At 39.9% G+C, this 72,089-nt stretch overlaps 2 protein-coding genes, 1 long non-coding RNA gene and 1 other non-coding gene across 4 annotated transcripts; all 4 read right to left on the reverse strand.

Moving 5' to 3' along the window:
• Positions 1-18,207: 18,207 nt before the first annotated feature.
• LOC110864934 (60S ribosomal protein L13a-4) lies at positions 18,208-20,102 on the reverse strand. Its single transcript, XM_022114102.2, has 4 exons — positions 19,767-20,102; positions 18,878-18,994; positions 18,683-18,770; positions 18,208-18,539 (listed from the first exon to the last, which is right to left on the reverse strand). Exons 1-4 carry the CDS (start codon positions 20,036-20,038, stop codon positions 18,396-18,398), a joined length of 621 nt encoding a protein of 206 aa, XP_021969794.1. The 5' UTR covers positions 20,039-20,102; the 3' UTR covers positions 18,208-18,395.
• Positions 20,103-23,855: 3,753 nt separating this feature from the next.
• Positions 23,856-33,282, reverse strand: LOC118479513 (protein FAR1-RELATED SEQUENCE 5-like). The gene is made up of 7 exons (XM_035974066.1): positions 33,255-33,282; positions 27,009-27,164; positions 26,108-26,691; positions 25,934-25,992; positions 25,553-25,748; positions 25,158-25,395; positions 23,856-24,076 (listed from the first exon to the last, which is right to left on the reverse strand). Exons 1-7 carry the CDS (start codon positions 33,280-33,282, stop codon positions 23,856-23,858), a joined length of 1,482 nt encoding a protein of 493 aa, XP_035829959.1.
• A 1,951-nt stretch (positions 33,283-35,233) lies between these two features.
• LOC118479719 lies at positions 35,234-37,256 on the reverse strand. The gene is made up of 3 exons (XR_004860275.1): positions 37,122-37,256; positions 36,543-36,609; positions 35,234-35,404 (listed from the first exon to the last, which is right to left on the reverse strand). It is a non-coding gene; the product is annotated as an uncharacterized LOC118479719 (long non-coding RNA).
• A 17,769-nt stretch (positions 37,257-55,025) lies between these two features.
• On the reverse strand, positions 55,026-55,131 carry LOC118479993. The gene has a single exon (XR_004861634.1). It is a non-coding gene; the product is annotated as a small nucleolar RNA R71 (small nucleolar RNA).
• Between the last annotated feature and the right edge of the window lie 16,958 nt (positions 55,132-72,089).

Raw genomic sequence — 72,089 nt, forward strand, 5'->3', positions numbered from 1 at the left:
ATTTGGGACATGTAGTAACCGGAAGGGTAAATACCGTTAACCGACTTGTCGGCGAGAGTATTTTACCTATTAGGCCAAAACATGCTCCTCAAATTCAAAAGACTTTTCGACCACTTTGGTTAGTCAAAGTTCCGTTTTGGAACACTCCAAACTTTGGTCAAACATGTGTTTCTATTGTTCATTTTATACGATGCAATCTTTCAACCTCGAGTTTACCTTTGATTTCTCTTTTCACACGCACAACATATCGAACCTTTTCGATGCACTTATATACGCATGATTTTCATATAATTTAAATTCATATTCCTTGTAACAACTAGTGGAGATGTATCATCGAGATTGGAGTGACTTCCTTACCTTGACGATTGACTCCACCCCTCTTCCCTTAAAACGACTTCACCAACGAGTTAGGGGTGATTCCCTTACTTAGGTGACCGTTATCCAAAACTTATCTTTCAAAATATTTTATTATGCAAACCCGATCATGTTTTATACCTAAATCATTTATCATTATTCAAAATACCTACTTATACCGATTTCAAAATACATTGTTTATCAAACGTACTTCTTATTCTACCATCCATTTTCACTCAAATCATATACACGAGATTCTTAATCATGTCTTTACCGTTTTACTACACGAATTTCCAAACCTTACGAAATGCTACCTATCAATTTAATCGGTCTAATGAATCTCTTGCCCATGAACTTCACATCTGATTTATTAACTGAAACACGTTCACATTATATCATCATACTAGAGACTTCCACTCTTAATCGAAATCAAACTAACCTTTCTCAATTACTTATAAGACCTCATAGATGTTATATGACCGTTTACCAAATACTCTTTCCAACATCAATAAATCCTTTGTTAAAATTATTTTTAAACAATCACTAAGTTCTTTTACTAAATTTCTTTTCTAAGGGTCGACGTTTTCACAAGAACTTTCAAAGTCCAAAATTTTCATGTTTTGATGCAAATGAAACAAACCCGTTATAAAAAAAAAAAAAAAAAAAAAAAAAAAAAAAAAAAAAACCTTCTCTACAACGCTTAACTCGTCATCCAAATTTCAAAACACGTGGGCTAGAAGACTTCATGGGACCGACAATTTTCAACATACGTGAACTTCTTTTTTTTTAAACAAAAGTAGCATTTCAATCATTACAAAATACGTTAAGCATGACCAATGAGTACTTTATGTTCCTTTACATATACAAACTATATTCTACCTTTCAAACCAAGCTCAATCTAATTTTGATTCGACAAACTCAACGTTTTGTTTAAACAACTATACATGCACATCATCATACACATTTTAGACGATATCTCGCGATAACATCATTTATATCGTTCGTATCTACATACTTAACTTTTTTTTCTCCGCAATTTCTCAACGTACACCATATACGCAATCTTTATTTTCATACCTACACCTATGTTCATACGTTTTATGCTTGTACTCATACACATACTACTTATACGTTTTACGCTTCTACTTGTACACATACAACTTACACGTTTTATGTTTATGCTCATACATACATGCGTATTCATACTTGAACTTATGCTCATACTTTCATCCTTACTCATGATTCGTACATTCGTACCTATACGCGAGCGTAATCCGAGGGATTCGCTTACGTGGGTCCCATACATGCTTAAACATAAACATGCTTACATACGACATTCTTCTACGTACACATTCTTATTTTCAAATTCATGTATACCTTGATTCATACATAACTAGTACAAGCTATGTGGATCATGCGACGATCAGTATAATCGCGGGTGCACACGGGATTATAGTGATAGGCGTATGAGAACCATAGAGTGTACTACTGTGTATGGTAAGACACGAAACGTAACATGACCCCGAGTAACGAAACGGACGTAATGTGGTTAAAACATGGTGGATACGCCGCTGGTACTTCCTATATATAAGTGTTTTCACCATGTTACCAAACTTTTGTAAAACGTGCCATGAGAAATTCAGTGTGTTGCAGACCTTTTGGACCTAATACAACTTCACGCAACTCACAAACGCATTATATCCGATTATTCATGACGAGACTTCATCCTTAACACACTATGTTCATCTATCCAACACTTATGCTATTCACATACTTGTACTCTTTAAGAGTCATTCGTTCATTCTATACTCGTATTATTTTATACAAAACTCGTTCGCAATCCAGCTTGTTTAAACATTTGAGTCCTAACTTACCTCGTTACCTATAAAATAGCCTCCCTATTCTTGATTCTTGTGAAACTATACTTAGTATACCTCTATTGCTTTATTTAAAGTAACAAACCTTTTCGTTCCTCTCAATAAACAGGTTTTACGAAAGTATGATTTTTTTTACACTATCCTTAAAAACTTCCCCTTGCAAATCTACCTTGACGTTCTCCAAAATTTGGTACTTTTCAAAACTTTCAAACTTCCCAAGTTTCAATTCTTAATGATCACCTTTATGCCAAAAACTCTTTCAAGCCTTCCTCTTGAATAAATTTCGGGACGAAATTTCCTAAAGGATGGGAGACTGTAACGCCCTGCGTTTTCAAACTTCCTACATTTAGAAACCTTACGTGAAATTCTATCTTTGGAAAGCTTGTGTTCTTATAACCATTCTTTCATCGTAATCATTGTAAAATACGGAACTTGCTTCGTAAATAAAACTTGTACATTACACTTTTTACCTAGTTAAATCATGTTTTATTTCATATTTCACCTTGTTACAAGTTAGGGGAAACATTGTTGCATATTATTACACAACTTAATTAACAAAATCACTCATTATAATGTTCTAAAAATAAAAAAAAAAAATAAAGAAATATGGCAGCCCCAATTCAACAAAATTCAGCCCCATATAGTTGGGTTTTGTGGGCTAGTTTCAAGGTGTAACCCCTTCTAAACACTTCCAAAGCCCAACCCATTGAAACCCTAATCCTTCCCCCTATAAATACCACTTATAACCAGCCTCCCTACCACTTTTGCAACCCTAAAAACTCACAAAACATCCACCAAACCGTAGCTGAAAGCAAGGGTTCGAGTAGATTGACACCCCTTCACGAAAATGAGCATAACTCACTCAATTCTTATCCGATTCACTCGATTCTTTTTCCTACTTGCTTGTATAATCATGGGGTTCGATTCCTAGACTTCTCCTTGGAGAAATCAGACCTGGAAATGCCCCGAAATAGTCCATAAACTTTCTGTTTGTTTTTATGTTCATCAAAAACTTGTTTAAACCTATGCAACTTGTGTCTAACACATCTCATACCTATGTCCTAATGCTTACAACTTATCCCATGGTTGGTTAAGCTTAAAAACAAGGTTGAGACATTTAAAATCAGAGGATTAAACCTCATAAACTTGGTGTTTTGTTTAGGGTTTTTAACCCACAAGTCATGTCAAACTTTGTCTTTGATACATGAGTGATTATGGAACAACTTGGGTTGTCCAAACATACAATCCTCACATGATTTGATGATTTCTCTTAGTTAGTGTGTATATTTCTTATTCTTTATTGTATGTTCATGACCCTCCTTGGTTGTTTTTTTTACATCAAGTGTAGTGGTGAACACATAGAGGTGCCTAAATGGAAGACTTGATCTTCCTACCTCCTACATGACTTCTATGACATTTAGAGGTACCAAAATGAAGATTTTAATCTTCTACCTCATGCTTGAACTATTGGACATATATTATATAACCTAAATATATTATTCGAATAACTGAATCTTTGATGATGAACTAGTGTTCATATGTCGGGGTACTAGATTACATCATCCTAGACTATGATAACTTGTCACGATTCTAATGGAACCTTGTTCCATGAAAACATCTAAACTCCTTCGAGTTTCCTAGTGTCAAGAACAAGCATCATATGTACTAATTGATTATTTTCCATGTTATTCTCATATCTTATTTTTATGTTGTTTTAAACACCGAATCTCGACTCTAAACATACTTGAACCTTAACCCTTATACATTCGGACTCTAAATCTCTACTCGTCAACAATTGGATAATCGGAAAACATATGCAAACTTTGTGAGTATACTCGTACTTTCCCCCTTTTTACTTTTACCACTTTTGGGGAGTAACATGTTTACCTATTGAAACTTACACATGAACTTTTGTCTAAACACATGAACATTCCTATAACATGCTTGTATATGTGATGACTTGATACTTTAAATTTGGGTGATTCTTATGTGTTGAACTTATCATTAACTTCGTACGAGCCAAACCTTGACATATGTAGCGCTATAGGATTAACGACCCGCCTCTACTGAAACTTTGGTTATGTCATGAGCAAGTTGCGTTTTCTTGGTTTGATATGTTATACACATGCCATATTTAATGTTTATCTTGAATCGCATGCTTGCTATGAGGAATTGTTCACACTTTTATCTTATGCTATGTATGTACCAAACTTGTATACTCGCCTTTGCTTTTGCATTGAATTATTTTAAACATGTTACAGGTTGATGAGGACGATGCTAAGAAAAGAAATAGCGTTGATGCCTAGATACACATATAGACGTTAGGGTTTAATATGTTGTATCAAATCTTGTTATGTTATCATGTTGTTTCGTTAAACTTGTTGTATTTGAATTTCTTGTAATGTTGACTATTTGAAGTTATGAAATGAAATGAAAATTTGGATTTTCTAAATATTGTCACAAATAGCGTTATGATGTCTCTAGCAATCTTCACACTTCGTCTCATCCCGATGTTTCCGCCATTGGTTGGGGTGTGACAGATTGGTATCAGAGCCATAACTATAGGGAATTAGGAAAAGTAGGAATGCTTTCACCTAGTCTATAGTTTTAAAGCCTTATTCGTATGCTTTGCTTGGACTACTACATGATACCTTATTTGTTACTTATTTATGCTCTTTTAAACATGTATGTTACTCATGTGTAATATTTGACATGTTATTCGTACGCATTAAAGCTTGTTCTATTATGTGTTAACACTTGTTTTATCATTTCATTATTTAAGTACCATTCTTGATATGCTTTCTTATGTGTTTATACTTGCTTGTGTATTTCCTTCAACACACACTTCCCTCATGCATTTTACTTGATTATTCTAAATCCGACAACACTCATATTGTACAAATGAGACGAATTCACCAAAATAGGCGTGAAACCCACAATTTAGTGAACAACTCTCAATCTACCTATTCTTTTTTTTACACGAGATATCGCGATTAAGCTAGGAGTGAAATCCACATCTTAATGGTAAATCTCAAATTTCAAGTTCTAGTGGACCCTCGTCAACACGTCGAAATTAAATTTTGACCCGACGAGTACCAACCACACTTAGGATACGAAATCGTCAAGTTAGGGGTGAAACCCGCACCTTGTCGACTAGTTCCACTCCTTGGCATTTTTTTCATAAATCCCGCCAAGTCTCGAAATTTCGATTGATTTGGGACATGTAGTAACCGGAAGGGTAAATACCGTTAACCGACTTGTCGGCGAGAGTATTTTACCTATTAGGCCAAAACATGCTCCTCAAATTCAAAAGACTTTTCGACCACTTTGGTTAGTCAAAGTTCCGTTTTGGAACACTCCAAACTTTGGTCAAACATGTGTTTCTATTGTTCATTTTATACGATGCAATCTTTCAACCTCGAGTTTACCTTTGATTTCTCTTTTCACACGCACAACATATCGAACCTTTTCGATGCACTTATATACGCATGATTTTCATATAATTTAAATTCATATTCCTTGTAACAACTAGTGGAGATGTATCATCGAGATTGGAGTGACTTCCTTACCTTGACGATTGACTCCACCCCTCTTCCCTTAAAACGACTTCACCAACGAGTTAGGGGTGATTCCCTTACTTAGGTGACCGTTATCCAAAACTTATCTTTCAAAATATTTTATTATGCAAACCCGATCATGTTTTATACCTAAATCATTTATCATTATTCAAAATACCTACTTATACCGATTTCAAAATACATTGTTTATCAAACGTACTTCTTATTCTACCATCCATTTTCACTCAAATCATATACACGAGATTCTTAATCATGTCTTTACCGTTTTACTACACGAATTTCCAAACCTTACGAAATGCTACCTATCAATTTAATCGGTCTAATGAATCTCTTGCCCATGAACTTCACATCTGATTTATTAACTGAAACACGTTCACATTATATCATCATACTAGAGACTTCCACTCTTAATCGAAATCAAACTAACCTTTCTCAATTACTTATAAGACCTCATAGATGTTATATGACCGTTTACCAAATACTCTTTCCAACATCAATAAATCCTTTGTTAAAATTATTTTTAAACAATCACTAAGTTCTTTTACTAAATTTCTTTTCTAAGGGTCGACGTTTTCACAAGAACTTTCAAAGTCCAAAATTTTCATGTTTTGATGCAAATGAAACAAACCCGTTATAAAAAAAAAAAAAAAAAAAAAAAAAAAAAAAAAACCTTCTCTACAACGCTTAACTCGTCATCCAAATTTCAAAACACGTGGGCTAGAAGACTTCATGGGGACCGACAATTTTCAACATACGTGAACTTCTTTTTTTTTTTAAACAAAAGTAGCATTTCAATCATTACAAAATACGTTAAGCATGACCAATGAGTACTTTATGTTCCTTTACATATACAAACTATATTCTACCTTTCAAACCAAGCTCAATCTAATTTTGATTCGACAAACTCAACGTTTTGTTTAAACAACTATACATGCACATCATCATACACATTTTAGACGATATCTCGCGATAACATCATTTATATCGTTCGTATCTACATACTTAACTTTTTTTTTCTCCGCAATTTCTCAACGTACACCATATACGCAATCTTTATTTTTCATACCTACACCTATGTTCATACGTTTTATGCTTGTACTCATACACATACTACTTATACGTTTTACGCTTCTACTTGTACACATACAACTTACACGTTTTATGTTTATGCTCATACATACATGCGTATTCATACTTGAACTTATGCTCATACTTTCATCCTTACTCATGATTCGTACATTCGTACCTATACGCGAGCGTAATCCGAGGGATTCGCTTACGTGGGTCCCATACATGCTTAAACATAAACATGCTTACATACGACATTCTTCTACGTACACATTCTTATTTTCAAATTCATGTATACCTTGATTCATACATAACTAGTACAAGCTATGTGGATCATGCGACGATCAGTATAATCGCGGGTGCACACGGGATTATAGTGATAGGCGTATGAGAACCATAGAGTGTACTACTGTGTATGGTAAGACACGGAACGTAACATGACCCCGAGTAACGAAACGGACGTAATGTGGTTAAAACATGGTGGATACGCCGCTGGTACTTCCTATATATAAGTGTTTTCACCATGTTACCAAACTTTTGTAAAACGTGCCATGAGAAATTCAGTGTGTTGCAGACCTTTTGGACCTAATACAACTTCACGCAACTCACAAACGCATTATATCCGATTATTCATGACGAGACTTCATCCTTAACACACTATGTTCATCTATCCAACACTTATGCTATTCACATACTTGTACTCTTTAAGAGTCATTCGTTCATTCTATACTCGTATTATTTTATACAAAACTCGTTCGCAATCCAGCTTGTTTAAACATTTGAGTCCTAACTTACCTCGTTACCTATAAAATAGCCTCCCTATTCTTGATTCTTGTGAAACTATACTTAGTATACCTCTATTGCTTTATTTAAAGTAACAAACCTTTTCGTTCCTCTCAATAAACAGGTTTTACGAAAGTATGATTTTTTTTACACTATCCTTAAAAACTTCCCCTTGCAAATCTACCTTGACGTTCTCCAAAATTTGGTACTTTTCAAAACTTTCAAACTTCCCAAGTTTCAATTCTTAATGATCACCTTTATGCCAAAAACTCTTTCAAGCCTTCCTCTTGAATAAATTTCGGGACGAAATTTCCTAAAGGATGGGAGACTGTAACGCCCTGCGTTTTCAAACTTCCTACATTTAGAAACCTTACGTGAAATTCTATCTTTGGAAAGCTTGTGTTCTTATAACCATTCTTTCATCGTAATCATTGTAAAATACGGAACTTGCTTCGTAAATAAAACTTGTACATTACACTTTTTACCTAGTTAAATCATGTTTTATTTCATATTTCACCTTGTTACAAGTTAGGGGAAACATTGTTGCATATTATTACACAACTTAATTAACAAAATCACTCATTATAATGTTCTAAAAATAAAAAAAAAATAAAGAAATATGGCAGCCCCAATTCAACAAAATTCAGCCCCATATAGTTGGGTTTTGTGGGCTAGTTTCAAGGTGTAACCCCTTCTAAACACTTCCAAAGCCCAACCCATTGAAACCCTAATCCTTCCCCCTATAAATACCACTTATAACCAGCCTCCCTACCACTTTTGCAACCCTAAAAACTCACAAAACATCCACCAAACCGTAGCTGAAAGCAAGGGTTCGAGTAGATTGACACCCCTTCACGAAAATGAGCATAACTCACTCAATTCTTATCCGATTCACTCGATTCTTTTTCCTACTTGCTTGTATAATCATGGGGTTCGATTCCTAGACTTCTCCTTGGAGAAATCAGACCTGGAAATGCCCCGAAATAGTCCATAAACTTTCTGTTTGTTTTTATGTTCATCAAAAACTTGTTTAAACCTATGCAACTTGTGTCTAACACATCTCATACCTATGTCCTAATGCTTACAACTTATCCCATGGTTGGTTAAGCTTAAAAACAAGGTTGAGACATTTAAAATCAGAGGATTAAACCTCGTAAACTTGGTGTTTTGTTTAGGGTTTTTAACCCACAAGTCATGTCAAACTTTGTCTTTGATACATGAGTGATTATGGAACAACTTGGGTTGTCCAAACATACAATCCTCACATGATTTGATGATTTCTCTTAGTTAGTGTGTATATTTCTTATTCTTTATTGTATGTTCATGACCCTCCTTGGTTGTTTTTTTTACATCAAGTGTAGTGGTGAACACATAGAGGTGCCTAAATGGAAGACTTGATCTTCCTACCTCCTACATGACTTCTATGACATTTAGAGGTACCAAAATGAAGATTTTAATCTTCTACCTCATGCTTGAACTATTGGACATATATTATATAACCTAAATATATTATTCGAATAATCGAATCTTTGATGATGAACTAGTGTTCATATGTCGGGGTACTAGATTACATCATCCTAGACTATGATAACTTGTCACGATTCTAATGGAACCTTGTTCCATGAAAACATCTAAACTCCTTCGAGTTTCCTAGTGTCAAGAACAAGCATCATATGTACTAATTGATTATTTTCCATGTTATTCTCATATCTTATTTTTATGTTGTTTTAAACACCGAATCTCGACTCTAAACATACTTGAACCTTAACCCTTATACATTCGGACTCTAAATCTCTACTCGTCAACAATTGGATAATCGGAAAACATATGCAAACTTTGTGAGTATACTCGTACTTTCCCCCTTTTTACTTTTACCACTTTTGGGGAGTAACATGTTTACCTATTGAAACTTACACATGAACTTTTGTCTAAACACATGAACATTCCTATAACATGCTTGTATATGTGATGACTTGATACTTTAAATTTGGGTGATTCTTATGTGTTGAACTTATCATTAACTTCGTACGAGCCAAACCTTGACATATGTAGCGCTATAGGATTAACGACCCGCCTCTACTGAAACTTTGGTTATGTCATGAGCAAGTTGCGTTTTCTTGGTTTGATATGTTATACACATGCCATATTTAATGTTTATCTTGAATCGCATGCTTGCTATGAGGAATTGTTCACACTTTTATCTTATGCTATGTATGTACCAAACTTGTATACTCGCCTTTGCTTTTGCATTGAATTATTTTAAACATGTTACAGGTTGATGAGGACGATGCTAAGAAAAGAAATAGCGTTGATGCCTAGATACACATATAGACGTTAGGGTTTAATATGTTGTATCAAATCTTGTTATGTTATCATGTTGTTTCGTTAAACTTGTTGTATTTGAATTTCTTGTAATGTTGACTATTTGAAGTTATGAAATGAAATGAAATTTGGATTTTCTAAATATTGTCACAAATAGCGTTATGATGTCTCTAGCAATCTTCACACTTCGTCTCATCTCGATGTTTCCGCCATTGGTTGGGGTGTGACAACAAGGATCTGAACAAAGCATGTCCCCGTGACTGCTACGCTTTACCAGACATAGACGAGAAAATAGATTCTTTGGCAACATTTCGGTGGAAATGTTTTCTGGATTGCTACAAAGGGTACCACCAGGTCCAGATGGCTGTTCAAGACGAAGATAAAACCGCATTCCGCACACCAACGGGGCTGTATTGTTACACCAAGATGCCGTTCGGCTTAAAGAATGCGGGTGCAACATACCAAAGGTTGATGAACGAAACATTTAGTGACGCCATTGGTAAGTACATAGAAGTGTACATGGATGATCTGGTAATCATGAGCAAGGAAGAGAGCGCGATGCTGGCAAATATCCAAAAGACCTTCAACACGCTGCGTAGCGTAAGTATCAAACTAAACCCAGCAAAGTGCTCATTCGGAATGGAAGAAGGGAAGTTCTTGGGCTTTATAGTCACAAAAGACGGCTTCAAGGTAAATCCAGAGAAGGTCCAAGCCATAGAAAGAATGCCTTCACCGTCAAACATCAAAGACATGCAGAAGCTAGCAGGACGATTAGCAGCACTCAATCGTTTTCTAGCTAACCATGCTGCAAAATCCTTCCCATTCATCAAGACCTTGCGCAACTGCATGAAGAAAAGCCAGTTCCAATGGACTCCGGAAGCAGATAGCGCATTCCGCGAGATGAAAGACTATCTCATCAAGCTACCAACTTTAACCGCACCAAACAAAGGAGAGCCTTTGGTACTTTACCTCTCAGCTTCCGATAGGGCAGTCGGGGCCGTATTGCTCATTGATCGTCAAGGTGTCCAAACGCCTGTATATTACGTGTCTCGAACCTTGACCGACCCTGAAACCAGATACGCAATCATGGAGAAGCTTGTCCTTGCACTGATCCACGCGTTAAGAAGGCTGCACAGATATTTCGCTAATCACGTCATCCACGTGCTAACAAACTACAATATCGGGAATATCCTAGCAAGGCCAAAAATATCAGGAAGGTTGGCCAAATGGGCAATAGAGCTAGGGGGACACAATGTGGTTTTCAGACCACGTCCATCGATCAAGGGCCAAGTCTTGGCAGATTTTATGACAGAAGTCCCAGACGACAAAGACAGAGAATGTAAGGCGATGGAGAAAGCTGAGAAAAAACAAACAGAAGAGCCATGGCTACTGTACACAGATGGTGCATCTAACGAAGATGGGGCAGGCGCAGGGCTAAGGCTAGTAAGCCCTGACAAACACGAGTTCACATACGCCATACGCCTAGACTTCAAGAGCACAAACAATGAAGCGGAGTACGAAGCCTTTCTGGCCGGCTTGCGTTTGGCAATCAAAATGGGGGTCCGACATCGAAGCGCATGTGGATTCCATGTTAGTAGCAGGCCAAATCAACGGCCAATATGAAGCCAAGGGCGACATAATGGCACTCTATCTCAACCAAGCGAAGACGTTGCTACAAACTTTCTATTCCTACAAGGTGCATCACATAAACCGCAGCGAAAACAAGCCGGCAGATGCTTTAAGCAAGCTTGCGTCGACAAGTTTCCAGCACCTAGCAAAAGATGTGCGCATAGAAGTTTTGAGCAACCCATCTGTTCCACTCAGAGAAGTAAGCGTCATCCAAACAGGAACCACGTCCTGGATGACACCTATAATCATGTACTTACAGTCCGGGATACTTCCAGAAAACAAAGCCGAGGCGCGAAAGATCCAATACAAATCAGAACATTATCAGATGGCAGACGGGATACTGTATCGAAAGTCATATCTCGGCCCGCTGCTAAGATGTGTTGACGCCGACGACGCAAATTACCTGATCCGGGAGGTGCATCAAGGCATTTGTGGTATCCATGCCGGGCCACGAATGGTAGTGGCAAAAGTAATGAATGCCGGATACTACTGGCCCGGGATGCATCTTGACGCCGTGAAAGAATTGAGAAAATGCAGTGGCTGCCAGAGGCACGCACCAAAGACCATGCGCCCCAAGAACGAACTGGTGCCAGTAACGACCGCATGGCCTTTTCAACAATGGGGCATAGACATGGTAGGCCCTTTCCCAGAGGCTCCAGGAGCAGTCAAGTTTATAATAGTCGCGGTTGATTACTTCACCAAGTGGGTAGAAGCAAAGGCCCTCGCATCAACCACATCGGCAGTCGTTAAACGGTTCATATGGGAGCAAATCATATGCCGGTTCGGCTTACCACTCAGAATCATCACCGACAACGGAACAAACTTTGCAGCAGATGATCTCGAACGATGGTTCAAAGAACTGAACATCGAACCTGGAATGCCCAACAGCTACGGAAGTGCTACATATAATACGACCATGTAACCGTAAAAGGCGAATCGCCAACACATTTACTTAATACAAGAAGTGTTTGGCTACCTTTATTTCATGCAAATTTCTTGTCACAACTGCATTTATTACTCTGGGCGCACACGAAAACATCAATGGCTCGACCATAGGAAACGTTGTAGACCTCCAAGGCTTGTCACAACAAAGTGCACAGCCGGGTCAGAAACACAACCAAAGCCTACAAAACGCCAAAATATAACTTCGTGCCCACATAAACACGAAAACATCGATAGCAGGATCATTAAACATTGTAACGCTCCCAAGGCTGAACACAGCCGAGCCCACACAATAACCTGCAAATCGATCACTTCGTACGTCACATGCAAAGCGCACATACCTAAACGACAGAATAAAAACGTTGTACTAACACAACATCACCTGTCAGCGCCATCATTCATTCGTGACACCTGATCAAAGTAATTAAACATGCACACATTGTGACGAAAACAAAATCTGCATAACCACAAAAATAAACCATAAAATGTTTACAAAAATCCAAGGTACACACACCCACAGGTAAACAAAGTTTAAATTGTCTTAAGGCAACCGTCAGTACAAGCCTATTCAAGGCTATACACGGCACACAGGCCGGAATCCGCACAACAGGTCTAACTAGGGCCAGCACCTCCTGATGCATCTCCATCTTCTCCCAAAGCTTTCTTCAATAAGGCTACTCCATCCACTTTGTGAGCCAACTTCCCAGCGGCTCGAACAACAGCAAAATCAAGCATCGAAAATTCTTGGCGCTTAGCAGCATAAGCACCGTCACAATCCTCTTTAAATAACTCAAAGTGGTAATCCTTCTCATTGTTGACAGCTGCAAACCTGCCTTCAGCATACCCAAACTTGCGCCCACTATTATACCCTGCCCTACCCAACTCAAACATATAGCGGGCAAGCTCAGAAGAATGCAAGATACGATCAGCAAGCTGCATGAAAAACAAGGTCGAATAAGATAGCAGAAACGAATACACAAAGGCAAAAGCAAAAGAAATATGAATACAAGGCAAACAAAGAACGTTACCAAAGGAACACCGCGAGACAGCAACCACCTACTATCAGCTGAGGCCTCCTCAGCAAGAAGCTCAGAAGCACGACATTCAGCCGTCTTCTCATCAAGAAGGCGCTGAGCAGTCTCACACTCCGCAGCCTTCTCCTGAGCAAGAAGCTCCAGCTTGTCAATCCGAGCAACATACTCTTTTTCCTTTTTCTCCGCAGCAACACGCACCTGCTGCGCCTCTTCAGCAAGGGCCGTCTTCTCACCAGATAGCCGCACGATAGCATCACGCTGCGACTGCATCTCTAAATTTGTACGAGCACAGGCAGATTCCCAATCTTTCTGTTTTTGCTCGTTTAACTGCTTCTGCTCTTCAAGCTTCCGCTCAGCTTCAGCAACCCGCCACTGCAAGCCTTTTTTCTCCGCATTAAACTTCTCTTTCTCTTCGGAAAACGACTTCTTCGCCTCCTCAAACTCAAGAGTTTCTTCCCCCATCGACCTCCATTCGCGAAGAATCTCTTGCGATGTGGCAAAGAAGTGAACCCCCGCACTAACATGATCATCTATAAGGGCAAAGCGGTTGCGATTCTTCTGAAACATTCTCTCCGCAGGCGGAAGAGACAAAGAAAAAAACTCATGACAATTCTTCAAATCATCCATCCGAGAGCCCTGGGTAAGGCTCCAGCGGGGGACGTGAGGCAAATCGTCGCAGGCTGGGTTACCCCAGGAATCATCAGGATTACACTCAAAGTGCGGACTCCGGACAACGCCGGAAGTAGCTCCACCCCCACCAGGAGGACGTTTAGTGTAGATGGTTTGTTGTGGGGTGGTCTCACTAGACTCCATCTGCACTTCAACACCTTTTCCCTGTCACCTCCACCATCACCTCCACCATCACCTCCACCATCACCTCCAGCAGCATCACCTACTTCAAACATACCTTCGGCAAACCCTTCACCACCTTCCACGTTCACCTCAACACCACCACGAGGAGGGGTCAAACCAACTGTCCTCGACGGAGGAGAAGTAGGTGGAGTAATCTGAGAAATATCTACCGCTCGAGGTTTCTTCCCAATCTTGGCTGCTATCATAAAACATGAATCAAGAACAACCCCGAGAAAACAACAAAAAAAACCAAGAAGGAAAAACACTACAATACACAACTAGAAGCTACTTACCAGTTGGAGGAGCAGAGGCAGCAAATATCTCCTCCAAAAGGTTCCCATGACCCCCACTAAACACGCCCAAATCAATTTCAGATTCCGAAGGTGCTGGGGGAACATCCTTTCGAAGTTTAGCCTTCTTGGCCACAAGAAGGGCAGCTGCTTGCTCATCAAGTTGACGCTTGTGATCATCAAGAGCTTTTTTCTTCATATGCTCAGTCAAAGTGGCCTTATCGTCAGGATCTGATCCTTGACGCCCCTCACCAGCCCCTAGGCCAGGCAACGTATCAGACACTACCACATAATCTAGATAAGGAAGAGTAGAGGATCGTTTACGAGAAGATCCAGAAGCCCCACCCTCAGGTTTCTCCTCTCTCCTCCCAGATCTATCAGTCCGTGCTTTCTTTCTCGTCTCCAACTGGGCAGAGGGATCAACAGATGCTTCTGCCTCATCCTCATCACCAACAACCTCATGCACGGGCTCAGCAGCACCACCATGCGCGGTACCTGCATGCGCGCAATGAGAGGTTAGATCTTCATCATTCTGGTCAGAACTCCCACTAGAAAGGATGATGACTTCCTCTCGACCCGAGTCGACAGAGTCATCCCAAACATCTTCACCTAGAACTTCATCAGCATATCTGCTCAGGCTTTCGTCGGTGGGATGCAAAAACCGACCTCGTATCTGATCCAACCACGTCGGATTCCCATCAGCCTGGATAGCTTCAACCATGGCACCCGCTGATTTAGGGTCCAAGGCATTCAACAAACTGTAACCAACTGCAAAATGACAACAAAAATAAGGATACATAGTAAACATAAAGGGAAATAATCAAGTGGTAAGACATGAAAGAACCATACATTTGCCCTTATGGCTATACACAGGTTGACCCAGCGGATGTTTGGGCACCCACAGCAAACTCATCCCTGCACCAACTAAAGCCATCTCATCCAGTTGAGAAATAGCAGTCGCCTTCGCGGTTATCTTCCTATACCAGTCTTGAGCAGAAAAATTTGGGATCACATCCACCTTCGGGATCCCCTGACTCACATGTCTATATGACATATCTGTTGGAATCACACCGCGGCAGATGTAAAAAAACTTTTGTTTCCAGTCATGAATGCCCTTTAAGGGCACAGAACACACTGGGGCAACTCATGTCCTCGCTTGAAAAGAATAGAACCCACTAGTGTATGAAACGCTGTAGAAAACGTTAAACATATCAAAAGTAGGCTCAACGCGGTAAGGCCTACAGACAAATTCGAAATGGGTAATCCGGGGAAGCCCAATCGCATTTATTTGAGAAATATGGAGCCCATAACCCCTCAGCACGGCAGCAGTGAACTTTGTAATCGGCAATCTAAAACTGCCTTCCCGGAAAAAGGCAACATATAACGTGATAAAGCCCGGAGGGACATCCAAGGCAGTAGATCCAGGAGGAGGGTACTGAGCCCCCCACTCGGGACGGAAGTCCATCCCCCTAACAAGATTCTGAAATTCTTCCTCCTTCCAGTTAATGACGGCCTGATCTGGACCAGGAGGAGCCTTACCTCTTTGTTTCCTCTTCTTCTGAGTTGGATTCTTTTCAGCCATGACAAATGTCAAGAAGAAGATGCTTTGAACTCAAGAAAATGTGAAAGATGGGAAAACACAGGAGGAGGTAGAGTGAAAATCACACTTAGAATTCAAGAATGAAGGAAGAAAGGGATAACCGCCCCCTATTTATACTCATCGCATTTAATGCGATGGATAGTGGACCGTCAGGAAACAGGAAAAGCACCCAATAGATGACTGACACGTCAAAGGAGAGAGAAGACGTCGACTCGTTTTTCGGGAAGCATGGGCGACAGGGTCTGCTGATGTGACAGAAAGTCACTGCAAAAGCAACTGTTCACCTCCGAAAAGACAGGGACGTCAGACGGTCACACCAAACACTTCCCCATAACCACCAAACTTCCAACAGAAGGAAACACAAAAGGGCCAAAACCCATGCGGCATGCGTCCATTTGGCTCACTTTTTCAAGAAGTCAAAACCCATGCGGCATGCGTCCATTTGGCTCACTTTTTCAAGAGGCCAAAACTCATGCGGCATGCGTCCATTTGGCTCACTTTTTCAAAGAGGCCAAAACCCATGCGGCATGCGTCCATTTGGCTCACTTTTTCAAGAGGCCAAAACCCATGCGGCATGCGTCCATTTGGCTCACTTTTTCAAGAGGCCAAAACCCATGCGGCATGCGTCCATTTGGCTCACTTTTTCAAGAGGCCAAAACCCATGCGGCACACGTCCATTTGGCTCACTTTTTCAAGAAGTCAAAACCCATGCGGCATGCGTCCATTTGACTCACTTTTCAAAAGGTAAAAACCATGCGGCACGCCCCCATTTGGCTCACTTTATATGAACCAACTTCAACGCGACGCATGGAGATCATAACTCTCATAAGTCCAGAATCCCTCCTAGACGATTAACTCAACTAGAAGGCACACTGGACTGGGGGGACTTGAAGAGGTATGGTCCCAATTCCCTGCCTACATGGTAGGGACCACACCACTTTTGTGCACACAAGGCGTCCATGTCACCTAAACATTCTAGAAGCTTCCAGAAGACTTCTGGACGATTCACAGCTGGCATCAAAGATGCTCTATCCGACATAGAGGACAACGCGTGTCACCACTAGCAGAACGCCACATAGGCCTGCGACAATCCAGGGAGCAAGACTGACAACGCCAGTACGAGGTACCCAGCGCAGGCGAATGCAATGATGCCACGTGTACCACTACACTCGCCGTGACAGAGCAGACCAAGAGGATATTTCCCTTGGTCGGACAGCTGGCGCGCGCACACAGCTGGCACAGCTGCTTCCTCTTTCTTCACCCTCCGGATATAAATAGGACCCTTCATCATTCAGGTTCAGAATCTTTTCTCTCCCTATTTCACTCTATACACACACTGTTTATTTCCTCTCGAAACAGTACTTATTCTCACGCCGGAGCCTGGTTAAGAGGGAAAATCCCTTTCCCCCCTCTTAACGAGACTAACGGTGTTTACTGTTTTGCAGATCTCAGGCCACCGATACGAGCAAGAGAAGAGGTTGAACCCCATAAGTGAAACGACCCCCTTGGTTATCCTTGTGTTAATCACTGTTTCAACAGTTGGTATGAGTGAAACATGCTTGGGTGTTTGTTGGTCATAGGGCATTTTGGTGAAAAAAAAGAATGCACCTTGAAATGATAGCGCCTTCAATTGAAATCTACGAGTCCCATAAAGATCATTGAATTTAATAGCAACATTCAAGGCATGAAGGGTATTACTTACTAACATTATATTTGAATTGATACTTTATTTACGAACTTAGTTTAAATATTATACTTGAATTACGAACTTGAGTTTAACTATAATCTAAGCTCAGCTTGCTCTACCTTTAAAATCCATTTAAACACAGATAATAACTGAATAAAGCAGACACAAAACTTTAACAATACACAACCAAATGAAATAATACTTATAGCCTGCTTTCAAAAGCATACTCAAAAATCTTTAGATAATTTCAAATTGCTACGCAAGTATTTGAACAAAAACTGTTCGATTCCACCACATTATACACTGAATCCTCATAGAAATACAAAGAGTCAACATCATCAAACACAAAACTCCTAGCAAAAAACTAAAATCAGAAGATTTAGTAGGTAACCGGTGCAAGAATCTCCAGTTGTGAGCCAAGTTTCTCTTCTGCTGCCTTCTCTGCTTTTGCCCGCAGTTTGTTGAGCTGCTTCTTTCTCTCGTACACCACTGCAGCCTTCTCTTTCCTCTTCTTTTCAAGCTCCTGTTTTCATTAATATTTACTTGTTAAATTACAGACGCTAACCCAAAAGTTTGGCATATCTTAGCTGTGATAAATGGGCCCAAATTCATGAGCCCAAACAATAACCCAAAATCATATGTGGTGAAAAAGACCACACGCCTTACCTTGATGGTTTCATAGTGGTTCCATCCAACCTCGGAAGATAACCGGCCCAACAAGCAGTACTTGTGTCCAGCTGTAAGCCTCAAAACCCTGTGATTTTAATAAACAAAACAGATGAAATTACATCAGATCAACAAGCTAAAGTATTCAAAATCAGAAGAAACACAATGATCGATGATTAAAAGTAGGGTACTAACTTGAGAGCATCAGGGATGACCATCCTTTTCTTCCTGTTGTAAGGAGTAGGAACCCCTTCAAAAACCTTCAACCTTGCTAGTGCAGCCGCTCCACGCTTTGTCTTGTGCGGAATCATTCTACAAGTAGAAATCAGCTCAAAACATAGCAACAGATGTATACTAAAACAAGAAAATACTATAATATATTCACTCAGGTTATACAACTATCTAAAATGGCAATAAATAACACTAAAACAATGATACAGTTCAAATGACAATCACTTGTTGCCACTAATACGCCGCAAACTAACCAACATAAACAACAATCACTTGTAAATTTGACCAGTAATTCATTCACAAACAGCCATCAAAAGTACGCCTCTTTCAAGCGAAACAGCACGGTCAAACTTAGTTGGATGCATAATATCATGCTACATTGTTCAATATCTAATATACCTACTAAAAACAATACAACACATGATACAATTCAAATAACAATCACTCGTCGCTACCAATGCACCGCAAAACTATCCAACAAAAACAACAATCCCTTGCGCTTTTAGCCAGTAATTCATTCATGAACAACCATAAACAAAACAAGTTTATCAAAGAAACCTCACAGCCAAATGCAGTCTGATGCATAATACAGTTCAATTTTCAATACACACATAAACAGACTATCAATATCATACAGTAACTTGTTTCACCTTTTCAAAATCCTAATTTACTACAAATCTTCTAATTCATTTGTTACACCTTGAACAGAAACAACACTTGTATCAAATTATCAATACAAACTGAGAAACAATGTCTACTCAAGCATTCATAACAATTGTGTGCATTCGTGCAGATTAACATGTATACACACATATAATATGTATATAAATAACATAAAGGCGTAATAGCTTACCCTCGGATGGTACGCCAGAGGATCTTCGAAGGAGCACGGAAATGAATGGGGCCATGAGAAGGTTTAGTGTTCATACGCTTGCGAAGAAAGCGGAGGTACTTCATCTTCTGACGGACGAGACCGCCGGAGAGGCAGATCTCTTCGCAGCGGACGACGGTTACTCGCTGGCCATTGAGTAGTTCTTTGGCTAAAATTGACGATAATCGGCCCAGCATGTGGTGGCGAGCGTCCACCACCACCTCCTTGGCGCAGATTCCCGATCCTGATACCATTGTTGTTCACCTCTGGTTTGGTCTGCGCCTACACGCTGAAATTGGGTGAAGATGAACCAGGTGTTGTTTATAGAATTAGGGTTCATAACTTTAGGGTTTACACGGTGGGCTTGGAGAGAAATCTTATGGGCCGTTGATGAGGATGTTTGGTTGAGTGAGGCCCATTGTATTGTAGTCATTGGCACTTTGGCAGGGGTTAAAAGCCTGAAACTAGTGAAACTTGGATTCTGATGTCGGTGCAAGATGATTGTCCAAAACTTATGAGACTATTTAAAGTTTGATAATTAAACATGTCACATTATTGAATCGTCACACCAAAACATATAAGTGCAATTATTCAACATAATTCCAAAAAGAAAATGCATAGATAATTCCATTTATTATTTTTAAGATAACCCAATGTGACTTCTATCCTTGCATTATCAAGCTTCGTTTCCTGTACTATGTGTAAAATATTTGAGACAACCACAAGAGCTCGTGAGTAAATCTAAGTTTAATTGAAAATGATTTATTTTAAAATAAACATGTAAATCATGTGTTAATGTAATCATCACAATAATGAACAACCAACAATAAATAAAATATACTAAATGTCTGAATCTCAAGCCCACAAAGAGCGAGACTGAATGTAGGCGATACCCACATCCCATTACCATGATGAAAGGGTATGCTTGACTTTGCTTTCTTGACTTAAAAACAATTAACACATAATAAATAATCAACACAATGAATGATAAATGAAATAAACCAATGTTTGAGCCTCAGGCCAATGAACAGTGAGACTGAGTGAAGCGATACTCACATCCCATTGTTATGAGAAAATGGTCAGCCAGTAGATCCACAATACGATTGATTGCTTGCTTGCTTGCTTGCTTGCTTGAATAACCTTTGCATACAAAATAAATGAACTTGCATACACAACAAATAACACATAAAATGCACATTAAACTTGCATGCTTGATAGTAAAAATGAATATGTATTTGTGCTTGAATAACCTTTGCATACAAAATAAATGAACTTGCATACACAACAAATAACACATAAAATGCACATTAAACTTGCATGCTTGATAGTAAAAATGAATATGTATTTGTGTGACATGTAATACACCCCCAGTGTTTAATGTAATAAAAGGGGGGAAATACCACACAAGAGAAAGAATAATCCAAACGACCAAAATCACCCTAAAATATATATAATAAATAATCTAAGCAATCGGAACGATATAACGAGACTAATGATTCGGGTTCTTGTATTTGGGGACTTTTGTATAAAATATTATTTGATATATATATATATATATATATATATAGAGAGAGAGAGAGAGAAAGAGGGAGAGAGAGAGGGGGGAGAGGAGTGTTATCTTGAGAACGCTAAATATTGCAAGAAGCGTGAGAACGAATGGAAAAACCAAGCAAAACCAATTTTTTTTAATACAAACCTCATTGTAATTAAGATACAACATCAAAAAAAATTTACAACATCAAATAATTCATTTATCCTCTCAAAATCACTCTTATTAGATTTTTTTAAACATGTGTAAATGGCAAACTTACATATGTGTAGATTTTCTTTATTTATAAATTTACGTAAATTTAAAGGTGTAAATTAAATTTCTAACATTGTATTCGGATAATAATGATAAGTGTGAAAAAATTGAATTTGAATTGTTTTTTACCAAGTTCTCGTGGTTTTTTTCATTCATTCTCACGGTTCTCACAGTATATATATATATATATATATATATATATATATATATATATATATATATAGGGGATGGTTCAAATGAAAACCACTTTTATTGTGAAAACTCGAAAACTAACTAAAAAAAGCCTAAAAAACACACAAAAAAAGAAATTTCAATTTTTTTATCAAAATCGCTGGTTTTTATATAAAAAAACTTTTTTTTCAAAAAAAAAAATTGTAGTACACATGTGTAATAATACACATTTGTAGTACACATACACATGTCTAGTATTACACATGTGCACTACACAAATTTTTTTTTTTTTTGAAAAAAAAAATTTCTATATAAAAACCTGCGAAATTTGGTTTGAAAAAAAAATTGTATGTTTTTTTGGCTTTTTTAATTAGTTTTCGAGTTTTCGCAATAACTAGTGGTTTTCATTTGAACATTCCCCTATATATATATATATAGAGAGAGAGAGGCCGGTTAACATACAAATACACTAATCGTACATTACGTACGCTACAACAACAACCGTCCGATCATCTCATTTAAAGCGCGTGTTTAACAATTAAATTTATCAAATTAGGATTAATAAAAAAGAGACCGCCAAGGTTAAAATCGTCAAATTTAAGATCAAAACACCTGATAAACGGCAAAAAAACCTCAAAAATCATAACGACAAATCCTAAAATCAAAACCAAAAACGAAATTATAACAATTAATCAAAAATCGATCGATTCCTATTCACCAAATCGATCGATTCATATTCACAAATTCGTCTGAGAAAAATGAACTTCTGATGAATTTAGAAATTCTGGAAGGACTGACGATCGAAGAAGATGATGCAGAATGTCAAATCATGTGCGAAATCATCAAACGATGCAAATGCGAATTCAGTAAAAAAGGAAATTCTTTGAAATTTCATATAGTTTGCGAATTCATGATATGCAAATGCGATTTCAGTAAAAAAAGTTAAGTATTCTATGATATTTCATATAGTTTGTGAATTCATGATAATGCACATGCGATTTCAAAAAACTTTTCAAAAAAACTCTTCATATAGTGTGCGATTTCAGATATTTTACACATGTGATTTCAAAAAAAAAAAGGATATTTATAAGTTGGTCTCTTACAGTTTGCGAATTTCTTTCGAATCAAGTGCGATTTTGAATAAGAACACTGCAAAAAAAACTTTAAAAAATACTTTGTAATTAAAATGCAAAAAAAAAACAAACTACCAATCTTAAAAACTAAAAATAATATTATTTTATATAAAAAAAACTTAATTTATGAACGATGTAACTATAATTTGACATGTAATGATGAATTTTACAATAAATACTACTGAACTTACCACCCTACCTATATAATAAATTTACTATATTAATATAAAAAACCTAGATAACTATCTTCCATATTAAGACATAGAAGACCAAATAAAACACACACAAAAACACAGACCAAACAAAAATGGCATCTGAAGATATAGAAAAAATCAAAAACATTGCAATCAAAGAGCTATTGTCAACTCGCACGTTGACAGAAATAAGCACTGATATCACCTCTTCTCATCTGGTTCTTGATGTGCAGGGCAAAATTCTTGAACAAATCAAGAACAATCAAGCAGTATGGGAAAATCTACTTCAAGAACCACCATCAAGCTTCAGAGACAAAGCTTTGGATCACATAAAAGAGCAATCTCGAGCTGATGACTTAGCCTTCTCTTTCCTGACAGATGCTCTAAACACTGTGAAGGAGAAGATGGAGTTCAGCTCTATTGAACGTGACAAAATCTTTGCTTCAAGTAACTAAATTTCTGTTTAATCGTTTTATGGTTGTAACTGTGTTTGACAATAACAACTATTTTGTATTTTGGATATATGTTTTGAACAAATCTTATGCTTTATTATAATTTAAAATCGCATGAATGAATTAAAGATCTTTGCCACAAAATCGCATGTATTAAAAGTGAAATCGCATGTGAAAAATGATATAAACTAAATATAAACTGATGCATATAAAATCGCATGTTTATACTACTAAAATCGCATGTGAAAAATGATATACACAAATGAATATAAAATCGCATGTGTTTCGTATAAATTCGCATTTACATTTAAAAAAAATTACTCATCCTCATCATCTACAGACACCTCTTCCCACTGATCTTCGTCTTCAGATCCATCATCATTACTGTAATCTTCAAAGTCATCTTCCCCTTCGTCGTCTTCACCCTCATTGACTTTGTCTCTCACACCATCTTCAATCAGGACACCCTTCATCTTCTTTTTTCCCTGTTTACCTTGTTGTTTGGCTTTAAGCTCGCCGCAAGTCCGAATGTCATGACCTTTTTCATTGCATACGCTACATGTCCTTGACCTTTTCCCTTTGCGGCTGATCATTTGTTCCTTCTTAGATTTAATCCTTCTATGCGAGCCGCGGCCTTTGTTTCTTATACCAGCCGGCACACGAACAGTAGGGGGAGCATTAGTTACTGGTTGTTGATAACCAATCAACTTTGAAAATCGGTCAAATTTTGGATCAAGTTGCTTGGTTATGCGACTCTGATCAACTCTCTCTTTAAGCTGCATCATTTGATCCCTCACTAAGACTAGTTGATCAAGGTCGGAAATCAAATTACTAACCAAATACTCCCCTGTGTGAATGATTTCACGAGCAATCCGTTTAGCCTTGTTTTGCACATCCTTACCACCGATATTTAGATTGTACTTCACATTTAACTCATTGGGCACCACATCCTTCGTCCATCTCTTCATAACATATTTGTTTGGAATTTCTTTAACACCAAACATCTTGAAAAGAAAATATATGTGTTTGCATAGCAGCCCATACTGCTCAAAACCCAAACAGCTACACTCTGCAGTTACATCATTTTCAAGATTCTTGAACCACACCTAGAAATAACCAAAAAAAATTAATAAAATTTAAAATCGCATATATAAAAATAACAATTTCGCATGTCTAAACCATCATGTAAATGAATAAAATTAAAATCGCATGTGAATCATAACAATTTCGCATGTCTAAAAAATTATGTTAATAAATAAACTAAAATCGCATATCTAATGTAACAAATTCGCATGTCTAAAAAACGTGTAAAATACCTCCAATAAACCATCGCCATGTGCTTTAAAGTCCTTCAACAATATTTGGTGTCCATCAGCAAACATTCGGAAATTGTTCCATGTATCTCTACTTGCTGATCAAAAAATATAGACCTGGTGTAGATCTTAGCAGCATCTTTTTCCAAGGTAGTTTGACTCCAATCAGCTGGCTCAGTATATCTTGAAATATGATCATTTTTTCTATGATTGAACCTTTGTACATCCATTGCACCATCAAAATGATTCATAAACTCTACGAGTGTGAGTTGTGAATTAGCAACCTGGTAAAAAAATGGTTCTCACTCTCTGATCTTGAAGTTGTTCTCATAAGACCCGACATTGGCTCATGCCGGTAAAAAGCCGGAATCCACATGGATCTCATCCCAAACATATCATCAATCCATTTGTTTTCAGTAAGACCGAACTCAATCATCACCAATTTCCACTGTCTCTCAAATTCTTCGGGCTCAATCGAATCAGTCCAAACAATGTCGCACATCCTCCTTTTAAACTCGTCAATATTACACAACTCGTGTCCAACCTATAACAATAAATGCTTTTTATATCAGCCTATAACAAAAAAATATTAAAATAAAAATAACCCTACCAAAAGACAAAAATATTGCATGAAATACCTTATCTGCCACTTTTTTCATTATGTGCCACATGCACAATCTGTGTCTGCTAATAGGGAAAACCTCCTCAATAGCCTGTTTCATAGTAGGGTCTTGATCCGTCACTACGACATTTGGTTGCCGACCAAATGACTTTAAAAATGAATTCAGAAGCCATTTATATGATTCAATACTCTCCGATGCCAGCAACCCAGCTGAAACTGTTACATTTCGACAGTGGTTGTCAATGCCAGTGAACGGAACAAACACCATCTTGTACCTGAACAACACATGCGAAACAACATTTTAGTATGTGCGAATTATTAAAAATCACATGCGAAACCAGAAGTATGGCATGCGATATATTCATCACATTCTGTTTGTTTACACATGCGATATTAAAATTGCATTAACAAACAAACATGCGAAAATATGTAACAAACATGTTTGTCTTGAAACACTTACCTATTTGTCTTGAAAGTTGCATCGAACGATATCACATCCCCAAATTCAATATAGTTAAGCTTGCATAAACCATCAGCCCAGAACAAACCAGTTAACCGTTTGCCATCATCAACAGAGTATTCAAACGAATAATCAGCTAAATACTTTTTTTTTGTCAGTCATCCTATTTATTACCATGTCAGCGTCATATTCTCCTATATAGCTGTTTATTCGCTTCCTAAAATTTTTGCAATCATCAACCGTGGCACTAACATTCTCAAAACCACCATAACGTTTCCTCATTATCTGGAAAGCTTTGACAAGACCAAGGTTTAAAGTGCCAAGTTCCCATACCATCTCCTCCTGGACATCTGACAATTGTCTGTAAGCTGGGAGCATGTGAATGTCATTTTGACATACAAACTTATGATTATGGCCATCAACAAATTTCTTTACTGTATATAATCTATCATCCAGAGTGCAAATCATAAGTTGAGCTTTGCATCCGGTCCTAATAGTCCCCCTGTTCCTTGTTTTGAATTGCTTTTTTGACTTCGAATGATCATCAATACACAGAGGCTTATGTCCCTCTTTAGAACAAACAAAATACTTAGTTTTGATTATACCACCACTGTATACTTCACCACCTTTTCGAATAGAAAAACCAGCTAACTTAGCATATGATTGATAAAACGCATATGCTTGTTCAATAGAGATAAATTGAATTCCAACAACAGGTGTAGCTGATGCCTGAACCTCCGGAGTGTAAACCCTTTCATCTACATGAATCAAAATAAAAAACATAAAACGTCATATAAAACACATGCGAATTGTCTGATCAAAGCATGCGAAATGATGATATTGATAAATCTGAATTACATATGCGATTTATTACATAATAACATGCGAAATTGCAAAAAAAAAAAAAATCAAATGCGAATTGTAAGAGTAATAACATGCGAATTTATACATGTTGCTTTTCAAAATACAAAAGTGTAATCAAACATTCAAACTACAGAAACAGCTACAACAAATGCTACGATTAAACAAAAAACAATTATACGAACAATTTAGATATCTGAATTAACATAATTACCAATAGAAAACTGGTTTGCAGCACTTGAACTTGAAATTGGAATTGGAATTGGAATTGGATTTGCAGGTCGCGGATTTAAAACATCCTCAATCGAAACTCTCTGATAAGCAGATAATTGAGCATGATCACCGATCGGTCGATTTTCTTCAAAATCAACTTATGTTCGTCCAGTGCTACTCTGTGGATCCATCGAAATAAACAAATTGAATGAAACCCTAACACAGAAGAACGAAAACTGCAAATTGTGAATTATGGAAAATTTGAAACTGATTTGAATAATAATTACCGGGATATCAGTGTAACGAACTTCTCGCTGAATGAATGAAGAGACGAGTTTGCCCTCTGATGATTAGGTTAATTGTCTGATTTAACCTTATTAGACCGAAATGAATCAGGACACGTGTATGGCTCAAAATATAGCGTATATAATGTACGATAACCCTATTTGTACCATACTCTTTACCTATATATATATATATATATATATATTAGGGTGGGGATTTCCTAAAAAATGTAAAAAGTCATAAAACACTATAGTTTCAGCCACTTCAAACGTCTTTTCCACTTTGCATCTGCTTTGACAACGACCACAACAACCACGACCGTGTATATCACATGATAACTTAATATGCAGGGGTGTTAAACGGCTCATGTTCACGGGCTAACAGGTTGAACCCGACCCGAACCCGAAAATTTTATACGGACCCGAACTCGAATATGACCTGAATATTCGTAGGTTGACTCGAACACAACTCATTCAACCCAATTTTTTTTATTTTTTATTTTTCCACATATTCATATAATAAAATTAAAATTTACTAAAAAACACAAATGTGTATAATATAATTACATTTAAATCATAAAATCTTATGTCAAATTCTCTTTTTAAATTATGAATAAAAACACACGAATATGAATAATACAATTACATTTACATTATAAAATCTTATGTCAAATTTTCTTTTTAAATTATAATTATAGCATCAAATACACACCAAGTTTAACTTATGACATAAAATATATAATATAATAATAAATGGGTTAAATGGGTCAATCCGTCAACTCGACCCGTGTAGCTAAATATGTTTACGGGTTCAATCTAAACTAACCCAAACCCCTTTAAACTAAACCCAAACCTAAATTTCATGTTATATTCAGATCATGTTTTTAAATCGTGCAGAAATACACACCCCTACTCTCCATATAATAAAACACCAGCCACATCTTTGTAACACATACAACCACTCATTTAACTCCACATGTTCAACTCTACACTCAAAGAACTTTTTATTTCCCTCACCAACCCCATACCCCTCCACCTAAGGGGGTGTTTGGGATTGCGTTTTCAACCTGATTATTTAATTATTGTGTTTTGAAATCGCAAAAAATCTATTTTGAGTGTTTGGTAAAAAATTAATAAAAAGTGATTTTTTACGTTTTGTAGAGTTCAAAACGTGATAATCCATAAGTAGGTCACCCCTTGCTGCAGGAAAACGTGATAATCCAAAAACTGATTTTTTACGTTTTCATTTATTTATTTTTTTGAAATATATATACTTGCCAAACACTCAAATAGTTGATTATCTGATTATTGTGATATCAAACAACATAATCAAATCCAAACAATGTTGATTATCTGATTATTGTGATATCAAACAACATAATCAAATCCAAACACTATATTTCTGCAGCACGTTTTGTTACAGCTAATTATCTGATTACGATTATTCAAAACGCATAATCTATTTTCAAAACTCAACCCCAAACACCCCCTAAATCTTTGGCACACCCACCAATCCACCATTATTTCTTTTGCTGTTCATAACAAGGCTTGTTGATCAGATCTACTATAGTTGTGCATTTTTTGAGAGACCTGTAATATGGGTAAAGTGTTTACTTTTAAGTTTTTTTTTTTTTTTTGGGTAGGTTTTTTGGGGGTTTTTTTGGTTAGATATATTTTTTTTTATCAAAATTACTTTAAAAGAATATTTTACAAAATTGCTCTACAAGATCAAAATTACTCTACAAAATCTTTTGTAGACTAATTTTGATAATTACCCTACAAGCAAACATTTACGAAAATGTCACCGCCTTTTTTTGTCTTTTCCTTCAGTTCATACGTTTAGTACGTTAACTTTATTTGTACAGGAACTTTACCCCTATACGTAAGTAGTGTAAGGATCAAATACAAATGAGTTTAACATACAAAATATCCTTAACATCAGAAATGAAAGAAGTTTTTTTTTTTTTTTTTAATTTTTTTTACCATCTACTTAAGTACGATGTTTAATGGCAAAATGTAAAAAAAAATGTGATTTTACACTAGTAAAGAGTAATTATAATCAATGTAAAGTAATTATAATTATTCTACTAGTGAAAAATCACGATTTTTTAGATTATATGACTAAAATACGTGATTAATAAGATGGGCAAAAAATTTCAAGAAAAGAAATCTCTCATTTATTTCTCACGTTAAGCCAATTTGTATGTTTAGAGCATTCACATTGGTTCCCCTAAAAATATGTGAGTGTGTTACTTATATTATAAGGAATGGTTGTTAGTGGTTGTGAGTGGAGGTGAGAGAAATTATACAAGAATGTTACTGTTCATCTGTAAATATTTGGGAAACATTGTCTACATTTATAAATGTTACTGTTCATCTGTAAATATTTGGGAAACATTGTTTACCTTTATAAATTTTTTAATATTTTTAGAAAGGGTCGTGAGTTGAAAAAAAAAACAAAAAGATAATGATAAAGGTATAAAAATATTACTTAATTGAAAATGAAATAGAAAAAATAGTTGTTATTAGTGTAATTATATGAATATTGACAAAAAATTCAATGTGAAATAACTTAACCCTACTTAAGTTTTTTTTAACGACACATTTGGATCACTGACGGACCACTGGAGTATCATCATTTCACTACCGAAACCACCCGCTCATATGAATCTTCACTAGGAAATAATATCTATACACACCAATTCAGGAGAAAACCCAATAAATTTGAGAAAACTCCTTTGTGGGAATCAAACCTAGAATCTAACGACCCCTAAACTTTATCTCTTCCCTACTATGCCACTAGGGTATAATGTCGTGGACAACCCTATTTAAGTAATCTTCTACTTATTGAGAAAATCAAACGCGCTAAATATTTTACTTCAAGTAAATTATAACTTTTTGAGCTTCTTTTTTAACGGTGAACTTGATGTATAAGGTTACCACACTCTCCAAATCAGAGAGCCCCGTATTGCCCCACTTTGGTCAGACTATGTTGTCTTAACCGGGCACACGTTGTCTTCAAAGTTTGACTTTTTTGGGCGTTCCCCTGGAAACCATACCGCCGGCTGACACTTGATAGTCGTTGTGCCTCCATAAGAGCAGAACTCGCTTGCGTAACACATGGTGGGACGAAAACCCGGTTGAGCCCGGGAATCAAACTGACAACCTCATACAAAGGCCTAGTCCAAATCCTTCATTGCTTATATTCACCCCAATATGACACAAGTTATAATTGAATTTGAGTCTTCATTGGAAAACCCAAACTTTTTTGTTGTACTAAATTTTTTACCTCATTTAAATCATTACCTTTTGAACTTCTATACTTAATTGAAGAAAAATATTAAATTTAATTAATGGCTATTTAATAGCGTTTTGAACTTTTTTATTGCACTAAAAATTTGACACCCACTATTTTCATATTTATATATCTTATTCTCACAACTTTTTTCACTTTATCTCTTTTCATATATCTATGTATGTGTACCACTAAAAAAATCACTTCACCTTGTACTTCTCACACTAATTTTAAGCAACATCAACGCTACTAGTGTAAAAAAAAACCATAATGGTTTCAAGCAATATCGACGCTACAAATTTTATCATCAAATAGAAGCTGAGCAAAATTTTAATACTTGGGACTTAACAAAGTCGTCATGTCAATAACATTTTGTTTAAATATTAGAGATAAAATCCTAACATAGGATATTGTGCTACTTGAAGAACTCGTAAAGATATCAAAAGCTAAGCTTCTCGATAAAGCATTAGATTACAGGAACAACATAAGACCAGAGTGTTACTATAATATATTTTGGGTCCTAATATTAACACATGGGTAAAACTTATTTACACATGGTGTATACGGGCCTTATACTGTTATACGGCCCATATACACCATGTGTAAATATTTTGCCTGGTCGTATACAATGTATACGAACGTGTATACAGGTCGTATACTTTTATACGGCCCGTATTCTTCGAAAATTAGATTTTTCTCAAAGTATTTAAGGGATTTAAGTTGTCAATCACACGAGACATTTTACAGTCGTGAGGTGCTCAAACCTTTCTAGAATTAGAAAAAAAACATTAACAAGTAACAAAGATTGAAAAACAAAAAAACGTGTCGTATGACTGTAATAAAACGGAAGCTATCAACGCGGGATTACGGGCATGGTGTTATTCTTTATTTAATATTTACACAATAAAAGGAAGGGTGAGGCATTTGATGATAGTTGTAAGGAGTCTGAGTCTTCGGTTTCATCAGCCTATATCGAAGAAACCAAATTCGCAACAATGAGTCTGAGTCCATCGTTGTTCGTGAATGTTTCGAATCATCATAGAAGACGTGTCGGGTTCTTCTGCTAGTGTCCGGGCTTCCAAAGCTCACACAGGGTGATAAACAACGCTGATATGAACACAAACCAACTGCTTTATCTTGAGTCGTCGGGAAAACTTTTCCTCAGGGGAGGGTGAGTAGTATGAGTCTGAGTCCATTGTGGTTCGTGAATGTTTCGAATCATCATAGAAGACTATCAGGATTTTGTTGGTTTGTTTCCAGGTAGGGTTTAGAATGTTTGAAGTATTCATGGTTCAATACAACTCTTCTGAAAGACAAGAATACAACGTTCATGTATCACAAGGAATGACCGATCTAAGGTAGAGAACCTGATTTAGATACACAAATTCATCACCGGTTTCTACAGCATAAGCACATACACAATTTATTGGAAGAACCCGACACGTCTTCTGCTGGTTACTCTTTTATTCGATTTCAACAAATCTTTCAAGGTCTTAAGTGATGGACAATTGGTTAAAAGATGTAGAAGAGTTTGTGTAGAGATGTTTACGTACAAATTTGCATCATCCTTACGGTTACAAATGAAGTATTAAAAGATGTTAGTTTCTTGACAGTATGGTTTCTCGACAAATGAAGTATTAAAAGATGTTAGTTTCTTAACAGTATGGTTTCTCGACAAATGAAGCATTATCTGTTCTTGCTGCCTCTTCGGTTGGTAAAAGACATAGGATGGTTTCTAATACAGGCTCTTTTAGAGAAGCATTGGGATTCAAGGGTTTATGAGTAAAAGATGTTAGTTTCTTGACAGTATGGTTTCTCGACAAATGAAGTATTATATGTCCTTGCTGCCTATTCGGTTGGTAAAAGACATAGGATGGTTTCTAATACAGGCTCTTTGTCAGGTGAGTTGTGGTTTGAAACGAATATGCTTATGCGAATTCCCAACATCCTTGGTTTATTCTCTTTAATCTATTAGAACGATCCTTGTTTTGTCACGTACATGCGTTTAATTCCCAACATCCTTGTTTTGTCACGTACATTTCGTAAGAAACTTTTCGTGCACTGAACCTTCAGTTGTGTACGCAAATTCACCACCGGTTTCTACAGCACAAGCACATACACCGGTTTCCAACTAGGGTTTACAACCTGATTCAATATAAACAACGGTTCTCCAATTTGATGGAATTTGTGGATCAACAGAAATAACTCGCCATTCTCTTGCACCTGTATACATTGATTGTGGATTTAAGTTGCAAGACTTGAATTTGTGGATTTCGGTTGGGTCAGAAACTTAACAAGAGAAGAAACTAAAAAATACAATTGATTACTCGGTCGAAAAATGGCCAATAATCCGTTCATGATAGAAGAGTTGAGCAAGAATTGGGTCCGTCGCATGATAAAAGATACATATCGTCCGTTCAAGTTGAGCTTCCTAATGCAATTTTCACAGTGGTGCCAATGTCCTACTACTACAATCCTTCCAACCCTTGATGTTGAAACCGGTTTTAACTCATGAAAAGGAAAGAAACAAATTTTTGTAGAGAAGCGTTGGGATTAAGGGTTTATGACTCAAAGTTAACATTTTGATTCAGATTCAGGAAGCAGATGATTTTGTTTGTTTGAGAAACTAACAAGGTAAACCTGAATTTTCAGATTTTTAGACACTTACTTGAACCGTTAGTAATGCTAGATGTCATTTTGGCTGAACCACAACCTATTACAGCACTGTATGAACCCGTGTTTTGAAAATAGGCTTTGTTCTTCGTTTATTGGATCGTTCTAATAGATTAAAGAGGTTTTTACCATTTTTAACCATATGTATACGGGCCGTATACGGTTTATACGGCCGTATACTCTCGGTAAAAAAGTTTTTTACCGATCGTATACAATGTATACGATGATCGTATACGGGCCGTATATTTTTATACGGCTCGTATACTATGGGTAAAAAATGGTAAAAAAGGGTTTATTCTCTTTAATCTATTAGAACGATCCTTGTCTTGAGAACCTGATTCTGATTTAAACATATCGTCCGTTCAAGTTGAGCTTCCTGATCTGACAATTTGTTGAAAATTGTTGATTTCTGTTGGTTCAGATCTCGGAAGTAGTAGCAGAAGAACCCGACACGTCTTCTGTGATGATTCGAAACATTCCGAATAACTAGCAGAAGAACCCGACACGTCTTCTGTGATGATTAGAACGATCCTTGTTTTGTCACATACATGGAAAAACAAGGACCATTCACCTCTTTTAACCTACCAAAACACCAAAACCCGTACCGGTGATTGTTTATCCATACTATTCTCCATAGCCATATTCCCACTCACAAGTTGTTGATACATATCGTACGTTCAAGTTGAGCTTCCTGATACATATCATTCGTAAGAAACTTTTCGTGCACTGAACCTTCAGTTGTGTACCCTTCAATCTTCTTGAGTATTTTTCTAACTTTATGCTTGCATCCACCACAGTGAATATTAACTTTGAGTGAAAGAGTTTGGAAACCGGACGGAATCTACGAAGAAACTGTTGGAATTTGTGGATTACGGTTGGTTCAGAAACTTAACAAGAGAAGCAACTAAGAAAATACAATTGATTACTCGGTCGAATAATGGCCAATAATCCGTTCATAATCGTCGACGACGTCACTGAGGTTTTTTCTCTTCCGGTTACTAGCCATTATCAGCCCTTTTTCCTTTGGTTTCTGGTTGATTTTGAGGGTGAGGGTTTTGAATTGATTCCTGCGCTCAAGTTTCAACTACTGGAGTGAAATATTTGTTGGAATCTGTGGATTTCGGGTGAATAGTTTTTAGTAGATGCCTTTGGCAGCTTTCATTTGAAGATGAAGATGAAGATGAAGAAACGAGGGTTTATTCTCTTTAATCTATTAGAACGATCCTGATTCTGATTTAAACAATGGAATTTATGGATCAACATAAATAACTGAAATAACTCGCCATTCTCTTGCACCTGTATACGTTGATTGTGGATTTAACTTGCAAGAATTGGGTCCGTCGCATGATAGAAGATATATATCGTCCGTTCAAGTTGAGCTTCCTGATGCAATTTGTTGGAATTTGTGGATTTCGGTTGGTTCAGATCTCGGAAGTACTGAACAACAAAAATAACAGCTTCGGTTTCATCAACCGGCTTTGAAAACCGGACGGAATCTACGTAGAAACTGTTGGAATTTGTGGATTTCGATATGGTTGGTGTAAAAGCTCACATTTTACTACGTTGACCATGTTTTTTGACAAATCATCTGTTTCCTGAATCTAAATCTGAAAGTTAACTAGACCCCTCAAGTTGTCATTTATAACAACTAAGCGTCTGGAGAAGAGTATGTTGATATAGGAGAGTTGATGCAATTTTCCAAGCATTTTATCGTGTGTTGTAATTTTAATGAAGCAATGAAGATTGAATATGCAAACCGCATCCGTCTTCTGTTATGATTCGAAACATTCCGAATAACTAGCAGAACCTGACACGTCCTCTGTGATGATTCGAAACATTCCGAATAACTAGCAGAACCCGACACGTCTTCTGTAACACTCGTCTTATAATTTCATTTTATAACCATAAAGTACGGACTTTTTAAATTCAAAATACATGACCAACAAAAGCTTAGTTAATAACTAAGATGTACCTCGTTATAGTATTTAAACATAGTCGACTAACTAGATTAAAATGTTCAACATTCAAAAGAGTTTACAAAACAACATGTTTTGAACTAGATTATATTAGCGCGAAAGCATTCAAAACTTGTGTTCGGTTCTTGATTCCCTTGCTTGATCAACATCCACAACAAACGAGCATCACCTATGGTCAAAACCACAATAATCGTTAGTTTTGACATCTTAATATTAAGTAAAAATGAGTTCTATTGCTTAAATAATGAAAAACAAACAAATTAACTGCCAAACTGTGAGCCACGGTTCAGGACTGTGGCCCACGGTTCGCCCAGCTCAAAACAGAACTGCCAGACTGTGAGCCACGGTTCAGGACTGTGGCCCACGGTTCGCCCAGCTTAAAACAGATTTGCCAGACTGTGAGCCACGGTTCAGGACTGTGGCCCACAGTTCGCCCAGCTCAGCCTTCTTATGTTTTTTTTTCGCTTAATTCCTCATAACTTTTTATTTACATATCTGTTTTAGCCGATTCTTTTTCCTATATGTCCGTAATAAAATTACGGATCTAACCATATAAATTTCACTTAACGAAACCCGGATTATGAACGAATGGCCCACAAAATCCTTGTTTCGATTATTCGACCCATTAACTATGTGTGCAATTTGTTCGCTAATTTATTCTTTGGCATTCTAATCTTATTTACCCATTCCCCGGGCTAGAAATTCTTGGCATATCTGTACCATTACATGGCTTTACGCTCGTATTCGAACTTCGTGCTTGTTTTCTATAAATTCAAGCATTGCCACTTTATGCAATTCTTACAACTAGTTTCTACCATTTGACCCGATAACACGGATTCATAACCTTAACTTAGCATAACCATTCATTGCTAAAATTGCTATCTAGCTCTAGCGCAATATGAGACTTTCAAATCTTTACGCGCAAGAATCGATATAAGGACATAGTTTTGACCCGTTTGGTTGACGAGTGAAAATCCTCACTTTAATGTCAAGCCAAACTATTTCTAACTAATATTTGACCCGTTCTGTATGATACACTGAACGATTCTAACCGTTCATCTCAACCCGTATGGTTTATTCCCACCATACTTTAACCATTTACTTTAACCCATTTGGTTTGCCGAGTGAACTTCGTCACTTCCACGGCTTACCAAACGTACTCTAATCATTAAATTTGACCCGTTTGATCTATCGAGTGAACTTCGTCACTTCAATGACACATCAAACGCGCATATCACACCACGATACTATTAACAAGCTATAACTAAACATTCTTGCATAACGTAACGAAACTAATAGTTACATACCTTCAAAGCACTCCCTTAAAGCGCGTATCACCACCGGCTTGTCCGCTTGACGTCCCGGTTTCCTTGCCTATAAAGTTCAATCACAATTTATTTAGAACTCCTTTCTTAACATATATCACATAGTTTGCCGAAACTTTACAAATATGCGTTTTAGCTCTAATTTAAGTTTTAAGCCTTCTTTGAGGCATTTTTACAAACACCTTAAAGGCACAAATTTCTCACAATTCATTATCAAGTTCATAACTTGTTATATAGCCAAGATTAACATCAATCGGACAATTTCATATCAATTTTAACATCAACCAACTAGAAATTACTTCATAAAAATCAGATTACACTAGAACAACAACCAAAATCCTAGTGTTTGTCAAGTTCCCACAAAACCCACTAATCACCTTCATTGGTGTTTATGGATTTCACAAGAATTAAGCATGATTTCAACATATAATTGTCTAGGGTTCACTCCTAGACACAATATTATTCCTATATCATTCATATATCATTCATGCAACAACAAATTTCGAATTCTCTAAGTTCATCCAGAAATTCAAGTAGATATTTCTTATAAAATTCACATACCTTATGATCCCCTTACAGTGGAGATCACCAATCTAAGCTCGAATTTCGTTTTGGAACTGATTTGTGCCTCCAATTTGTGAGTTTTGTGTGATTTAGGGTTTGATGGAGGTTCTTGGTCGCCCCTGTATTCTCTTTGATCCATACACACACTCAATGTGTGTGTGTTTGGTGTTTTTATTTTGTTTTTAATAAGTTAAGTTTCAAACTTAACACCTTTAGTCCCCCATCTATTATCAAGTTTTTATCTTAGGTGTTTTAACTCACTAGCATGCCACTACAAGGCTTTTCCTCTTACTAGGTTATTCTCTTCCTGGTTAATTCATTTTGTTTATTTACCAATATTTTATTTAAATAACAAATTTATATTTTCGGGGTGTTACAAGTCCACCCCCTTAAAAAGGGTTTCGTCCCCGAAACCTTCTTTAAGTAGTTCTTTGGTTTGGACCTAGCCATCTTAATTTCGTTTTTCAGACCTTATTTCTTTTAGTCAAAGGTTATCATTTGCCTCGACGCATGCGTCTTCCACATGTAAGTCTTCATGCACTTTAACTTGTGTCTTGTATTTCTATCTTATCGCCTATTTGTCCCAATTGTCATTTGACCACTCAATGGTATGAGTTTGCCAACATGTTTACTTTATACTAGCTCTATATTGACAAGTGTTTTATGCAAGTCAGAACACTATTTCAACCTTGGGTGATCTTATCGGCTAGACTGATTAGTCACCATCACCTCCTGCCCCGTATCACGCGCTACAACATAATTATATTCTATATCACTTTTCATGACCATGATTGCATCGCATCACGTCGTGTTTAAGTTCTTATGAACTTTTTATTATCAAAACCTTCTTTCTAACGTATCGTTTTGCACCTATCGGTGTTAGGACCTACATCCTCTATTATTAACCATTTTCTATTTTGTCTCGTAATGTGCATATTTGTTAAACATTGTTTCTCACTAAACTGAATTCCTTTGTTTAACGTTTATTTCTTTTCAACACCTTTAATTCGTTTATTTTACTAATCCTTAATACAATCACACCCATTCAATATTCTTCCTGATAAGGATTTTATTAATTACATGTTACTTGGATAGTTACCCATATCCAAGTTTCTAAATCCATATTTATTGATACTTTATTAAGTTTCCGGGTTCTAGTGTACGCACGCCCCTTCCCATGGCAATATTTATCATAACTATTTTTGCCTCGGTTCCACATACTCACTATTGTTTATTTTCTTATACACACACACACATATATATATATATATTGCTTTTATATAATTCTCTCATTTCACTACTCATATACGCCCATATGCAACTATCATTCGCACTCATATCGATTAAAATTTGTGTTAAAATTGAATTTACAAGAAACATACCCGAAACGACATCAGGTTCTATCTTTACTTCGGCTGCGGTTAATTGGAAAGATCTGGCCCTTGCCTTTTGTGCTTCCATCTGCACATCCTTCTCATTCTTTTTCTTGTTTAACTCCGGGCACTCAAATTTCTTGTGACCCGGTTGGTAGCAATTGTAATAAACCGAAACCTTCCCCGGGCATAGCGTAGCCGTATGCCCTGTCTTTCCGCATATAGGACACGATTTATCCTTAAAGCGACACTCGCCCTTATGCCCCTTTCCACAAACCTTACAGCTCGGCGATCCATCCTTCACATCCGACTTCTTTGCCGATTCAGTTGTTCGTGCCTGCTTCGTAGGACTTGGGTTCACATCCTGCACCCTTCGTTCGCCCCTCTCTACTTGTTTCTTCAATTCAATCTCTCGCTCCCGGGCGGTGTTAATGATTTCAGTGAGGGTCTCGTACTTCGAGGGAGTCATGAACTCCCGATTTTCAGCACTCAGCATATTGTAGTAGTAGTAGTAGTATATCTTCTGTTCCTCAGTCGTCACTAACTCATCACATAATCTGAGTTTGTCAAGGAAAATACCCGTGATCTTATCGATTGATTCACCCTTTTGCCTTAGCTAGATGAATTCTTCCTTGATTCTGTTGATGACCGCCTTGGGACCATGGTGTTTAAGGAATTGTACCTTAAACTCGTCCCACGTCATAGCCTTTGCAGCTTCAGCTCCAATCTCCTTCTTCTTATTATCCCACAAATCCTTGGCTTGACCTCTCAACTGACCCGTACCGTAAGCTACAAAATCGCTTACGTCACAGTGGGTCCTTTCAAACACTCCCTCAATATCACTTAGCCATCTTTGGCATATTATCGGGTCAACTTCCCCGTTGTAAATTGGCGGTTTACACGCCATAAACTCCTTGTATGAACAACCCTTACGTTCTCCGAATTTTTCTTTCACAAGGTTGACATTGTCTTCCAACCTTTTAACCCGTTCCTCAACTAACGAAAGAACTGTATTCTGGATTTTGTCTATAAAACCGGATAGACTATTCTCGATTGCCCTCCCTACCTCTTCGGCAATCACCTCTTTCATTTGCTCGGTGACTATCGGCACCGTATCGTTATTACCCTTTTCTGCCATCTTGAAACTGAAATGTTTATACCAATTTTTAATCATTTCATTTATAACATATATTTTATTCGCTTCGGTTTAGCCAAGTTCATAACTTGCTTTAACCGTTCTCATTTAGTGCACTTTCCGGGTTTGAGTGTGTTAACACGCTCTTCCCGTGCACGTCAATTCACATCTCTTTTGCAACATATAATTTAAATCTTCTAAAATAACTAATTCTTATCGGATGATTGATCAAGCTTGAACCGAACACACTTTGTTGACAACCTTGAGCTTTGATTACCAACTTGTAACACTCGTCTTATAATTTCATTTTATAACCATAAAATACGGACTTTTTAAATTCAAAATACATGACCAACAAAAGCTTAGTTAATAACTAAGATGTACCTCGTTATAGTATTTAAACATAGTCGAGTAACTAGATTAAAATGTTCAACATTCAAAAGAGTTTACAAAACAACATGTTTTAAACTAGATTAGATTAGCGCGGAAGCATTCAAAACTTGTGTTCGGTTCTTGATTCCCTTGCTTGATCAACATCCACAACAAACGAGCATCACCTATGGTCAAAACCACAATAATCGTTAGTTTTGACATCTTAATATTAAGTAAAAATGAGTTCTATTGCTTAAATAATGAAAAACAAACAAATTAACTGCCAAACTGTGAGCCACGGTTCAGGACTGTGGCCCACGGTTCGCCCAGCTCAAAACAGAACTGCCAGACTGTGAGCCACGGTTCAGGACTGTGGCCCACGGTTCGTCCAGCTTAAAACAGAATTGCTAGACTGTGAGCCACGGTTCAGGACTGTGGCCCACAGTTCGCCCAGCTCAGCCTTCTTATGTTTTTTTTTTCGCTTAATTCCCCATAACTTTTTATTTACATATCCGTTTTAGCCGATTCTTTTTCCTATATGTCCGTATTAAAATTACGGATCTAACCATATAAATTTCACTTAACGAAACCCGGATTATGAACGAATGGCCCACAAAATCCTTGTTTCGATTATTCGACCCATTAACTATGTGTGCAATTTGTTCGCCAATTTATTCTTTGGCATTCTAATCTTATTTACCCATTCCCCGGGCTAGAAATTCTTGGCGTATCTGTATCATTACATGGCTTTACGCTCGTATTCGAACTTCGTGCTTGTTTTCTATAAATTCAAGCATTGCCACTTTATGCAATTCTTACAACTAGTTTCTACCATTTGACCCGATAACACGGATTCATAACCTTAACTTAGCATAACCATTCATTGCTAAAATTGCTATCTAGCTCTAGCGCAATATGAGACTTTCAAATCTTTACGCGCAAGAATCGATATAAGGACATAGTTTTGACCCGTTTGGTTGACGAGTGAAAATCCTCACTTTAATGTCAAGCCAAACTATTTCTAACTAATATTTGACCCGTTCTGTATGATACACCAAATGATTCTAACCGTTCATCTCAACCCGTATGGTTTATTCCCACCATACTTTAACCATTTACTTTAACCCATTTGGTTTGCCGAGTGAACTTCGTCACTTCCACGGCTTACCAAACGTACTCTAATCATTAAATTTGACCCGTTTGATCTATCGAGTGAACTTCCTCACTTCAATGACACATCAAACGCGCATATCACACCACGATACTATTAACAAGCTATAACTAAACATTCTTGCATAACGTAACGAAACTAATAGTTACATACCTTCAAAGCACTCCCTTAAAGCGCGTATCACCACCGGCTTGTCCGCTTGACGTCCCGGTTTCCTTGCCTATAGAGTTCAATCACAATTTATTTAGAACTCCTTTCTTAACATATATCACATAGTTTGCCGAAACTTTACAAATATGCGTTTTAGCTCTAATTTAAGTTTTAAGCCTTCTTTGAGGCATTTTTACAAACACCTTAAAGGCACAAATTTCTCACAATTCATTATCATGTTCATAACTTGTTATATAGCCAAGATTAACATCAATCGGACAATTTCATATCAATTTTAACATCAACCAACTAGAAATTACTTCATAAAAATCAGATTACACTAGAACAACAACCAAAATCCTAGTGTTTGTCAAGTTCCCACAAAACCCACTAATCACCTTCATTGGTGTTTATGGATTTCACAAGAATTAAGCATGATTTCAACATATAATTGTCTAGGGTTCACTCCTAGACACAATATTATTCCTATATCATTCATATATCATTCATGCAACAACAAATTTCGAATTCTCTAAGTTCATCCAAAAATTCAAGTAGAGATTTCTTATAAAATTCACATACCTTATGATCCCCTTACAGTGGAGATCACCAATCTAAGCTCGAATTTCGTTTTGGAACTGATTTGTGCCTCCAATTTGTGAGTTTTGTGTGATTTAGGGTTTGATGGAGGTTCTTGGTCGCCCCTGTATTCTCTTCGATCCAGACACACACTCAATGTGTGTGTGTTTGGTGTTTTTATTTTGTTTTTAATAAGTTAAGTTTCAAACTTAACACCTTTAGTCCCCCATCTATTATCAAGTTTTTATCTTAGGTGTTTTAACTCACTAGCATGCCACTACAAGGCTTTTCCTCTAACTAGGTTATTCTCTTCCTGGTTAATTCATTTTGTTTATTTACCAATATTTTATTTAAATAACAAATTTATATTTTCGGGGTGTTACATCTTCATAGCCATATTCCCACTCACAAGTTGTTGATCTTTGGGTGGTGATTTACTCCCGAACAAACCATGCCCACCTTGACCAGAATAGATAAGCGTATCACTCGATCCACTTACATTCGAATAACGCTGAGAATCCACAACGCTTATGGCCAGATTCTTTCCTTCAATCTTGGCAACATCAATGCCGCTTGTTTTATTATCACGAAAGTACTGAACAACCAAGATAACAGCTCCGGTATTTATCACCAACTCATCTTTAGTAGTGTTTGTTTGAGAACCTGATTCAGATACAAAACGGTCTCTTTGATTCGTCCACTAAAACTATTTGTGTATGCATTGTTTTGGTAGTTAACAACGCTAATTAGAAAAAAACCTGTAAAATTAATCATATCGATTGCTATAACGGGATGGATGTGACATACACAGATAGATAAGCTGTCACAGTTGTCAAGACTGTTTGTCGGGTTTCCAATGCTCACACAGGGTGATAAACAACGCTGATACGAACACATGTGTTTCGAAATAGGCTTTGTTCTTGGTTTAATGAAGTTACACGTAACATCTAGTTATATTCAGATTTAAACAATGCCCGCCTCAACTGAGATAACGGACATCCATCAAGCTGAAAAAGAAAACTTGTGTTTCCCATAGTCACAAAAGATTGCGATTTGTATTTCGCATAGCCACCGTTTCCGTAGTAAAAAACGGTTGGGTTTGCACATTCAATCTTCAATACTTCATTAAAATACCACTAGTAGAAGAACCCGACACGTCTTCATGTTACGGAGAATGTTCTAGAAATTGAAGGAAAAGGAAAAGATTTGTTGAAATCAAATTTGACAACTATGACAGCTTATTAAAAGTAGCAATCACCTCCAATCATTTCCTGGTCAAATCACACACTATAAAGTTTAAAGTTATCGTGTGTTGTAGTTTGGAAAGATGACCGAACAGAGATCTGAATAACAAACTGTGGAGAACTTGTTTGTGTTGGGTTCTTCTGCTAGTTACTCGATCAACGGACTGATCGGTAACGTTACTCTACTTGTGCTCCGATTTAAGCGGCGTGTTCCGATCAACATTGTTAAAGGTGATGAATAGTTTAGAAACCCTACAATATTGGTGTTTTTACTGGAAAAAACGTGATACTTGAAAAAACATCCTTATATACGGCTCGTATACATTTGGTAACATCAAAAACCTACCAAAATAATTCCATTGAGCCATATACGTTTTACAAATCGTATAAACATGTATACGGCTCGTATAACTATATACGGCCCGTATATAGTAAAATAAAAAAAAAACATTCTCTGCGCATTTTCCTATTAAAAAGCATTCTATACAGGCCGTATATTTTGTATACGACCTGTATATACTAGGGATGTGAAAATAAGATATAGGATGTGTGGGAACAAGGGGAGCCTATATTTTTTATGTTGATGGTTTAGACAATCGAACTAAAAATAAAAATACACTTTAGAATCACGCAACCCATGACAAAATATCACACCAAATTTATAATGATCCCGCAAACGACAATCATGCGAGGCATTACAAATAAACACACGCAATTATTTGACAAATCACATCAACATAAAACCCTTGTTAAATTAAAACAATCTGACACTTGCTGAAGGGTATGGTCCCAAAAACGCTGCGCAAACCTCCGTCAAGGTTGTGCAAGGAACCATACTCCTTATTTAATAAACTTCCTACCATGAGCCTTGCGCGAGTTACACCATCTCCTGTTCTACGACGCGCGAGGGTTAGCCAACAAGAAGCTCCGATAACAGCACTTAGCATACTGAAGGAGCACACAGTCACCCCAAACCCCGCGCAAGTCAGTTACGTGCTCAGCAAGAACCACACAAGGAAGCAGCGCAAAGCTGCTCCAGGTAGTACACAAGGTACAAGTGGCAGAGAAAAAGAGCCAATGAACATCCAGCAGGTTCTGTTCAATCGCACGCCACGATCGCTGACGAGAAATACTCAAGGACGCCTACGTGGCACCAATCAGAGGACGGAGACATCTGTCCCACGATCTCCACTTGTCTGCTGATGGCAGAAGGACGACAGGGCCGACAACAATGACACGTGGCTCCAATCAAGGCGCGCCAGCGCCGAAGAGTTTCTAGAAGCCACTAAACGGTCGACTCCAGTGAGACAAAGAACATATCCATTATGTTGTCAATTACCGGCCCAAGGCCCATCAGCCCATATCCTCTTACACCTCTCCGGCTATAAATAGAGACCTCACTCCACAGGTTAAACATTCTATTCCCTCTACTCTCACTCTTAGCACTTAATTATCCTCCCAAAGCAGTTGCTTATTCTCACGCCGGAGCCCGGTTAAGAGGGAAACCCCCACATTCCCCTCTTGACGAGTGACGGTGTTCTGTTTTGCAAGATTAAACATCAAGTCGGAGCTCAGATAATCCATAAGAAGATTAACCACTATGGTAGAAACATAAACCAAACTGATTAGTTGCCTAATTAGTTCTGTGTTTCTTTCATTGGCACCCACCGGTTTTTTCTACAACCATCTTCATCTTCTTTTTTCTGATTTTTTTGACATCTTTCGTCCTTCGATCATGACTGGTCAAGGAATCAATCACGAGTTTGGCTTCGGAGCAAACTCTAATGCGGCGCTGGGCGAAGGAATCCAAAATATCCAAGCCCAGCAAATCGAAGAAATTGGTGAAGTCGAAGTAACCAATACTGGGGGCCTGCGCGGGAGTATCAACCGCATCACTCAGACGGTCACCCCAGGAAACAACGGCGAGGGACCTTCAAACCCAACACCACCTCAGAATGTTTCGGCATTGCTAGGGCTACCAGAAGGCGAAACCCCAGCCTCATGGTACGCCAAGAATATCGCCACAATCAACGCAGCATACCAATCTCTGATTGCGCAGCAAGCAGTCTTGACGGCAGAACCGTCCTTGGTCACTCCTCAAAGTCAGGGGGCACGCCAGATGCCCCCACCGCCAAATCTCCAAGGCAGAATCAACAGGCCACCCCCTACCAGGCGTCTAAGCGTACATGACACGCGCGACACAAGGGGAGAAACGGAAAGTTACTATGACTATCCGTCAAACCTTCAAAGAGGTCCTGTTCATAGCCGGCTCACGCCGCGCAACATGAACAACGAATGGGAGGAGACAGACCCGAATGATCCAACTTGGGAAGATGACGAGGGCTCGTCAGTCTTCAATCGCTTGCAGAAGAACCACGAATACTTCAAACCACGACAGCATGTCGGGTACACAGAAGAAGCCGAAAGAGATTTTCGCCTGGCCTACAGGCCAGCGGAAGCCGCGGAACATTCAAAGTTCATCCCAAAAATCGCGCTCGCGCCGCTTTCAAGAGAAAAGTTACCTCCGACTGTCGGGAAGTTTAACGGATTGACTGATCCGGATGATCACGTCAGAACTTTCACTAGCGTAGGTTCATGGGGGGTTGGAACATGCCTATGTGGTGTCACTTGTTTATTCAAACCCTTACCGGGGCTGCTCGCGCCTGGTTTGACAGCCTTCCACCAGGGAAGATTAAATCATGGGTAGATTTCAAGACACAGTTTTTGAGCTACTTCAGCCACCAACGACGCTACCAGCGCGACACAGCTGAAGTAGAAGACATCTGGCGAAGAGATGGCGAAGGTCTGGAAGAGTTTATCACCCGATTTAACAAAGAATGTTTGGAGATAGGCGGCGTAAGCGAACAACTGATGCGTTGTCACTTCAAGAAAGCCATTCGCTGTGATAGTCTCATCAGAACTATCACGGGCAAAGACGGAATGCTGAAAGAATGGGATAAACTCATGGAAGCCGCAAAAATCGTTGCGCAAACAGAGGAGTCTCTCGCTGGGAACAAGAATCATTATTCTGAAGATCGATTCTCCAGAGGGAACACGCGCGACAACAACAAGCGCAGCAAATACAAGGGCAGCGATTGGAAGTCTGGGAGGTCAAGAGGCCACGATGAAAGGCCGCGCTATAGAGAAGACGCGCGTGAAACAGTCGACAGAATCGGTTACAGGAAAGCAGTCAAAGATGATAATCGTGATAAGCACTGGACCCCGCTCATCAAAACGCCAAAAGAGGTGTTAATGACGGAAAACCATGATTTCAAGGCTTCCAGGCCTATGACAAACAAGAAGGGGCAGGACCCCAACTTGTACTGTGACTTCCATAAAGACTCAGGGCACCTGACCGATGACTGCTATAGTCTGCGCCAAGAAATTGAGAAAGCGCTAAAGAGCGGAAAGCTAAGTCACTTGGTGAAGAACGTGCGCAAAGAAACTCGTCAACTCCATCGCCATGATGAGGGAAATCACAAGAAAGTCCGACGCTTAGAAACCCATATGGTCAACGGACCAAGGTACAGTGCAAAAGAGAAAGGCAAGCGCCCCTACGAGCCTTCATGGCAAGAGCAACAGGTCATTTTCCCGGTAGTGCGCGGCGGCCCTCGCGCCACTCGACCCGTCGTCATTACCGACATTATCGGCCACTATGAAACGGAGTATGTGTTCATTGATCCAGGAAGCACATCTGACATCATCTATGAACAATGTTTTAACCAATTTGATGAAGATGACAAAGCGAGACTCGAGCCAGTCGATTATCCGTTGTCCGGATTTTGCAACGAGATGGTTTTCCCACTTGGCCAAATCAGCTTCCCCGTCACGCTCTCTGACGGGAAGCATTCAAGAACAATGAACGTGAATTTCATGGTGATGCCCGTCAAATCGAGGCATGATGTGCTGATTGGGAGAGAAACCCAAGGCGAGCTGAACATGGTGACTTCCACTCCCCACTCAGCGATAGGGTTCCCAACCAAGACGGGAGTGGCAATCATCTATGCCAAGAAGGAAGTAATGTCAACCGAAGAATTGCGCCCAACAAAAGCGGCGAAAGTCTCAACAACTGAGCCAGAAAAGTGGGTGTTAAACCGTAAATACCCAGAGCAAACAGTGACAATTAGCCACGCCATTTCGTCAGATATCAGAACGCATTTAAAACAACTACTGTTCAGAAATATGGATATCTTTGCCTGGACCCCGGCAGACATGACCGGTGTCCCGCGCAACATAACCGAGCATTGCCTAAACACCTACCCCTCTGTTGAACCAAAGGTCCAAAGAAGACGCAGCTTAGGGGTAGACAAAATAAAGGCAATGAATGAACAAGTATGCGAGCTGCTCAAAGCTGGAATTTTGCGAGAAGTACGTTATCAGAGTTGGGTAGCGAACCCGGTAATGGTGGAAAAATCAAATGGTGGATGGCGAATGTGCGTGGATTATACTGATCTCAACAAGGCATGCCCTAAAGATTGCTATTCTTTGCCTGAGATCGGCAAAAAGATAAACTCTCTCGCGCCATACAGATGGAAATGTTTCCTGGATTGCTACAAGGGATATCATCAAGTTCAAATGAAGCTCGAGGATGAAGATAAGACAACTTTCCGTACTGATCTTGGGATTTTCTGCTATACAAAGATGCCATTCGGCCTCAAAAACGCTGGTGCCACATACCAGCGCTTGATGGATAAGACCTTTGCGGGAGATATCGGGAAGCATATCGAAGTTTACATCGATGATCTAGTGGTCAAAAGTCCCGAAGAGGACCAAATGTTGAAAGACATCGAAAAGACGTTCAATTCTTTGCGCAGTGTAAATATGAAGTTGAATCCAGCCAAGTGTTCGTTTGGCATGGAAGAAGGAAAGTTTTTGGGCTTCATAGTCACAAACGGCGGCTTTAAAGTAAATCCGGAAAAAGTACAGGCAATAGAGCGAATGCCATCGCCACGAACAATCAAAGAGATGCAACGGTTGGCCGGCCGCCTGGCCGCGCTTAACCGCTTTCTATCAAATCACACTGCGAAGTCGTACCCTTTTATTAGTACTCTACGCAACTGTGTGAAGAAACAAGAGTTCAAATGGACCCCCGAGGCAGAGAAAGCTTTTCAGCAAATGAAAGAATGTTTGATTGAGCTCCCCACCCTGACTGCACCGTTTGAGAAAGAGCCGCTCATACTGTACTTATCTTCTTCGGATAAGGCAGTAGGGTCGGTATTACTGGTGGAAAGAAATGGAGTCCAAACTCCAATTTATTACGTCAGCAGGGTACTCACCGACCTGGAAACAAGGTATTCCACGATGGAAAAATTGGTACTTGCGCTGCTACACGCCTCCCGAAGGCTGCGCAGATATTTTACAGGGCATGTGATCACCGTGCTTACTAACTTCCACATCGGCACGATATTGCAAAAACCAGAAACATCCGGGAGATTAGCAAAATGGGCCATCGAGTTGGGGGGCCACAACATTTTGTACAGGCCGCGCCCAGCCATCAAGGGCCAAGTCCTAGCTGACTTCATCACAGAAATCCCAATTGATAAAATCAAAGAATGTGAGCTAGTGGAAACTCCCGAAAAAGACGTGACAAATGAGACTTGGATGCTTTATACTGATGGGGCCTCAAATGAGGACGACGCGGGAGCCAGATTGCGCCTTGTGAGCCCCGAAAACCATGAATTCACTTACGCCATCAAGTTGGATTTTAAAAACACCAACAACGAGGTGGAATACGAAGCATTTCTGGCAGGCTTACGACTCGCCATCAAAATGGGAGCTAAAAATTTATGAGCACACGTTGGTTCACTCCTGATAGCCAGCCAAGTTAACGGTATATACGATGCAAAGGGCGAGGTTATGGCCCTATATCTAGAGCAGGTGAAAGAGTTGCTTCAACAGTTCTAGTCTCACAAGGTAATCCACATCAACCGCTCTGAAAACAAACCAGCGGATGCGTTGAGCAAGCTTGCTTCAACCTCCTTTCAACATCTTGCTAAAGATGTAAGAATCGAAATACTCAAGAATCCATCAGTCCTGCTACGACAAGTCAACGTGATCGAAGTAGGGCAACCGTCCTGGATGACCCCTATAATTCAATATTTGCTAGAGGGGATACTCCCTGAGAACAAGGCAGAGGCGAGAAAAATTCAGAACAAGGCCCTGCATTACGAAATGAATGATGGTATTCTATATCGAAAATCCTTCTTGGGACCATTGCTGCGCTGTGTGGACCCCCAAGATGCGAATTACCTAATCAGGGAGATCCACGAAGGGATATGCGACATCCATGCAGGTCCACGCATGGTTGTCGCAAAGATTATGAACGCCGGATATTACTGGCCAGGGATGCATGTTGATGCCCTGAAGGAGCTGCGCAAGTGCGATTCCTGTCAGCGACACTCTCCAAAAACCCTGCGCCCCAAAAACGATCTTATCCCTGTATCCACTGCTTGGCCTTTTCAGCAGTGGGGCATTGACATGGTGGGACCCTTCCCAGAGGCTCCTGGCGCCGTCAAATTTATAATAGTGGCCGTCGATTACTTCACGAAGTGGGTGGAGGCCAAAGCTCTCGCTTCAATTACAGCTATGATGGTGCGCAAGTTCATTTGGGAACACATCATCTGCAGATTCGGCCTACCACTCAAGATTGTAACCGACAACGGTACCAACTTTGCGTCTGAAGACCTCCAGAAGTGGATGAAAGAAATGAAAATCGAACACACTTTCTCCTCCGTTGCACATCCTCAAGGCAATGGGCAGGTGGAAAGCGTGAACAAGAGTATCGTCGATGGGATAAAGGCCCGACTGGGCACAAAGCAAAGAGGCTGGGTGGATGAGCTCCCGAGTATCTTGTGGGCTCACCGAACCATGCCAAAGACAAGTACCGGCGAAACCCCTTTTAGCCTAGTCTATGGCTCAGAAGCGGTTATCCCGGCGGAAGTTGGTCTGCCCTCCCCGCGCTTGACAGCAGTCAACGCAATCGACAACGAGGCAGAGCGACGTCTTGACTTGGATTTGCTAGAAGAAAGGTGCGAAATCGCGCGAATTAGAGAAGCCAAGTACAAAACACAACTGGAAAGGTACTACAATGCAAGAGTCCGCATCTGTACCTTCACTCGAGGAGAATACGTCTTCCGAGACAACGAAGCGTCAAATGCTGAACGCCCAGGGAAACTAGCACCCAAATGGGAAGGCCCATACTTGGTTCACGAAGTGCTGGGCAAAGGGGCTTACAAGTTACGCACCCTAGATGGTCACATCATACCGCGAACGTGGAATGCGCAACAACTGCGCAAATGCTATATGTAATTATTTTCGGCCTTACGCCTTTTACTTTCCTATGTTGGCTACGCGCCCTTTACAATTAATGTATGTTGGCCTAAGCGCCTGTTTCCAAGTCAATGAAAGCATACGACATGTTTTCCATTACTTCTTTCGTTACAAATGCATGTTAAACTTCTGATTAGCACGAAAACACTCAGGTAACTTACAAGCTCTCAAACGGGAACGCCCCCCAGGTCCTCCACGAACAGAGCGCGAGACCGGGCAATTGAACTCACTTGGGAGACACTTCCATTTATTCGAGCTAACTTAACCAAAGTTTCTAACAACAGTGCAATAATTGTAACGGGAAAGAACAAATAACATTCATTCAGTCTAAAACAAGCGCGACCGCGCATAAGTTTACATTTAAAACAAACAAAATATTACAAGGCAGAAAGCCTGTCGACAAAGCCTATTCAAATACATCATTCCCACTACCATCACGCTGATCGCCTTCAGCACCGTCATCACCATCGTTTCCACCGTCATCATCGTCGTCTCCACCATCATCACCAGCCGGCTCCTCTTCATCTGACAGTTCAACGGTTACCGGTGGGTCGAGAATGGCCTTGAGGCGCAGACACCAGTCGTCATGCTCTAGAGCCTTCGCGACTAAGTCCATCACAGGCAGTGATAGGTTATCATAAGCATTTTCAGCACGTGTCAACTCGGCACTAGCCTGGTTAGTCACCGAGCAATGACTCACGTCAAACTCCTGTCCAAACACTTCCTCAACATGTTGCGCACATTCCAGATACCCTCCCCGATGACCAACTACGCGCGCGACATCTGTCAAAGCAGCAACAGCGCGATCTAGCTCTCCAGCATTAAGGATAGAGTTGGCAACCTACAACGTAAAATGTGCATTAAAAACAACTCCTAACACAAAACTTCCAAAGGACAAAAGAATAGCATACCAGCACTACTCCACGGTTCCGCATCCACTCGGCCTCAGAGACAAGCGTATCAACGATGCCTTGGGCTTCAGAATAGTTAGTCTGCGCTACATTGAGGGCGGCAGTACTAACATCACGCGCTTCCTCAGCAGTAGTAGCCTTAAATTTCTCCGCCGCAAGGTCGATCTCCAAGGATTCGCATTTATCAACCTGATCATTCAGGCGGCGTTTCAGTTCAGCGATTTCGACATCCTTGGCCCGCAGATCCTTGTCTTTGTTTGACAGCTGCAACTTCATATCAGCCAACTCAACCTAAAAAGCGACAAAGGACTTAGGCTATTTTGCAAATAGAGCACAGAAGGAAAGGGAGTAAGTTTTACAAACCTCAATCTGCTCCTTAGCAGCCTGTGCAGCTTGCGCATCCTCAACCTTTGCAGTAAGCTCAACAACCTTGGCTTCAAGATCGACAATCTTGTTACGAGCCGCGAACGCGCGTTCGTTGTCCTTCTCACATATGCGCTTGAACTCGGCTTTCTCCTTAGCCAGCTGCTGCTCAGCAGCTTGAAGTTTGTTTTTCAGGCCCTCACGCCCCCATTCCTCCGCCTTCTTGTCAGCATCGAACTTTGCCTTCTCTTCATCAAAAGAGGCTTTTGACTTCTCAAACTCGCTAATACGCTTCAACATTCGCTCGCGGTAGCTCTCCCAATCCGCTCGCTCCCTAACCATCGTTCGCCACTCACGAACTATTTGATGATTAGCAGTGCGCGTGTTGGCCTCCCCGATCACATAAGTGCGATATAGCCCTTCATGAGTCTTTGCCCTCTGCCGATTAACCTCACCAGGAGTAAAGGAATTTAGGAACCAATCACGGCAAGGCCCGAACTCTTGAAAGGTATCCCTTTTCTTCAAACCCCAGGGAGCTTGGTGAGGGGCATTACCACGCTCCTCTTCAGTATAACTTTTATAATAGATATCACTGACGGGTGGTCCGTAGGACAACCCTTAAAAGGTCTAAATATATGCACATTCCATGTTTTATTCGGTTAATTGTTTGAACTTGGTAACCACTTTATGCTTAATGATGTAGGTGTTAAAGTACTCAAGATGAGGGATTTATGAAGATTAGAAGGATGGCGGAAGTTGGCGAAATCGAGAAGTGAAGAAATGGCAAATTGATGAAGAAACAAGGAGTAGAAAGCCACTCAGCACCGTAACCTACGGCTCCCAGCCGTAGGTTACGGCTCCCATCCAATGCCAAAAGTGATCACCGTAAGACAGGGGCTGGTTAACGTAAAGGAACACTGATTGCCGTAAGCTACGGTACCTGGCGTAGCTTACGGCGATATGCTGATGGCTTGGGACTTGCTGACTGCCGTAAGCTACGGCTGGAGCCGTAGCTTACGGCTCCGACTGATCCTATCTTGTAACCTTCGCATTTATTGGCCATTTTAAGGAGATTTATGATGCCTAATCATGCAATTTCGGTTACTACTTGGCTAGAACGAGTTGGGAGGTATATGAAGAGCACTTGGAAGCTAAGAAACACATCTTGGAACTATCTTTTCACTAAATTCTTGTTTAGTTTTTGTTGGTGAACAATATTTTCCATTTCTTGCATTATGTTAGTTAAAGCCATGAGTGGCTAGATATTTGGGTGATTATCTTGTGTTGAAGGTTTGAGTAAGACTATGTGTTTTCATTTCATATTTCTAGAATAACAATTGCTTTTTATTTGAATTGATTGTTATGGTGTATGATTGATTGTTAGTAACTTGTTGATTCTTATGTTGAACTAATTAGAAACCATACGTTCTTGGTGCCGTTGGCAATCGGGATATCATAGGTATAGTTAGGTTTGGGTAAGGGTTGATTGATCATCGGGTGATAACCTCACGTTCTCGGAATCTGAGTACTTAGTCCCCTTTCATCACTGCAATTGATTATACATGAACTATGTCTATGTAGTTCTTTCTAGTGAAATATTAACACAGACGTCGAACCAAACCAGAAACTCAAGATAGTCATTTGTCTCTCAATTGTTTACAATCCAAATTTTCATTTTGCAAATTAGTTAATTAATCTTAGTTTATTAAACCAATCAAATCAAACCAACTCTTGAATTTTATTTTTCTTGCAATTAGTTTAATTTAGTTAACTTAGAGAAGCACTTCAAATAGCACATTTTCCACAAACTCCCTGTGTTCGATACCCACTTGCCACTATTTACATAGTTGTTCTTGGGATTAAATTTGCGTGACCACGACATCACGTCAAATTTTGGCGCCGTTGCCGGGGAGTAGTGCGCAACGTGTGTTATTTTTGTGCTTGTTTTGAGTTTGTTATTTTTCTGGTTTACGCTGGGTGTGTTAGTGTGCAGGTATTGACAGGTGCATGCGTACTAGAAGCTCTCACAAGCTATCACCATTGGCGTTTGATCCGGAAATCGAGCGAACTTTGCGAGCAAACAGAATTTTGCTAAGAGAAAATACAATCAGCAGTTCACCAACAACACCAATTACACCGATCACACCACTTCGATACATGGATCCACCACCACCACCACCCACTACGGGTGAATCCACTTCATCATTTATACCAACATCCACCCAACCTTCACCAAATACCACTATTCCACCAAATACTACCGAACCCACCATAATCCAAAATGTTACATCAACCAACACCACACAACCCATTACTACCCAAGAAGAACCGACTATTACCTTTAGTCCTTCTACCACTATACCACCATTATCCCATTTCTTTCCAGGTGCGGGTCCATCATATGCAAGCCATACCATAGCACCAGGTTCAACCATTGTCCATGCTATGTCATTTCGACCATCCAACCAGTCGGGTTACCAATATTCGACTCTTCCATTTGGGCAATCATCGGGAATTCAAGGAGATGGGTACGATGAAGGTTATGAGGAATTTGAAGGTTATGATGAAGATGGGTATGCTATTGGGGGTGATGGAGAGCAAGGGGAGTACGGTTATATGCAAGGCCAAGTGCAAGTTATTCCAAATGTTGGTGGGGTGCAACAACAACAACTCATACCACAACATATTAGGCCAAGGCCACAAGGGCCGCAATTGCAACGTCCGGTTCCTTTGCAACAAGTTCGACCACAACATGTGCAACCGCCATTCCAAAGGCCAGTTCAACACCCACCGGTGCCACAACCACAATTTCAACAACCAATTGCACCACAAGGGCCTATGCAAAGACCAATGGGTCAAGTTCGTCCACGAGGTCGGTTTGGTGTACCAAGGAGGCATCTTAGAGAAAATGCGAGGGGTATTGAAGCGCATTTTAGGCCGGTGATTACTCACAATCCTTCACCGGTGGTTATTCCTCATAACAACCAAGGGAGAACTTTTGAAGTAAGAACCAATTCTTTACAAAGTTTGCCGAAATACAAGGGGCTAGCAACGGAGGAGCCTTATTTCCATTTGGAGGCATATGACTCAATTTGCAATACTTTTGGGAGTCAAGGTTTTTCGGCCGATGATATCAAGTTGGTATTATTTCAATTTTCTTTGGAGGACAAGGCAAAGAAGTGGTTCTACACTTTGCCTTCGGCATCTATTTATACTTGGGCGGAAATGCAACAAATTTTCCTAGACGAGTTTTATACCGCCCAAAAGACCAATGATGCTAGGAAGGGGTTGAGGAGTTTCCAACAACAACAAGGCGAAATGTTCCATGAAGCCTTCGAGCGCTTTAATATGATGATCAAAAATTGTCCTCATCATGGGATTGAACTTTGGGAGTTGATGAATGCCTTCCACGAGGGGTTGTGTGCCGAGGATGCACGTGATCTAATGTCCATCACAAATGGGACTTTTGGCACAAATTATGAAGATGAGGATTGGGAGTTCTTGGAACAAATGGCCATTACTTCAAAGAGGAAAGCCCAAGCATCAAGGAGAGCACGACCGGCTGTCACGAGATCGCAAGTTCATGCAGTTAACGATGGTAATGTTCAAACTACTAATCAAATTTATGATGTTTGTACTATTTGCAATGAAATAGGTCATGCGGCTGAAAATTGCCAAGGAGGTGATGGGCAATATGAAGAGGTTCATGCTGTGCAAGGTCAAGGAGGGGGTGGTAGAAACTATAATATGAACTCTAACACTTACCACCCCGGGTTGAGAAATCACCCAAACTTTCGGTATGGGAACCCGTCAAATCAAGCTAACCCGAATTTCCAAGGAAACCAAGGATTTCAAAGGCAATATCAAACGGGTCAAAGCTCTTCGGGTGGAAACGAAGTGATGGAGATGTTGAAAGCAATGCAAGTTGAAATGCAACGAATGAATCAACGTGATGAGGTTCGGATACAAAAGGACGAGGCCCGTGATAAAGCTATTCAAACTTTGACTACTCAAATGGGTCAACTTGCGAGTGAAGTGGCAATTTTGAAGAAAGCAAAAGGCCAGCTACCAAGTGATACGGTGACAAATCCCAAGAACATAAAAAGCGTTAATATCAATGTGGTAAGCACCGTTCCTAATACCGAATTTAATGAGAAATGTCTAACCTCTTCGTGTCAAATAAATGCAGGTTTGAAAAAGGATGCCGAAGTTGAAATGGAAAAAGAATATGGAGTGCCAATCGTGCCCATCCGCGTGGGAAAATTAAAAATCCCTCACGCATTGTTGGACTACGGGGCAAGCATGAGTGTGCTACCAAGCGATCTATACGATATGTACGACTTTGGTCCGCTTGAAGATATAGACACTATGGTGAGCTTGGCGGATGAAAGTTGGAGGCGTCCACGGGGAATGGTTAGGAATGTTAAGATTCAGTTGGGAGAGTTTGAATACCCGGTGGATTTCCTAGTTTTGGACTATGCTTCTACCAACATGGCATCACAACAAAGGGTAATTTTAGGTCGACCGTTTCTATATACGGCAAATGCTCAAATTAATTGTAGAGACGAGATTATTACCATGACCGAAAAGAACCGTAAGTTGTCTTTTGATGTTCAAACTAAAGTGATTAGTTATGAGTCCATTGAGGGGAAGGGTGGTGAGTCTAGTGTTTGTATGAAAAACGTGTTTCAAAGAATGAGAAAAAAGCACCCACCGGACCGTGAGGAAAAGCATATGGGTTCAAGCAAGAGCGTATTTGATTACCCACCGAGTCAAAACAAGATGAATGCATTTTGCTCAATGGCACAAGGAAGTGGTGGAGATGGCAGGAACCGATTCTTTGAGCCACCTTAAATGAGGGTGGCATGGTCTGGCTGAAGACTCGAAACTTAGCGCTGCTCGGGAGGCAACCCGGGGTTTTATATTGATCTTGCTATTTTTATTTTTCTATGTTTCAGGGCCATGGTAACACTCAAGTGTGGGGAAGATGTGCGGAGATTGGTGTGAAGGTAGTGAGAGGAAGTCAGATTTTCTACAACATTTGTTATATCAAACTTCACCAGGTCGATGTACTCTTTCCTTAGTCTTGTTGTGTTCTTTAGCTTTGAAATATTGATAGTTAGTTGTTTGCTTTAGTTTATGGTTGGGAGGTAGGGTGGTGTCTTGATGTTGATGTGTTTGTTGGGTTGTGAAAGTTGGTGGTGTTTTTAGAAATAAAATAAAAAAAAAATTGGGGTTCAAGATGCAAAGCAATTGTGGGTGTTCTTGTTGAAAGCGATCTTTCTCTCAAAACCATACATTGGGACAATGTATCCCAAGTGTGGGGATGGGGGAAATTTTTGAGAAATTCAAAAATTTTTGCAAATCCAAGCGAAAAGTGTAAAAATTTGAAAACTTGATATTGTACCATTTAACACACCGACACCCGTTCTTAGCTTTTTCTTGGTGAGAATTGAACCACATATAAGAGTTAATTCTTTGCTTGAGTGGCGGTGTGTGTAGTGTGTAAATAGAACTTGTGTGTGAATGCTTGTTAAATCCTAGAGTTGGCATGCTTTTGAAGATGATAAGGGACTTTTAGGATGCCTCGTCTAGATGTGTGAGAGTGCGGGAATTGGTGGGTTGGACCTCATACGTTACATATATGAGCTTGGTATTGTGAGGGGTGGGGGTTTGGTCCATAGAAAGCTATGTTTGAGCCTTAAGCCATTCGATTGAAACCCAAAGCCTACTTCCTATATAAATTATACCTTATTGAGATGACCCGGTTTAGGAATTCAGTTGTGTTTGTGATGTCTTTGTATATATTGTTGAGTTTTATGTGTAATGAAAAAAAAAAGAAAAAAAAGAAAGAAAAAAGAGAAAAATATGAGAAAAATACAAAAAGAAGTTATTAGTGCAATAGTAGTAGAAGTTTATGATGTTATGGTACATAGTCGTTTGCTTTGGAAATAAAACCGGGTCAAATCAAAAATTAGCTCTTATATATATGTTCCACCATTTTCCTACCTTTGCACCTAGCCCCATAACAACCCGTAAGTTCCTTTGATTCAAAAGCATGTTAGATATTGGTTAGGAGGAAACTTGATTTTCATACAAGCTTATTGTCGCACACACACACATACGCATTGAGTGGTTTAGCATAACGTGCTAATTTTTCTTGTCACCGAGAGTTTTTGTGAGGGGTGTGTTTTGTGGTATGATAAAAAGTTAGTAGAAGGACGGCACTTTAGTTTGGTTTGCATATTCGATCGTTTTTGGTTGAAAATGGTTTTGAATTGGTTGCTTGGGACAAGCAACGGGTAAGTGTGGGGATGTGACGGGTGGTCCGTAGGACAACCCTTAAAAGGTCTAAATATATGCACATTCCATGTTTTATTCGGTTAATTGTTTGAACTTGGTAACCACTTTATGCTTAATGATGCAGGTGTTAAAGTACTCAAGATGAGGGATTTATGAAGATTAGAAGGATGGCGGAAGTTGGCGAAATCGAGAAGTGAAGAAATGGCAAATTGATGAAGAAACAAGGAGTAGAAAGCCACTCAGCACCGTAACCTACGGCTCCCAGCCGTAGGTTACGGCTCCCATCCAATGCCAAAAGTGATCACCGTAAGACAGGGGCTGGTTAACGTAAAGGAACACTGATTGCCGTAAGCTACGGTACCTGGCGTAGCTTACGGCGATATGCTGATGGCTTGGGACTTGCTGACTGCCGTAAGCTACGGCTGGAGCCGTAGCTTACGGCTCCGACTGATCCTATCTTGTAACCTTCGCATTTATTGGCCATTTTAAGGAGATTTATGATGCCTAATCATGCAATTTCGGTTACTACTTGGCTAGAACGAGTTGGGAGGTATATGAAGAGCACTTGGAAGCTAAGAAACACATCTTGGAACTATCTTTTCACTAAATTCTTGTTTAGTTTTTGTTGGTGAACAATATTTTCCATTTCTTGCATTATGTTAGTTAAAGCCATGAGTGGCTAGATATTTGGGTGATTATCTTGTGTTGAAGGTTTGAGTAAGACTATGTGTTTTCATTTCATATTTCTAGAATAACAATTGCTTTTTATTTGAATTGATTGTTATGGTGTATGATTGATTGTTAGTAACTTGTTGATTCTTATGTTGAACTAATTAGAAACCATACGTTCTTGGTGCCGTTGGCAATCGGGATATCATGGGTATAGTTAGGTTTGGGTAAGGGTTGATTGATCATCGGGTGATAACCTCACGTTCTCGGAATCTGAGTACTTAGTCCCCTTTCATCACTGCAATTGATTATACATGAACTATGTCTATGTAGTTCTTTCTAGTGAAATATTAACACTGACGTCGAACCAAACCGGAAACTCAAGATAGTCATTTGTCTCTCAATTGTTTACAATCCAAATTTTCATTTTGCAAATTAGTTAATTAATCTTAGTTTATTAAACCAATCAAATCAAACCAACTCTTGAATTTTATTTTTCTTGCAATTAGTTTAATTTAGTTAACTTAGAGAAGCACTTCAAATAGCACATTTTCCACAAACTCCCTGTGTTCGATACCCACTTGCCACTATTTACATAGTTGTTCTTGGGATTAAATTTGCGTGACCACGACATCACGTCAAATTTTGGCGCCGTTGCCGGGGAGTAGTGCGCAACGTGTGTTATTTTTGTGCTTGTTTTGAGATTGTTATTTTTCTGGTTTACGCTGGGTGTGTTAGTGTGCAGGTATTGACAGGTGCATGCGTACTAGAAGCTCTCACAAGCTATCACCATTGGCGTTTGATCCGGAAATCGAGCAAACTTTGCGAGCAAACAGAATTTTGCTAAGAGAAAATACAATCAGCAGTTCACCAACAACACCAATTACACCGATCACACCACTTCGATACATGGATCCACCACCACCACCACCCACTACGGGTGAATCCACTTCATCATTTATACCAACATCCACCCAACCTTCACCAAATACCACTATTCCACCAAATACTACCGAACCCACCATAATCCAAAATGTTACATCAACCAACACCACACAACCCATTACTACCCAAGAAGAACCGACTATTACCTTTAGTCCTTCTACCACTATACCACCATTATCCCATTTCTTTCCAGGTGCGGGTCCATCATATGCAAGCCATACCATAGCACCAAGTTCAACCATTGTCCATGCTATGTCATTTCGACCATCCAACCAGTCGGGTTACCAATATTCGACTCTTCCATTTGGGCAATCATCGGGAATTCAAGGAGATGGGTACGATGAAGGTTATGAGGAATTTGAAGGTTATGATGAAGATGGGTATGCTATTGGGGGTGATGGAGAGCAAGGGGAGTACGGTTATATGCAAGGCCAAGTGCAAGTTATTCCAAATGTTGGTGGGGTGCAACAACAACAACTCATACCACAACATATTAGGCCAAGGCCACAAGGGCCGCAATTGCAACGTCCGGTTCCTTTGCAACAAGTTCGACCACAACATGTGCAACCGCCATTCCAAAGGCTAGTTCAACACCCACCGGTGCCCCACCAGAGCTCGCGCCGCTAGAAACATACCGGCCTGATCCCCTGGCAGAAGTCACCTTGGTGCGATCAAGGACCTCAGTATGCGTGGGGTGGACAGTTTTCTCAAACTCAGGCTCTTTTCTCCTCTCTTGATGAGGTTTCTCAGGCCCCGTGGTGATCACAAACTCCTGATCATCGTTGCCCTTTTCCACATCTTTCTTCCGCTCCTTCTCCTTCTCCATATCAGCGGCTTTCTTCTTCTTCGCCTCCTCAGCCTTTTTATCTTCCTCAGCTTTCCTCTTCTTCTCTTCCTCAACCTTCTTCCGACGCTCCTCAAACTTTCTCTTCTCTTCAGTAGCCTTTGCCTTATCCCCCTCAGCAACATTTTTCTCCTTGGCAGACTCAGCCCCAACAGTCATGGAAGATTTAATGGTAATCTTTGGCCTCTTTGGCTCTGGCTCGGTAAACTTAACACCCTTCTCAGGGGTAGTCTTCTTGGTCTCTGCAGAAACCAAGTGGTTAAGAAAGGAAAGTAACAAAGGAAGAAAAGGCAAGAATTTACCAGGAGAGAATTTATAGAGAGAACGCAAGTTGCTCGTTTTCCCAATCAAGGGAATCGCACCAGCTACCGACGCAGAAGCCACACCAGTTGTGGTCTCGCTCCTACTCCTTTTTCTGCTGATCAGCTTTTCCATAACCTCCTCTTCTTCTTCCTCCTCTTCCTCTTCCTCATGCGCAGCAGTAGAGGGAGTAGCACCAGCATCAGGGTTACGAGAACCCGCGCTACCAGAGCTCTTTGAACCACCTGCTCCAGTCTTCTTCTCGGCTGCGCGCGACAAGCCTTCAAGTGAATCACTAATTATCACATAATCTTTTAAGTCACTCTTTCGAAGGCGAAGAGTACCTTTACCAGCAGCACCAGAGGTTGCGCGACTACTCCCAGCCCCCTTACTGGTCACCTCAGGATTCAAGTTGCATGCCTTCTTCTTCCTCAAAGGCTTTTTCTTCTTATCTTCAGGGTCAATGCCCAGGTTGCGCAACACACCTGCAAAGATGTTAGACCACAGACTTAGCTCTCCGTTCGAAGACCCTACAGACTCCTCGCTGGAAAGATAGACAACCTCTTTCCCAGCAGAAGTCACAGAGCGCAAAGGACGAGGTCTAGGTATTTGCGCACCTTCGGTTGCAGTAGGCGGCGAGGCAAATGCATCAGCAACCGGGTACATGAAATTACCCCTAATCTGGTGGTACCAATACTCCTCCCCAGCCTGGAGGGGGCGCACACTCATAGAACCACCAAAGGTGGGGAATGCAGCTTGAAACAGTTGCGCCTCTACACAACAAAATACGTAAATAAACAACAGTTACAAAACAGGAAGTCAAAAAGGCTGAGTAAATTAATAAACTCTATCGTTGAACATCAGAATCGGAACGTCTTTACTATCAGCTGGCCATTGGTCACTCATGCGCGCCGCCACCAAGACATTTTCTCCAAACACCCGGTTTGGAGTAGAAGTGAGCTTCTTTTACCAAGCATCATTCTTGGGGATCGCCAAATCCTCCTTTAAAATCGGTTCTGACCACGCGCGAAAAGTTATGGCGATCGGTATCACCTCTTCACGAATATAAAAGAACTTCGGCTTCCAGTCATGAAAACTCTTGGGGGGGTTCAGAAGTATCTTTTTTGCAGCACCCCGACTGGCAAACGAATAGAAGCCCATGTTTTTTATTAGCTGATAGAATACCCTAAACTTGTCAACCGTCGGCTCAATACCATGTGACCAACACAAGAACTCAAAGTGACGAACCCGGACCATACCGGGAGGGCTCATCTGCGATATATGAAACCCATAGAACTGCAGAATATGGGCCATAAAACTGGTCGCCGGTAGCCGGAAATTACCTTGATGAAAGAAGTCTTCGAACAACGTGATATACCCCGGTGGTGCATCAGCAGCCGTCTGGTTTTGGCCGGGGTACTTAGCGTCCCACTCCGGTGGAAACCGGAAACTCCTCGTGATCTGCTCTAATAGACCCGGATCCCACCGGAGAACGGGAACAGGGCCCTCTGTCACACCCCCAAAATCCACCATGCGGAGTATCACCGCTTGGAGGCGTGACATGACCAGGATCGAGCCACCAATCATATTGAACAACATAATCAAGTAAATAAAACCAAACACAATACGATTGGTGACCAATAGGAAGTAATCCGATTTTAGTTTAACAGCGGAAGCGTAAAACATAAAGTTCAAAACATAAGTTCGCAGTTCATAAGTTTAAAAGTCCAAAACGTAGGTTTAATAAGTTCATAAAGTTTATTTGTTAAATACGGGACATATCAGTTCGCATCCCACAACGACCACCTCCATATGCAAGCTCCATAGCATCTAATGACCTGCAAAACATGTAATAACGAGTCAACAACAAAGTTGAGTGAGTTCACGGTTGGTTGTCCATTTTAGAGTTGTTTCCAAAAACATAGTTTAATCTCATTCGGCTATCCAGCCGTGGGAGTTACCCCATAGTTCGAAAACGTTTATTAGTTAACCATCCCATGTCCACCTTCCCTGGCTATCCAGCCCGACACTTTGGCCGTGGGGAGCTACCCCAGTATTTTAAACTACCAGACTCGTTTATCATATCGACTACTAACAAAAATCAATTGTGCCCTATCGTCGGTGTTCTATCACCACCGACGTGCCATAGTCCATCAGTACACGCCCGTCCGACTGGCACGGTGTGAGGTTTGTTAAACCTAATAGCGCTATTAACTAATGACCCGCTCGCCATAGCCTCGGCGATTAAGTCGATACAAAAAGGGAGGGACTTCGCTGATAGAGTTCTAGTCCAGTAAGTCTAACACGTCCCAACAGGACGAGGAATTTACATTCCTGAACACGTCTCAAGGACGAGGAATTCACATTCCTGAACGCGTCCCAAAGGACGAGGAATCCCTATTCCTGTACCCATTCCCATTCCCACCGGGAAGTTGCCATGCTTTGTAGAAAAGTGTGAACTCGCCTCGGTTTGCTCGGTTAGATTCTCAAATATTTCTAACAGTCAAGGTCGGTCAATCACGTCCTAGTATGATTTACAGTTAGTCATTTAGTGTCTTACAAATAGAGCACAAGGTTCCTACACGTATCTATCACATACCATGCATTACTTTAATTGTTTATGCCCATATATATATATTTCCCATCAATTCCCCACTCATAAGCATACATACGATAGTGCACGTAACACATATAACATGTTAGATCATTCACAGATAGCATACTCGACATTTAGACACGCAAGTCACAACTTATATCAATTCAGCATTAATATTCAAAACCGGCTGTTTTCGGACATTTAAATAAAATAGTTAAGTTATTCCAAAAATTCCCAAATTTTTACAGAATGTCCTAAACGTTCCAAATTTTATTGTGTAAAAATATCAGGGTCCGGTTCACTACCAATATTTTATAAAATTCATATTCCAGACTGAACTCAGATTTATGTATTTCTGACCACAGTCCACGGAACAATTTATTAAAAATTCATCGAGTATCCGATTTACGAAATTCCAGTGGGGTAATTACAGATACATCAGTTGTCATCTACTGTATGAATTCCATGAGCTGATTCATCATATTTTTCCAGTTATGACCAAAAACATAACACCTATTTTCAGCAGCAAAATGCAGCTTGAGCTGTTGTTACAAAATGATCTTTTAAAAATAGTAAACGGAGTCCAAAAATTATGATTCCGGTGCCATTAGAACCGTATTTCCTAATATCACATTTTAGAGTCAAAATATCAGTTTTTCGTAGCGTTTATGACCTGTTTACAGCCAACTGAAGTTGGCTGTAAAGTATGGACAGATTGCTGTTTTTGGTCTTTAGCTTACTAGTTTGTGTTCGGTTGATCTCGTTAATTATGTTTAGTGACCACAACAACATCACACATCAATAATAATCAGCAAAACATCAAATAATCCACCAATAATCATAATCACACAAGATCTACATGAGTTACACACCTATCTTCCCTTTATTCATCTTATTCATCTTTTATCCAAGACTAATGTAAGTTCTTTTAGAGTTTCATAAGTTTTTAACCATTAATCATCTATTAACCATCATAAATATGTAGATCAAGAGTGTTAGAGTGTCTTACTACTAGCACAAGGCTAGGGAAGAAACAAGTCGGAAATGTGGAGGATAATAGCACACAAGAGAGGTCCTTCGAGTTCCAAGCACACCGGGCTTCCTACTTCACCTCCTAGCACCTTGCTATCACCTTGGATTGGATTGAAGTTGCAAGAAAATGGGTGGTGTGTGGGTGGTGTATGGTGGCCGGTTGTGGGTGGCCGAGAGGAGAGAAGATAGTGAGAGAGAGGTGTGATCTTGTGAGGTGATGTTGAATCTATGGAACCATACTTATATAATGTCTTCATATATTTTGGCCAAATCAACAAGCAACAATCTATTATAAAATTGAAATCAAATCTAGGAATGATATTGTGAAGTATGGTTAAGATCTTGGGTGGGGTCCATGGGGGCTGATTTACGGTTGGGGGGGGGTCTAGTGTAAAAATTGTGACTAAAATGTAACAAGGTAGTTAAATTCCAAGTAATAAACTTACACTTGTTAGTCAGTTTATTTGTGGTGGGTGTTATGGCATACGGGGACCATGACTAGCCAAAAATAATTAAATAATGTGTTTGACAAATATTTGGCGTCCCGGGTAATATCCGGTTGTTCGGTCAGATACTGTTTCGTTAAAGTGTTTATACATATATTTTTGTAACACAATTAATATGAAATGATTTGCAAGGATATGCACCATACTCATATTCTTACACCTCCATATTTTGTTTAGATCTTTAAGCAAGATATCCAATATAATATTAGATTTGGCTGATTTTTGTAAGATATGAAAAGATTTGCAAGGATATGCACCATACTTATATTCTTACACCTCCATATTTTGTTTAGATCTTTAAGCAAGATATCCAATATAATATTAGATTGTTTCATATATCTTGGCAACTTTCACAAGCTAAATCAATTAAAATAATAGATCATAATCTAGTTGTAAAGATTGTTTCATATATCAGGACCACAATTAATTCCTAACACATAGGAAAATATTCAGGACCATTTAGTCAAGTTTTCTGCACAAGCCAAGTACGTTAACAAACACATGTAAGTATATCACAGTAATCAGAGAGTAGTTAAATGATTCAGCACAGTCATCAAGCCCTTTAATTATCATTAATAAATTGTACGGATTTCATGAAATTTTGAGGGTTGTCACATTCTCCCCCTGTTAAGAGAATTTCGTCCCGAAATTTAGCACCTGGTTACTGAGGAAGCTAGTTAAGTTGCGGTGTTTACTGGTTTTCCTGGGGTGTCACATCATCCCCCCGTTGATTTGGAATTTCGTCCCGAAATTCTGCAGTAGCTTCAGTCTCAGTAGTGGTTGCACTTTTCTTAAACAACTGGGGATACTTGAGTTTCATTTGGTCTTCTCGTTCCCAGGTATACTCTGGGCCACGACGGGAATTCCAACAAACTCGAACGAGAGGTATTCTGGTGTGCTTGAGAATCTTAACGTCTTGTCCCGTAATCTCTACTGGTTCTTCGACGATTCGCAGCTTGTCGTCCATTGTGAGCTCTTTGAGAGGAACTATGAGGGTCTCATCTGACAAACACTTCTTCAGATTCGACACATGGAATACGTTGTGAACTCCACTGAGTTCTTCAGGTAGGTTCAGCCTGTAAGCGACTTTGCCAATTCTCTCAATGATCTCGAACGGTCCGACATAACGCGGGTTGAGCTTGCCTCGTTTGCCAAATCGGACTACACCTTTCCAAGGTGAGACTTTGAGCAGCACTCGATCCCCAACCTGGAACTCGAGTGGCTTTCTTCGCTTATCAGCATACCTTTTCTGACGGTCACGAGTTGCCGCCATTCGTTGTCGTATCTGAGCAATCTTCTCGGTTGTATCTACCACAAGTTCTGGACCAGTGATTTGACTGTCACCAACTTCTGCCCAACAGAGAGGTGATCGGCATTTACGTCCATATAATGCCTCGAATGGAGCGGCTTGGATGCTGGTGTGGTAACTGTTGTTATATGAAAACTCCACTAACGGGAGATGCTTTTCCCAGCCGTTACCAAAATCGATTACACATGCCCTAAGCATGTCTTCAAGAGTTTGGATGGTGCGTTCTGATTGCCCATCCGTCTGTGGATGATAAGCGGTGCTCATATCTAATCGTGAGCCAAAAGACTTGTGCATAGCTTGCCACAGTTCAGAGGTGAAACGCGCGTCACGATCAGAAATGATGGAGGTTGGCACTCCGTGCCTTGATACCACTTCTTTTAAGTAGATGTCTGCTAGAGTAGAAAACTTATCCGTTTCCTTGATAGTTAGAAAATGTGCAGACTTAGTCAGTCGATCCACGATCACCCAAATGGTGTCGTTTCCGCGTTGAGATCTGGGCAGGCCAGTGACGAAATCCATGGAAATTTGCTCCCATTTCCATTTAGGTATCTCTGGTTGTTGAAGTGGGCCTGATGGTTTCTGATATTCAACCTTGACCCTAGCACAAGTCAAGCATTTACTGACGTAGGTTGCTATGCTGGCTTTCATACCAGGCCACCAGTATGTAGTCTTTAGGTCGTGGTACATCTTATCCGAACAAGGATGTACTGAATAACGAGACTTATGTGCTTCATCCATCACAAGCTCGCTTAGGTCTCCATACAGTGGAACCCAGATGCGCCCGTCAACACAGTAGGCGCCGTTTTCCTTTTGTTCTGGCTGTTGCCTCGATCCTCGTAGGGACTCAGCCCTGATGTTCTCTGCCTTCAATGCTTCAACTTGAGCATCGCGAATCTGAGCGGGAAGGTTAGATTGGATGGTAAGCTGTAACGCACGTACACGCCTAAGTATAGTATCCTTTCGACTGAGGGCGTCGGCCACAACATTGGCTTTGCCCGGATGATACTTGATAGCGCATTCGTAATCATTCAAGAGCTCTACCCATCGGCGTTGTCGCATATTCAATTCCTTTTGCTTGAAAATATGCTCGAGACTCCTGTGATCGGTGTAAATGGTGCACTTGGTACTGTACAGGTAATGTCTCCATATCTTAAGTGCGAAAACAACTGCTCCCTGTTCCAGATCGTGGGTAGTGTAGTTCCTCTCGTGAACTTTAAGTTGTCGCGATGCGTAAGCAATGACCTTGTCACGTTGCATCAACACACAACCAAGTTCTTGGATGGAAGCGTCGCAATAAACCACAAAATCATCTGTGCCTTCAGGCAATGAGAGGATAGGCGCGCTACAGAGTCTGTCCTTCAATGCTGAAATGCGGACTCCTGTGCATTACCCCAACGGTAGGTGACACCTTTCTGAGTCAGTGAAGTGAGTGGTTGCGCAATCTTGGAGAAATCCTTGATGAATCTCCTGCAATACCCTGCCAAACCCAAGAATTGGCGGATCTCTGTTGGTGTACGGGGTGCATGCCAGTTCTTGATCGAGTCAACCTTGGATGGATCTACATGAATTCCATCTTTGTTCACCACATGGCCTAGAAAGTGGACTTCGTGAAGCCAGAAGTCACATTTCGAAAACTTGGCATACAACTGATCTTTTCGAAGAAGTTCTAGAATAAGCCTCAGATGTTGCTCGTGTTCCTCCTGACTCTTAGAATAGATCAGGATATCGTCAATGAAAACAATAACGAACTTATCCAGGTAAGGTTTGCACACTCGGTTCATGAGATCCATGAAGACCGCTGGTGCATTCGTCAGCCCGAATGGCATAACCAGAAACTCGTAATGGCCGTAACGAGTTCTGAATGCTGTTTTGGAGACGTCCTCATCTCGGACTCTCAGCTGATGGTATCCCGATCTCAAATCAATCTTGGAGTAATAGCTCGACCCTTGCAACTGGTCGAACAAGTCGTCAATACGTGGAAGAGGATAACGATTCTTCACAGTCACCTTGTTAAGCTCGCGGTAGTCAATACACATCCTGAAGGTACCGTCTTTCTTCTTCACGAATAACACTGGAGCTCCCCATGGCGAAGAGCTAGGACGTATGAAACCCTTTTCCAAGAGTTCTTGTAGTTGCGTGGATAGTTCTTCAATTTCTAACGGAGCAAGTCGATAAGGTGCACGAGCTATTGGTGCTGCTCCAGGAGCTAGCTCGATTTGAAACTCGACTTGGCGATGAGGCGGAAGACCAGGTAATTCCTCAGGAAATACCTCGGGAAAGTCGCGCACAATAGGAATGCCTTCTGTCTTCTTTTCTTCCGAGGATGTATCAGAAACGAGGGCTAGGATAACAGTGTGGCCCTTTCGCAAACACTTCTGGGCCTTAAGGAAAGAGATGATGCTCACAACAGCACCACTCTTGTCGCCATGAATTATGAGAGGTTCTTTACCAGAACGAGGAATGCAGACGATTTTCTCCTTGCAAATAATCTCCGCTTGATGATGAGATAGCCAGTCCATCCCGATTACGACGTCGAAACTACCAAGTGTGATGGGAATAAGATCGATAGAGAAAGTCTGACCAACTAGGACGAGGTTACAACCTTTAATTATGTGTGTGGTTTCAAGACTCTTACCATTTGCTAGTTCTACCGTGTGTTTGGTGTCCAAAAGTGTTGGGGTACGCTTAAGCATCTGACTAACTAGTATCGGCACCCGAATCAAATAAAACAGTAACAAAGGAATCCTCCAGAAGAAACTTACCCGTCACAATGTTGGGATCGTTCCTTGCATCACCCACATGCGAAGGAGGAATAATTCACCTAGATCCACGAACTTACATGAGTTTTCGATTTATCAAATCGGTAAGCAAGCAAGTTCGTAGGAGTTTCCTTAGGTCGTGTGAATGAATTTAAAAATACGTTTGTGTAATTGATGTACTGCAAAGTACATATGTTTATAGTGTATATTTCGGTCAATTTTCGGTCGTTTAGAGTCTAGTTTAGGTTAGAACTGCGATACTACTGACGTTAAGCTTTGATTTCAGGTCCCGTAGCTTAAAGTGTTGAAAAACGAGCAAAACCGAGCAGTTTGGAAGAAAATCGGGATTCGTACGCGCGTCGGGAAGAGCCGGAAGCTGATAAGAATAAAAAAATAAAAAAAATATACAATGGAGGCGCCGCGTGACGCGACCCCCCTAGGCGTCACGCGAGGGATGTGAAATCTGGAGGAAATTAGGGTTTTTGTTGGATTGAAGAAAAAGAAACCGGACACAACTCTGAATACGAATCAAGAAACCCTATGACGAATTTCGGAGGTGATTTTGAGCATTCTGGAGTATTTTGCCGAACGGGAATCATCCGGTTGAAGCTTGGATCGTGAGAGTGAAGATCTTTCGGGTTTTATCTCCCGGTGTTCTTTATTTTCGCGTTTTCGATACTTTACGATGAATTCTTGTTTTGAACTTGTTTTGTTTGTTTTGAACATTATGTTTCTTGGCTAGACTTTAGATACTACCTAGATTTGATGATGGTTTAATTTACTTATGGATCTTTTAACGGTTTTTATTGTTTGATTATGGATTGATTTCTGAAAGTAAAGTGTTCTAGATTTTCTGATTTGGTGCGTGTGCGTATTTACTTTTGATTGTGGATTGTTTACTGATTCACATAGATTTTAGTGACGGTCTTTATCACATAATAGATCTGTGTTGATTATTTGTATCCTTGCGGGTTCGGGTGATCTTTGGGTAAATCGGCCGATAGCCTTAGAACCAGTAATTAAAATACAATTAGAAGTAAATATTCTGCTTAACTTGTCGCTGAGAGGCTCGAGGTAGTTATTAGGTCGCGGTGCAGTATATAGCTAATTTAGATTTTGAGAGAAGTCGACATTAGTTCCCTAATTGCAGTTGTGTCTAGTAAACCAAATCAGAACCTAGAATTGCCTTAGATTGTCGCGCTGAGAGGTAGATAGTCATATTAGGGCACTTTTAGAATCGTTAGAGGACTGAGAGGAAATCTAACAGTCGGTAATCATAACAGCCTTGTAGGGTTTCCTAGATTTCTTCCTGAGAAGGGTCGGGAAGTCTTAGCATTGAAACACCTTAAGGTTTAGTATTGTACGATCCCGGCTCCATACAACAATAAAACCGTTAGAAGTCCATTCACAGTTAAACTGGATTCAAGTCTAGGTAGTCCTTAATCTCATCTGAATTAAAACCCTAGTCTTCGTTCGTACTTTAGTTTAATTTCATTTTAAGTGTAATTTTAGGATTTTAGTAAAAACCCCCCCTTAAAACACAACAATTATTAAGTCGTGTCAGTGTCCAGTCTAAATAGAGTCGTCAACGTAATTCATTAGAGTCTTTGTGGGTTCGACATCCGGACTTACTTTTCTGTGCTAGAGTCGACCGGTACACTTGCCGGTGAGTAGTTTAGTCAGGTTAAAGAGTCTAGATTTTTATTACTTGAGTCTTAATTTAGGGTAATTTAGTTTATTTAGTTGAGCTACTTTTTCCACATCAAGTTTTTGGCGCCGTTGCCGGGGACTCTTGGCAATTGCGTTAACTGCTTTTTTTGGATTTCAACTGATATCGTTACGTGCTTTCTGTGTGTTTGTGAGTCGTAGGAGTCCAAGTACTTTTAGTGTCTTTTTCGTATTTCTTTGAGTCTTTTATTGGAGTTGACTTACTTGTTTTATTCTTGGTTTTGCAGTTCATGCCCCACACGCGTTCGCAGGGACCAGTGAAGCCACCAATTGACAAGTCTTCCTTCTCCACACCAATCCCTCAGGTTCGAAAACCCCCAACTTCATCTTCAGCCCTTTCTGACTCTACACTTCCATCTAAACCACCGAACTACGACTTCACCCCGAAGTCATCACCCCATAATTCCCCACCACCCTCCCGTCACCCTAGTCCACCACCAGTTCACCAAATGGCCGAAAACCAAACTGTCCACCAGCGTTCCACCGCGGGTTTTACCGCAAACTCACCCATCACCCTCCCTGAAATCACCAATGATAAGTCTTGGCAAATTCCTTCATACATCATGACTGCCATTAACAACTCTTGTCAGTTTCACGGTCGTGATGATGAAGACGCGCCAGCACATATCAACCGTCTCACCCGTCTGTGTAGCACCTTCGGCATCGAAGGTGTGAATCTTGATGCCCGCTATCTCCAAGTCTTCCCCTTTTCGCTTGCTGGCCGCGCAGCCACCTGGCTTGATTCGCAGCCGGCAGGTACTTACACCACTTGGGCTGGACTTAGAGATGCCTTCCTTGCTAAGTATTTCCCACCTGCGAAGGCCTCCCGCCTTCGAGATCAGATCCATTCCTTCAGAATGGAGCCTGACGAACCTTATCACTTAGCATGGGAGAGGTTTCAAACATTGCTCTCGCGTTGTTCCCAACATGGACTGTCGGATTGGGCCTTAGTAGAAAATTTTTATAATGGTTTTACCCCTGAGTGCAAGGCCCGATTCGACGCATCCGCAGGAGGCCACCTAATGGGAAAGAAAACTGTGGCTGACTGCAACGACCTCTTTGAGAGCTTCGCTCATGCTGATATAGATCATAGTGCTACCGGCAGGAATTCCAATCCTGTGATTACCTCCTCATCTTCTCGAGGAGTGAATCAGGTCATTTCAGACTCAAAGGTAATATCTCAGCTTGACTATATCACCAAAGAGTTGCTAGAAATTAAGAAGAAGGTAGATAGATGCGAGGTTTGTAGAGGGAGACATGACACCATAGATTGCCCAACCATCACCCTAGAGCAGGTCGAGTATTTAGCAGGTCAAAATAGGGGTCCAACTAACCCGTTCAACAATA

This window comes from Helianthus annuus, chromosome 6, assembly GCF_002127325.2.
Source record: "Helianthus annuus cultivar XRQ/B chromosome 6, HanXRQr2.0-SUNRISE, whole genome shotgun sequence".
Lineage (NCBI taxonomy): Eukaryota > Viridiplantae > Streptophyta > Magnoliopsida > Asterales > Asteraceae > Helianthus > Helianthus annuus.

Bases quoted from the DNA above. Each gene is read 5' to 3' on its own strand.
- LOC110864934 (XM_022114102.2), bottom strand. From the start codon at position 20,038: ATGGTATCAGGATCGGGAATCTGCGCCAAGGAGGTGGTGGTGGACGCT. The intron at 18,995-19,766 runs GTAAGCTATTAC...TTCTACTTGTAG, and splicing joins CTCTGGCGTACCATCCGAGG to AATGATTCCGCACAAGACAA. The intron at 18,771-18,877 runs GTTAGTACCCTA...TTAAAATCACAG, and splicing joins GTCATCCCTGATGCTCTCAA to GGTTTTGAGGCTTACAGCTG.
- LOC118479513 (XM_035974066.1), bottom strand. From the start codon at position 33,282: ATGACATCTAGCATTACTAACGGTTCAA. The intron at 25,396-25,552 runs GTTTTCCCTATT...TTATTGTTATAG, and splicing joins TGAAACAGGCTATTGAGGAG to GTTGGACACGAGTTGTGTAA. The intron at 24,077-25,157 runs GTGAGAACCATT...GCAATGAAAAAG, and splicing joins AACAACTTCAAGATCAGAGA to GTCATGACATTCGGACTTGC.